At 44.3% G+C, this 72,089-nt stretch overlaps 2 protein-coding genes across 3 annotated transcripts; both read left to right on the top strand.

Annotated features, from left to right (window-relative positions):
* The first annotated feature begins 13,041 nt into the window (after positions 1-13,041).
* On the top strand, positions 13,042-16,154 carry LOC115201732 (probable vesicular acetylcholine transporter-A). The gene has a single exon (XM_029765587.1). It carries the CDS (start codon positions 13,715-13,717, stop codon positions 15,305-15,307), a length of 1,593 nt encoding a protein of 530 aa, XP_029621447.1. The 5' UTR covers positions 13,042-13,714; the 3' UTR covers positions 15,308-16,154.
* A 2,027-nt stretch (positions 16,155-18,181) lies between these two features.
* On the top strand, positions 18,182-49,685 carry LOC115201731 (choline O-acetyltransferase-like). Of its 2 annotated transcripts, none has more exons than XM_029765586.1 (15): positions 18,182-18,382; positions 18,784-18,844; positions 20,681-20,872; positions 27,681-27,799; positions 36,623-36,676; positions 37,108-37,285; positions 38,649-38,826; positions 39,048-39,217; positions 39,406-39,506; positions 39,962-40,090; positions 40,319-40,441; positions 41,056-41,197; positions 46,524-46,586; positions 46,737-46,874; positions 48,626-49,685. In XM_029765586.1, exons 2-15 carry the CDS (start codon positions 18,797-18,799, stop codon positions 48,923-48,925), a joined length of 1,935 nt encoding a protein of 644 aa, XP_029621446.1. In that variant the 5' UTR covers positions 18,182-18,382; positions 18,784-18,796; the 3' UTR covers positions 48,926-49,685. The 2 variants fall into 2 exon arrangements, with proteins under 2 accessions (XP_029621446.1, XP_029621445.1); XM_029765585.1 differs by having other exon boundaries at positions 18,727-18,844.
* The last annotated feature ends 22,404 nt before the right edge of the window (positions 49,686-72,089 follow it).

Here is a 72,089-nt window from a genome sequence, read left to right as displayed (position 1 = left end):
AGTGCTCGAGCAGCAGTGCTCTTCGATACTGCACGGTACTGTCTTTCCAAGCTAGTCGGAAGACTTCCAGTTTGGTGTGGCGCCATTTCCGTTCCAATTTTCTGGAAGCTTGCTTCAAAGCTCGTGTATTTTCTGTATACCAGGGAGCGAGTTTCTTATGACAAATGTTTTTGGTTTTTAGGGGTGCAACTGCATCTAGAGTTTTGCGCAAGGTTAAATTGAGTTCCTCGGTTAGGTGGTTAACTGATTTTTGTCCTCTGACGTCCTTGGGTAGGCAGAGGGAGTCTGGAAGGACATCAAGGAATCTTTGGGTTGTCTGAGAATTTATAGCACGACTTTTGATGCTCCTTGGTTGGGGTCTGAGCAGATTATTTGTTGCGATTGCAAACGTAATAAAATGGTGGTCCGATAGTCCAGGATTATGGGGAAAAACATTAAGATCCACAACATTTATTCCATGGGACAAAACTAGGTCCAGAGTATGACTGTGGCAGTGAGTAGGTCCGGAGACATGTTGGACAAAACCCACTGAGTCGATGATGGCTCCGAAAGCCTTTTGGAGTGGGTCTGTGGACTTTTCTATGTGAATATTAAAGTCACCAAAAATGTGAATATTATCTGCTATGACTACAATGTCCGATAGGAATTCAGGGAACTCAGTGAGGAATGCTGTATATGGCCCTGGAGGCCTGTAAACAGTAGCTATAAAAGTGATTGAGTAGGCTGCAAGGATTTTATGACTAGAAGCTCAAAAGACGAAAACGTCGTTGTTTTTTTTTTGTAAATTGAAATTTGCTATCGTAAATGTTAGCAACACCTCCGCCTTTGCGGATGCACGGGGATATGGTCACTAGTGTAACCAGGGGGTGAGGCCTCATTTAACACAGTAAATTCATCAGGCTTAAGCCATGTTTCAGTCAGGCCAATCACATCAAGATTATGATCAGTGATTAGTTCATTGACTATAACTGCCTTGGAAGTGAGGGATCTAACATTAAGTAGCCCTATTTTGAGATGTGAGGCATCACGATCTCTTTCAATAATGGCAGGAATGGAGGAGGTCTTTATTCTAGTGAGATTGCTATGGCGAACACCGCCATGTTTAGTTTTGCCCAACCTTCGTCGAGGCACAGACATGGTCTCAATGGGGATAGCTGAGCTGACTACACTGACTGTGCTAGTGGCAGACTCCACTAAGCTGGCAGGCTGGCTAACAGCATGCTGCCTGGCCTGCACCCTATTTCATTGTGGAGCTAGGGGAGTTAGAGTCCTGTCTATGTTCGTAGCTGGACTCCATCCAGCTAGGATGGAGTCCGTCACTCCTCAACAGGCCAGGCTTGGTCCTGTTTGTTGGTGAGTCCCAGAAAGAGGGCCAATTATCTACAAACTCTATCTTTTGGGAGGGGCAGAAAACAGTTTTCAACCAGCGATTGAGTTTTGAGACTCAGCTGTAGAGCTCATCACTCCCCCTAACTGGGAGGGGGCCAGAGACAATTAATCGATGCCGACACATCTTTCTAGCTGATTTACACGCTGAAGCTATGTTGCGCTTGGTGACCTCTGACCGTTTCATCCTAACATTTTTTGATGCCAACGTGGATAACAATATCTCTATACTCTCTACACTCGCCAGTTTTAGCTTTAACCAGCACCATCTTCAGATTAGCCTTAACATCGGTAGCCCTGCCCCCTGGTAAACAGTGTATGATCGCTGGATGATTCGTTTTAAGTCGAATAGTGCGGGTAATGGAGTCGCCAATGACTAGGGTTTTCAATGTGTCAGAGCTAATGGTGGGAGGCTTCGGCGTCTCAGACCTCGTAACGGGAGGAGGAGAGACCAGAGAAGTCTCGGCCTCTGACTCTGAATCGTTGATTAATGGGGTGAACCGGTTGAAAGTTTCTGTCGGCTGAATGAGCGACACCGGTTGAGCATTCCTACAGCATTTCCCTCCAGAAGCCATGAGAAAGTTGTCCGGCTGCGGGGACCGTGCGAGGGGGTTTATACTAACGTTACTATCTGTACTTACTGGTGGCACAGACGTTGTTTCATCCTTTCCTACACTGAAATTACCCTTGCCTAACGATTGCATCTGAAGCTGGGCTTGCAGCACAGCTATCCTCGCCGTAAGGCGATCGTTCTCCTGTATATTATGAGTACAACGACTGCAATTAGAAGGCATCATGTTAATGTTACTTAGCTTCGGCTGTTGGAAGTCCTGACGAACCATGTCCAGATAAAACGTCCGGAGTGAAAAAGTTGAATGAAAAAAGTTGAGTGAGGGAAAAACTACAAATATAAACGGTAATTAAAAAGTAAAAACCGTAAAGTTGTCAGGTAGCAAAGTAAGGTTGGCAACAAAACGCACAGCAGCACGTAAACAAGTCTGCAAGTTGTGACCGGATGTCTCTAGGATGTGTCTCTAGGATGTCTCTAGGATGTGTCTCTAGGATGTGTCTCTAGGATGTGTCTAGGATGTGTCTCTAGGATGTGTGTAGGATGTGTCTCTAGGATGTGTGTAGGATGTGTCTCTAGGATGTCTCTAGGATGTGTCTAGGATGTGTCTCTAGGATGTGTGTAGGATGTGTCTCTAGGATGTGTGTAGGATGTGTCTCTAGGATGTCTCTAGGATGTGTCTCTAGGATGTTTCTAGGATGTGTTTAGGATGTGTCTCTAGGATGTGTCTCTAGGATGTGTCTAGGATGTGTCTCTAGGATGTTTCTAGGATGTGTTTAGGATGTGTCTCTAGGATGTGTTTAGGATGTGTCTCTAGGATGTTTCTAGGATGTGTGTAGGATGTGTTTAGGATGTGTTTAGGATGTGTCTAGGATGTGTGTAGGATGTGTCTAGGATGTGTGTAGGATGTGTTTAGGATGTGTGTAGGATGTGTGTAGGATGTGTTTAGGATGTGTTTAGGATGTGTCTAGGATGTGTTTAGGATGTGTCCAGGATGTGTGTAGGATGTGTTTAGGATGTGTTTAGGATGTGTCTCTAGGATGTGTTTAGGATGTGTGTAGGATGTGTTTAGGATGTGTGTAGGATGTGTCTCTAGGATGTGTTTAGGATGTGTGTAGGATGTGTCTCGTGTCTCTAGGATGTGTTTAGGATGTGTCTCTAGGATGTGTGTAGGATGTGTGTAGGATGTGTCGCTAGGATGTGTGTAGGATGTGTCTCTAGGATGTGTCTCTAGGATGTTTCTAGGATGTGTCTCTAGGATGTGTCTCTAGGATGTGTGTAGGATGTGTGTAGGATGTGTCTCTAGGATGTCTCTAGGATGTGTCTCTAGGATGTGTCTCTAGGATGTGTGTAGGATGTGTCTCTAGGATGTGTCTCTAGGATGTTTCTAGGATGTGTTTAGGATGTGTCTCTAGGATGTGTGTTTAGGATGTGTCTAGGATGTGTTTAGGATGTGTCTCTAGGATGTGTTTAGGATGTGTCTCTAGGATGTTTCTAGGATGTGTCTCTAGGATGTTTCTAGTATGTTTCTCTAGGATGTGTCTCTAGGATGTGTTTAGGATGTGTGTAGGATGTGTTTAGGATGTGTGTAGGATGTGTCTCTAGGATGTGTTTAGGATGTGTCTCTAGGATGTTTCTAGGATGTGTGTAGGATGTGTGTAGGATGTGTGTAGGATGTGTTTAGGATGTGTTTAGGATGTGCTTAGGATGTCTCTAGGATGTGTGTAGGATGTGTCTCTAGGATGTGTTTAGGATGTGTCTCTAGGATGTTTCTAGGATGTGTGTAGGATGTGTGTAGGATGTGTGTAGGATGTGTTTAGGATGTGTTTAGGATGTGTCTAGGATGTGTGTAGGATGTGTTTAGGATGTGTGTAGGATGTGTTTAGGATGTGTTTAGGATGTGTCTAGGATGTGTGTAGGATGTGTCTAGGATGTGTTTAGGATGTGTCTAGGATGTGTGTAGGATGTGTTTAGGATGTGTTTAGGATGTGTCTCTAGGATGTGTTTAGGATGTGTGTAGGATGTGTTTAGGATGTGTGTAGGATGTGTCTCTAGGATGTGTTTAGGATGTGTGTAGGATGTGTCTCTAGGATGTTTCTCTAGGATGTGTGTAGGATGTGTCTCGTGTCTCTAGGATGTGTTTAGGATGTGTCTCTAGGATGTGTGTAGGATGTGTGTAGGATGTGTCTCTAGGATGTGTGTAGGATGCCTCTGGGATGTTTCTCTGGGATGTCTCTCCCGCAGGACCAAAGATGCTGCTTATCAACCGAGACCAAAGATCAACCTTAATCCACCTTTAAACATCCCGGTGTTCAGTTTCAACTGGGTTCACAGTGACAGGAGACGGATTGCTGAAAGTCTTTCAGTACAGGACACGGATTGCTGAAAGTCTTTCAGTACAGTAGTGTTGTAGTAGGGCTGTGTCCCAAATGGCCCCCTAGTGCACTAACTAGTGAATGGTGAGTCAGGAATAGGCCTACAGGAGATGTACCATTTGAATTACGGCCTGATCCACACAGAGAGAACGGCCATGTCCCGTACTGATGTTCTGAATAGTAAGCATTTTTGGGTATGCAAAATAATAAAGCTTTATAGTATGTGAAATTTCGAATGTTTAGTATTCTCTAAAATGTCATACTAATTTTTGGCTTTTAATCTAGTAGAATTCGCTGCACACTATTGAGGAAGACAATCATATTTGGAGACTCACGTGTGTCTGACAACAGCTGATTTTAATGGTTTGATTGAAATCCACCCTGTGTAGGCACCACTGCATTAACTCAGTATTGTACATCAGTTTCTAATATAACTAACTTTAAAACCTCTTAGGGCTAGGGGGCAGTGTTCGGAAGTTCGGATAAATGACGTACCCAAAGTAAACTGCCTGTTACTCAGGCGCAGAAGCTAGAATATGCATATAATTGGTAGCATTAGAATAGAAAACACTCTGAAATTTCTAAAACTGTTAAAATAATGTCTGTGAGTATAACAGAACTGATATTGCAGGCGAAAAACAGTATTGTACATCAGTTTATAATATAACTAACTTTAACATGGAATCATACAGCAATATATACAATAACAAAACCTGTGTTAAAGAAGTGATGACTACTCAATACCTTTTTTAAGAAATACTTTTTTTTTTGCAGATTAAGGATGGAGTATAATCTGGATTAGGTCAATTTGCGTCACTAGGATTTTAGAGAGTCTCCTGCTCTAATTCATTAAACCACTCTCTCTCTCTCACATACATACACAGACACACACAGACACACACACACACACACACACACACACACACACACACACACACACACACACACACACACACACACACACACACACACACACACACACACACACACACTCACACACACACACACACACACACACACACACAGACACACAAGACGCACGCACACACACACACACACACACACGCACACACACACACACACACACAAGCATAGACACACGCATGCACATGCACAATCTCTAATTCTTTCACTCACTCTTTTCTTTTCTTCAGATAGAGAGAGAGAGAGAGGATGACAGTGGGGTCAAGTACACAGAGATGTTGCATCAAAGGACAGTATTCCAACCTATGCCAACACGGTCTGCATGTGTGCCAAAGGCTGTGGCATTATTGCTACGGGGCAGCAGGTAGCCCAGCGGTTAGAGAGAAGAGCCACCAACCTGAGTCTGATGGGAGAAATCTAGCGGGAAGTGAGCCGGCAACTGGAGGTTTGCTGGTATCAAATCGTAGATGTCATTGCCTGCCGTTGTGCCCTTGAGCAAGGCACTTCACCACCCACAACAACTGCTCCACAGTGCCCAGTGTGGCAGTCCCCTGCTCCAATCTCTCCAGCTTTTTCCCCGTTAAGAGACTGAAAAGATTTGGAATGGGTCCCCAGATCCTCAAAAAGTTCTGCAGCTGCACCATCGAGAGGATCCTGACCGGTTAAATTACCGCCTGGTATGGCAACTGCTTGGCATCCGACCGTAAGGCGCTACAGAGGGTAGTGCGTACGGCCCAGTACATCACTGGGGCCGAGCTTCCTGCCATCCAGGACCTATATACTAGGCGTGTCAGAGAAGGGCCCAAAAAACGGTCAAAGACTCCAGTCACCCAAGTCGTAGACTGTTCTCTCTGCACGACAAGCGGTACCAGAGTGCCAAGTCTAGGTCCAAAAAGCTCCTTAACAGCTTCTACCCCAAAGCCAATAGACTGCTGAACAATTAATCAAATGGCCACCTGGACAATTTGCATTGACACCGCCCCTCTCCCCACATTTGTTTTTACACTGCTGCTACTCACTGTTTATTATCTATGCATAATGCATAGTCACTTCACCCCTACCTACATGTACAAATTACCTCGACTAACCTGTACCCCTGCATATTGACTCGGTACTGGTACCCCCTGTATATAGCCTCGTTGTTGTCATTTTATCAATATTTTTATATTATAATTTTTTTTTTCTTTAGTTTATTTTGTAAATAACTCTATTTTCATAAAAATGCATTGTTGGTTAAGGGCTTGTAAGTAAGCATTTCCCGGTAAATTCCACACCTGTTGTATTCGGCGCATTGTGACAAATAAAATTGGATTTGATATGTATGTGTGTCTTTCGGAGGGATTGGGATGAAGCTGAAGTCAAAGTTCAGTTGGACCTTGTGTACAATTGAGGAATAAAGTGATCCTAATCTTAATCCTACACCAGCCAGGCCACTGTCACTCAGTCACCACATCTCAACCCTGAGAACACATGTAACACTGGGGATTACCCTGACTGACTCAGTGTGTTCTCACAGGGGATTACCCTGACTGACTCAGTGTGTCCTCGTGTAACACTGGGGATTACCCTGACTGACTCAGTGTGTCATCGTGTAACACAGGGGATTACCCTGACTGACTCAGTGTGTCCTCGTGTAACACAGGGGATTACCTTGACTGACTCAGTGTCCTCGTGTAACACAGGGGATTACCCTGACTGACTCAGTGTGTCCTCGTGTAACACTGGGGATTACCCTGACTGACTCAGTGTGTCCTCGTGTAACACTGGGGATTACCCTGACTGACTCAGTGTGTCCTTACAGGGGATTACCCTGACTGACTCAGTGTGTACTCGTCTAACACTGGGGATTACCCTGACTGACTCAGTGTGTCCTCGTGTAACACTGGGGATTACCCTGACTGACTCAGTGTGTCATCGTGTAACACAGGGGATTACCCTGACTGACTCAGTGTGTCCTCGTGTAACACAGGGGATTACCCTGACTGACTCAGTGTCCTCGTGTAACACAGGGGATTACCCTGACTGACTCAGTGTGTCCTCGTGTAACACTGGGGATTACCCTGACTGACTCAGTGTGTCCTTACAGGGGATTACCCTGACTGACTCAGTGTGTACTCGTCTAACACTGGGGATTACCCTGACTGACACAGTGTGTCCTCGTGTATCACAGGGGATTACCCTGACTGACTCAGTGTGTACTCGTCTAACACTGGGGATTACCCTGATTGACTCAGTGTGTCCTCGTGTATCACAGGGGATTACCCTGACTGACTCAGTGTGTCCTCGTGTATCACAGGGGATTACCCTGACTGACTCAGTGTGTACTCGTCTAACACAGGGGATTACCCTGATTGACTCAGTGTGTCCTCGTGTAACACAGGGGATTACCCTGACTGACTCAGTGTGTCCTCGTGTAACACAGGGGATTACCCTGATTGACTCAGTGTGTCCTCGTGTGACACAAGGGATTACCCTGACTGACTCAGTGTGTCCTCGTGTAACACAGGGGATTACCCTGACTGACTCAGTGTGTCCTCACAGGGGATTACCCTGACTGACTCAGAGTGTCCTCGTCAACACTGGGGATTACCCAGTGTTTGGCCCTGTCCGGGGGTATGATCGGATGGGGCCACAGTGTCTTCTGATCCCTCCTGTCTCAGCCTCCAGTATTTATGCTGCAGTAGTTTATGTGCCGGGGGGCTAGGGTCAGTCTGTTACATCTGGAGTATTCTCTTGTCTTATCCGGTGTCCTGTGTGAATTTAAATATGCTCTCTCTAATTCTCTCTCTCTCTCTTTCTTTCTCTCGGAGGACCTGAGCCCTAGGACCATGCCTCAGGACTACCTGGCATGATGACTCCTTGCTGTCCCCAGTCCACCTGGCCATGCTGCTGCTCCAGTTTCAACTGTTCTGCCTGCGGCTACGGAACCCTGACCTGTTCACCGGACGTGCTTGTTGCACCCTCGACAACTACAATGATTATTATTATTTGACCATGCTGGTCATTTATGAACATTTTAACATCTTGACCATGTTCTGTTATAATATCCACCCGGCACAGCCAGAAGAGGACTGGCCACCCCTCATAGCCTGGTTCCTCTCAAGGTTTCTTCCTAGGTTTTTGGCCTTTCAAGGGAGTTTTTCCTAGCCACCGTGCTTCTTTCACATGCATTGCTTGCTGTTTGGGGTTTTAGGCTGGGTTTCTGTACAGCACTTTGAGATTTCAGCTGATATACGAAGGGTTATATAAATAAATTTGATTTGATTTGATTTACCCTGACTGACTCAGTGTGTCCTCGTCAACACAGGGGATTACCCTGACTGACTCAGTGTGTCCTCGTGTAACACAGGGGAATACCCTGACTGACACAGTGTGTCCTCGTGTAACACAGGGGATTACCCTGACTGACTCAGTGTGTCCTCGTGTAACACAGGGGAATACCCTGATTGACTCAGTGTGTCCTCGTGTAACACAGGGGATTACCCTGACTGACTCAGTGTGTCCTCGTGTAACACAGGGGATTACCCTGACTGACTCAGTGTGTCCTCGTGTAACACAGGGGAATACCCTGGTTGACTCAGTGTGTCCTCGTGTAACACAGGGGATTACCCTGATTGACTCAGTGTGTCCTCGTGTAACACAGGGGATTACCCTGACTGACTCAGTGTGTTCTCACAGGGGATTACCCTGACTGACTCAGTGTGTCCTCATGTAACACAGGGGATTACCCTGACTGACTCAGTGTGTCCTCGTGTAACACTGGGGATTACCCTGACGGACTCCGTGTGTCCTCGTATAACACAGGGGATTACCCTGACTGACTCAGTGTGTCCTCGTATAACACTGGGGATTGCCCTGACTGACTCAGTGTGTCCTCGTGTAACACAGGGGATTACCCTGACTGACTCAGTGTGTCCTCGTGTAACACAGGGGATTACCCTGACTGACTCAGTGTGTCCTCGTGTATCACTGGGGATTACCCTGACTGACTCAGTGTGTCCTCACAGGGATTACCCTGACTGACTCAGTGTGTCCTCGTGTAACACAGGGGATTACCCTGACTGACTCAGTGTGTCCTCGTGTAACACTGGGGATTACCCTGACTGACTCAGTGTGTCCTCATGTAACACTGGGGATTACCCTGACTGACTCAGTGTGTTCTCGTATAACACTGGGGATTAGCCTGACTGACTCAGTGTGTCCTCGTGTAACACTGGGGATTACCCTGACTGACTCAGTGTGTCCTCGTGTAACACAGGGGATTACCCTGACTGACTCAGTGTGTCCTTACAGGGGAAACCCTGACTGACTCAGTGTGTCCTCGTGTAACACTGGGGATTACCCTGACTGACTCAGTGTGTCCTCACAGGGGATTACCCTGACTGACTCAGTGTGTCCTCGTATAACACAGGGGATTACCCTGACTGACTCAGTGTGTCCTCACAGGGGATTACCCTGACTGACTCAGTGTGTCCTCGTGTAACACAGGGGATTACCCTGACTGACTCAGTGTGTCCTCGTGTAACACAGGGGATTACCCTGACTGACTCAGTGTGTCCTCGTGTAACACTGGGGATTACCCTGACTGACTCAGTGTGTCCTCGTGTAACACAGGGGATTACCCTGACTGACTCAGTGTGTCCTCGTGTAACACAGGGGAATACCCTGACTGACTCAGTGTGTCCTCACAGGGGAATACCCTGACTGACTCAGTGTGTCCTCGTGTAACACAGGGGATTACCCTGACTGACTCAGTGTGTCCTCACAGAATGCTCTCCCTCCAGGAGATGATAGTATAGTCTACAGTAGCAGCCTTTTCACAAATAAGGGTAATAGTGGCACCCTAGAAAAACATAATTTTTTCATTAACGGGAGTGGCTGGCTAGGGGACGTTGGCCGTGCACTTGCTAAATGAATAAGGAGGACAGTTTTCACATGTTCACATGTTCACTTTCCCTAAAATTCCCAGGTTTTCAAGAAATCTGGAATCCTCCAACCAGGATTTTTGGAAAAACTGCAAATTTGACAGAAAAATTATTTTTGTTTTTCTGATTCATGGCCCAAATATTTATGTTAACAACAGTGAGTGGTTTTGAATGGATTAATCATAGTCATGTTAACACGATTACTGATAGCATGGTAATATCCTTGATTTTGCATCCTATCAATCAGGCCTGGGTACTATCACCACGTGTGTAGCGCCATCTAGTGGACACATGCGATAGGACAACGCCACATGCAAACTGGGAACAGTTGAGACTGCTATAATAGGTAGGGCTGTATGATTCCGGGGATTTTCAACAACAACAAAATTCCCCTTGTTTTCCAGAAATCCTGGTTGTTAGATTCCTGGAATCAGGACGGAAATACCATAAAATACCAAATTCCCCATCCAGGATTTCTTGAAAGTTTGGTAAAGTTACTGAAAAAAAGACGACTGTCAATAACAAATGCATTTATAAAGACCTCTAAAACATATTTGATCAAAAGGGTTAATTGCGGAGCGTCTAACCCGCCTGTTTGAAATATTGCCGGGTGCTGTCTACTCCGTTCTGGCGCTGAAACCCTAGTTCATTACCAGTGGCTGCACGAGTGCCAAAGAGTGTGCTACAATCACATCAAGGCCGACATCCTGTACATGAGACATACTGTGACCACTAGGTTGCACCATTGTCTTGTATATGGTCTAGTAACTAAGCACCTACTCCTGAAGCCTGCTCTCTTCAGGAACAGCCTAATTAGTTACTATACAATCTCAACGCTCTTATGGCAGAGAAAAATACTTGCTCGCTTTATGGGCGTGAATGACGTAACACCCGGGGATTTCCTGACTTGGCGTGGGATCATAAATGGTTTAACCTGAGAATTCTAACACTTCCGGAAACGTTTGAAATAACTGTCAGTTAGTGTAGGTTAAGTCATTTAATTCGGGTGCGTTTTAAATTATACTTGATATTAATCTGGAGTGAATTTGACGCCGTGTAGAGAAATATGCAACTGATTTGATTGATCATTTTACAGGGCCAAATGCGTAGCCCGTCTGGCTGCGCACCGGAAGGGAGCTGTTCACTCCGCCGTGGTGCTGAAACGTTTGGGACGCCGCTCATCCGGGCGCCAAAACCACTATCATCCCAGAGGAAGCACAAGATAAGTGGCATGGAGGGTAACGATGAGTTTTTATGAAATTACACTATACAAAGCCATTTCTCTGTAACTCAACCTGGTCTCAGAGCATGACATATTATTGTGTACGTAAATCCGTGACACTTCATTTAGTACGATATGTTATGTTTCTTATGGTATGTATTAATTTGTGGATGTCCAGCACCCATTTCGTAGTACATGTTACGAATTTGGCAAAACATACAATATGTTACGAATTTGCAAAATGTATAATGGCTAGGGGCTTGGGGTTAAGGTTAGGGTTCAATTTAGGAGTTAGGTTAAATGGTTAAGGTTAGGGTTAAGGTTAGGGTTATGGGAAGGGTTAGCTACAAGGGTTAAGGTTAGGGTTATGGGAAGGGTTAGCTAACATGCTAAGTAGTTTAGTTGCAAAGTAGCTAAAAAGTAGTAGAAAAGTTGCTAATTAGCTAAAGTTATCCATGATGAGATTTTAACTCCCAACCTTTGGGTTGCCAGATATTCTTATTCTACGCCTACCCATCCACCCTGAACAACCACACTCCTATCGTTTTTGCCTTAAGTAACCATCTGTCTTATGTAACCATAGCAAACATAATCATGTTAAATGGAAGTGTCTCGGATTTACATACAGAATAAAACGAAATGCTTCTGAGACCAGGTTGTGTAACTAGAAATCCTACATCTGCAACTACTTAACAAACTATCCAAACACAAGAAAGAATTGGTGAAGCTGCATATTATTCACACTGCGTTCGGAAAGTATTCAGAACCCTTCCCATTTTCCACATTTTGTTACGTTACAGCCTTATTTTAAATTGGATAATAAATATGTTTTTTTCCCTCATGAATCTACACACAATAACCCATAATGACAAAGTGAAAACAGTTTTTTAAATACGTTTTTGCACATTTATTAAAAATGAAAAACACAAATAACTTATTTACATAAGTTTTCACACCTGTTTTTGGGGAGTTTGTCCCATTCTTCTCTGCAGATCCTCTCAAGCTCTGTCAGGTTGGATGGTGAGCGTCGCTGCACAGCTATTTTCAGGTCCCCCTTTATATTATATTATTAGATTCATGTTTAATATATGGCAATATTATATATTATTATATTATGATAATATAAGCAGGCAATAGGCTATGATTACCTGTATGGGACATAACGTATATACCCCGTCACGTAGTAAATATTTTACATAAAAAATGGCTGCAAGTATCAATATTTAATTTGGATGTGTTAGGCTTTAATCTTTATTGGAAAGATTGCTGAGACTGGATAAATGCATACTTTTTCAACAAAGCCAAATCCACAAACTAAGGATAGCCTTCTCGATTTTGAAATAACGACATTCATAAGCCTAATTAGACATATATGAGTTATTTTCCAGATACTCTATATTACCAGTTTATTAATCTATGGTGATTAAGGAATTGTAAAGAAACAGTGACACATTCAATCGTCCATAATTAGGCTTACAATGTAGGCCTATATACATCTGGAATGTTACAGAATATCTGTTTATGCACTTCAGGAAAGTCAAGGGTTAAGCATTATACGCTGCTGCGAGGGTTTTCCTGCGCTCGTGTATGGACGAGTCGTGATGACGCTCACTAATGCAATTTTTCTGAATTAGCATAAAAGACGCAACTGGCAAAGGATCCACTTGGGGGCAAGTTGGTGATGCGTCACAGCCCTTGGTGAAATTGCGAGAGAGAGAGAGAGAGAGGGGAGAAGAAGAAAAAAATAAGAAGAAAAAAAAAGATATATCGACAGACCTGCGAGTCAATGCGTAAGTACCAAATGGCAACGAAGCCATTCGTGATCTCAGAACGGAACACAAACGTGCTACAGGTGATACAGTAGATGATGAGCCCTGGAATCGGACATATAGGGTCCCAAAGTTCCATAAACAACTTCTAAAAACGTTTCCATAGAAACTTGACATGGATTATTAGAAGTTGAAGTCTTTACACCGTGTAGAGAAAGAGCAAAAAAATATTTCACCATTTCACTACTGCGGACCATGAATCAGCGCCGAATGTGAGCGCGACGGGGGATGAAACGAGACCAACCACGGATGAAGACCGCAGCCTTGCGCGCTGTCAGAAAATCACACGGAGGAAAGTTCCAAGTCTGTTGACCCTTTGTCTTTCGCACCGCGTAAGTGAACCGAGAAACAGCTACGTAAATGTTTCACGGATAGTATTATCTGTGGTGCTGAGATATCTATATAAGAGAGCAGAGACGAGAGGAGAAGAAAACAACACTGCCGTTTTGTATTGACATCAACAACAACAACAATAGCAGATCATCATGGATACAGGGGAGTCCTCCGGGCTGGCTAAATCAGCCGCTGTAAAACTGTCCGAGATGGGAGAAAAAACCAAACAGTTTGGCAACAAAATGAAAGCCCCCGATCACCAAAGACGGATTATTTTAGTGATCGTCTGCGTGGCTCTTCTTCTAGACAATATGCTCTATATGGTTATAGTTCCGATTATTCCCGATTACCTTGCCGATTTAGAGCTTGAACAAGCAGAACACGTCCACCTAGTTATACATCAGAATTATTCAATCAACACCACAATGAGCTCAGCCCAAGCTAAAAACAACAGGGACAATTTAGACGTACAAATAGGAGTACTTTTTGCATCGAAGGCTATCCTGCAGCTTTTGGTGAACCCGTTGTCAGGAACTTTCATAGATCGTGTTGGATACGACATCCCCCTCCTAATCGGACTAACAGTCATGTTCTTCTCTACGTGCATATTTGCTTTTGCTGAGAACTACGCGACGCTGTTTTTCGCCCGTAGTTTACAAGGTCTGGGCTCAGCATTCGCGGACACCTCAGGAATTGCCATGATAGCAGATAAATACACCGAAGAATCGGAGAGAAGTAAAGCTCTTGGTATCGCCTTGGCGTTCATCTCTTTTGGGAGCCTGGTAGCGCCACCCTTTGGGGGTATCCTGTACGAGTTCGCAGGTAAAAGAGTACCGTTTATCGTTCTCGCCGTGGTTTGCCTTATAGACGGGATTCTGCTCTTGACAGTAATCAAGCCGTTCTCGAACAGGACTAGAGACAATATGCCCGTGGGCACCCCCATCTACAAACTCATGATTGACCCTTACATAGCTGTTGTGGCAGGTGCTCTGACAGTCTGTAACATCCCTCTGGCCTTTCTGGAGCCTACCATAGCCAACTGGATGGAGAGCACCATGCATTCATCTAAATGGGAAATGGGATTATGTTGGCTGCCTGCTTTCTTCCCACATGTTCTGGGTGTCTACATGACCGTGAAACTGGCTGCTAAGTACCCCAACCTGCAGTGGTTCTATGGAGCCTTGGGCATGGTCATTATCGGTGCCAGCTCGTGCACTATTCCAGCATGCAAAACATTCGGCCAGTTAATCGCCCCGTTGTGCGGCATCTGTTTCGGCATCGCTCTCGTTGACACCGCCCTGTTGCCAACTCTTGCCTTTCTGGTCGACGTGCGTCACGTGTCCGTGTACGGCAGCGTCTACGCTTTAGCTGATATCTCCTATTCTGTCGCGTATGCCATGGGTCCTATCGTGGCGGGGAATATAGTGCACAACTATGGGTTTGTCCAACTCAATCTGGGCATGGGCCTCGTCAATGTCCTGTACGCACCGGCCCTGCTGCTGCTCCGCAACGTGTGCCAAATGAAACCATCCTACTCTGAGAGAGAGAACCTGTTAGTGAACGATGATGAACCTGAGGGTCTGTATGATACCATGAAAATGGAAGAGAGGAGAGGCAAGAAGAAAGGTTATAGTTCAGCAGGGGACTGCTTGCCTGTTGTGGTGGATGAGAATGGAGGGTTCGACCCGTTTAGAGCACAAACACACGCCACTGTAGATGAATCCTCTGGTCCACAGTACAGTTAGAATATTCACACTACATCTAGAACACTGTAGCAATACTTAGAACGTCCCCGAATCCATTACAGAGAGTTCGAGAATTTGGACGCATTCCGTTCGGATTTAATAAGTAGTTGCCAAAAAGAATGTGGTTAGACAGTCACTTCACTGTGTAATGTAGGGCTACTGGTGTACAATATACACATACCAAATCACCCAGCCATGATGTTGTGACCCGTTTCTAAAGGTGGTTTTATTTTCACTGTAATGTCATGGTCTGTCAACGCGTCTTCTCTGTATGTAACGTGTCTCTGGGCGTCTGATTTGAGTACTATTCGGAAAGGTCTAATTCACTGTGTGCGCATAACTACTGCTGAGTGTTGTAAAAAGGTAAATAGATAAATGTATGTACAATGTTATATTGATATGATAAATACACGACCAAACTATCAACGCATCACAAAAATAACTCGTTTTTTTGTTTGTTTTGTCAACCTATGATTGCATTTAGAATTTCGTTGACATATTGAAAATCATTTTCATTTACATTTTTGTAATTGGGGTTTTTCTTTTCCATATCTAATTTCGAAACGTAATTGTGACATCTGTATTATTTTTTTTTACTTAAGTAATGTTTTGTTTTCCTGAAAATGTAGTGTATTATATTGCAATGCGTTTTGTACATATGTGAATATTTACATAGTAAATGATTAAATCGTATGTGTGCCTATGCATATTTGAGCGTATGCGTGATGTATGCGTGTATTGTCAAAGCATAAGTATCCGTAATAGCTCAATAACAACTTCCTGTATCCTGAGTAGATAGACATATGTTAATTTATCGACTATAGTTATAATAAATTGTATTTAAATATAAACGTGTTTTGTGTGTGTCATAATTATTTATAGTGAGATGATTAAACTATATTTTAATCAAACGAAAGCCATAATATTACCAAATAAACAAGTTGATATGAATCCTTATGTAAACTTGCAATCCCCGTGTTGAATAGAAGAGACAAGACCCACTGTGTACAGACGTCAGTTCAACGTCTAGTTTTGATTTACATTTGGTTGCCTTGTCAACTACTGTGAATTCAACGTGAAATCAACATCAAAGTTCACCGTGTCGTTGGATTGAAGGTTAAAAGTTGAGTAAAAAAAAACGAAATTCCTTTACATTCAAGAGCTTTTTCAAATCCAGTCAGTTTTCCAAAGTTGATTCAACGTCATCACGTTGAATGTTCTTTGTTGAAATGACGTGGAAACAACGTTGATTCAAACAGTTTTTTTTTTTTACCTAATTGGGGACGTTGAAGATAATACACAATACTTTTATCCCGACGGATCCTGAAGTAACTGTATTAACAATTTAGTTACAGACATTAGTTAATAATCTCTGTTACAAACATTATTGGCACTATTATCTGTGAGTAATTTGGACTTTCGAGTAAACGCTTTGAAGTCAGAGATGTGTGAGAAAATGACAGTTACAGGGGTGGATTGTTATTTAACTCATTCTGTAACGAATAGTTTTGAAGTACGGGTATTGAATATGATACTTCAACCAACTAATCCTTTCACTGTGGATTTTTATTGATTACATCATTTTTTTTAAGTGCAATTACGCACGAGAGCCAGAGAGCGAGAGTGTGCGTGTGTTGTGGGTGTGTGAGTGAGTGAGAGGGGAGAAAGAGAGAGGGGAGAAAGAGAGAGGGGAGAAAGAGAGAGGGGAGAAAGAGAGAGGGGAGAAAGAGAGGGGAGTAAGAGAGAGGGGAGAAAGAGAGAGGGGAGAAAGAGAGAGGGGAGAAAGAGAGAGGGGAGTAAGAGAGAGGGGAGAAAGAGAGAGGGGAGAAAGAGAGAGGGGAGAAAGAGAGAGGGGAGTAAGAGAGAGGGGAGAAAGAGAGAGGGGAGTAAGAGAGAGGGGAGAAAGAGAGAGGGGAGTAAGAGAGAGGGGAGAAAGAGAGAGGGGAGTAAGAGAGAGGGGAGAAAGAGAGAGGGGAGTAAGAGAGAGGGGAGAAAGAGAGAGGGGAGTAAGAGAGAGGGGAGAAAGAGAGAGGGGAGAAAGAGAGAGGGGAGAAAGAGAGAGGGGAGTAAGAGAGAGGGGAGAAAGAGAGAGGGGAGTAAGAGAGAGGGGAGAAAGAGAGAGGGGAGTAAGAGAGAGGGGAGAAAGAGAGAGGGGAGAAAGAGAGAGGGGAGTAAGAGAGAGGGGAGAAAGAGCGAGGGGAGAAAGAGAGGGGAGAAAGAGAGAGGGGAGAAAGAGAGAGGGGAGTAAGAGAGAGGGGAGAAAGAGAGAGCAGCGAGAGTATGTGAATCACATTCTTATTATTGCGGAATGATGTAGCTCATATATCCGTAATGTAAATGTTTACTTGGTTGTGCGTAAAGACATAGTGCAACAAGCTGGCGCTCAGCACTGTCCATTGTTCTGAAAGTTGACATTGTTGCTCTGTGAAAACTCCTCGCAGCAGAAGCCCACACGGAGAACGGTTCTAACAATATTGTTCACTCAACAACCAAGTATAGGTAGTCAAGTTATTCTTTGATTTTCAGCTCTCAAACTGGGAAAGCCACCTTATTTCCTAGATCCGACACACTCGATGAAGTCCTACGGGTTAACCCGGCTTGTAGCTACTACTATTTGAAGATCATTTTCCTACTTTGTCAGAAATGGTCAGGGGGGGGATGCAAGGCAAGCTGTCAAATAATATGTTCCACAAATAGATTCCGATGGGAGGAGTTTACTGCCTGCGGGTGTAAGTACCCACTGGGCACACACTGGTTGAATAAACGTTGTTTCCACGTCATTTCAATGAAATCACGTTGAACCAACGTGGAATAGACGTTGAATTGACGTCTGTGCCCAGTGGGTAGAGACACAACCCCACCTAGAGCATCTTTACTAAGCAAGTGCTCTCTAAAAGTCAAAGCCTTGCAATGGGTGTGATGTGGGCGTGGATATCTTGGAGAACTGAGACAGAGTGGTGAACGAACATTCCTTCGCGTCAAAGGAGTTCCAGAAACACGGAACCCGGAACACTGTCATCTCGTTGCAAACATTTTTGACCTCTTGAGGAGAGAAGGAAAGCATCCATTGCTCAGGTAAAGCGGAAATCGTTTTCCTTATCCTCATTATTCACAAATATGGCTAGTTCAGCAAGTTAACTGATGCATGAAGTGCTGTGTTTGGATGACTTGGAAGGAGACAGCTCGTCGATTAATACTTGTGGAAAGATTGAGTTGGTGGTTATGTAGCCTGTGTTTATACAATAATGTATTATATTTAACAGAGATTCATATTGACACTAAGGATTTTCGTTTTTAAATCTCACTGATAATTACAACTTCACAGTTACACAATCCTCATATAGCCTAATCAATTTCACCGTAACCCCCCCCTTTTCTTTCTTTTGAATGATTTGGATGTACTGGCTTCGTACAAAAAGGTTGAACTTCAACAAACTCTTACGGGTTTTCAAATTACTTTCACCTGACTGATCCAGACTGGACCACAGCATGCCTATCCTGGAGAGAGAGCCGCCGAAAGGCCGCAGGGAAAGCTATGTAAGAAACGCTTTTGTGACATTCGATTTTGTTTCATACTGAGTGTAATGAAGGATTGTCCTTGGTATTTTACCATCAGTTATTTCTTAATATCCTATATCTCTGCCGGTATATTAAAATGTAGGCTTTATCTGCTTATACGGTCAGAGAAATATATGCTATTCAGGTAGTTGCAAAAGCAATAGCTTCATCGATATTCATTTATTGATTCAGAATCCAGCATGTAGAATCACGTTGCTTGCTTTAGTTCATTATTATCATACTGTTGCTGTTTTGTAACATTGTTGTTTGCGACTGGCAACATACCAGTGCTGAAAGGCTATTTTAGGGAATTCGTTTTGTATAGTAATTGTATAGCCTACAAAATTATGTATTTATTGTTACAAATTTGGTTTGCTCTTCTTTGTTTTAAAAAAAAAAATACATTTAGTGAGAAGGGATTTTCATGAAGTAGATTACAGAACTAATGCACTGACTTTATCATTGGAAAAAGTATGAAGCAACAGCCGTGTAAATAAACCACTGTTAGTCTAACAGATACAGGCGCTGTCCGTGGTCCTGAAAATAGTATGGGTTTCAAACGCGAATATTTCTACTGTGTCCTTGTGCTGACCGCTAGGGGCAAAAAACTAGAGAATTGACAGGCTGGAAGTACTACACTTGTATTATCCCAAACGGAAACTATCAAAAAAGTGATGCAGAATAAAATTAGACTATTTCACACTACCTACCAAAAACAAAGAGTTGGAAGCCGTGATAGGCCTACAATGCATTCAACTTATTTTTTTCATTTTCTAAACCTATTACATGAAAAGGTAAATTTATCCAGGCTATTTTGTAGGAAGATACCAACTAAAATCACCAAAGAAAACGCAGTCCCCGTGCATAATTGTAGCAACAGAGATACACATTCTACGAATTGTGAGAAATCACGTGGTGAAGTAATCCGGGAAGTCCGAAAGGTACTCAACAATGAACTTTTCCGTTGCCCGAGCAGTTTAGCCTATGCCACCAGAAAGTACACAGAAACATTGGTTTAGGTTATGATGAATATGAACGAAGCATGTGCCCGTGGAGTAAAACTTCAGTTGCCCACTGGGGATCAATTAAGTAAACCTAAATTCAATTGAATTCAGAACGATACGATTCTAATGTATCTCCCTGAGAGTGGCCATTTTCTTGGAGCAAATTCAGAGTTATAATATTACCAACCTATGCGTTCAATCATACCTGTTTCACATTTGATGTAGGTAACCCACTCTCACAAGTTACATTGACCACAATGACAGACGGATTCCAACATATCGGACCAAACTAACAAATAATTAGTCACACTAACTCCGTAAACATTTAATTTGCATTTTATTCAATATAAAATAACCTTAGCTGTTTCGATCAAAGGCATAATTTTCGTTTCCCACAGGACGCTGTAAAATTCATTCTCGACATGGCTTCAAGCGGTTTGAATGAATAATTTACTCAGGTTCTAAGAATGCAAGCTTTAAAGATAAACGTCAGGACGCAAATAAGAGCTGTAATGCTAATGAATAAATGCTTACAGACAGGACAACAGCTTCCTTACACTGATGAACACATTTTGTCCTTTTGGGTGCAGCCTCAATGAGTCGTTGTTTATCCCAACCATTACAATAACTCCCCGCCCTTTGGGGTATAGGCTTGGTTAATGTACAGTAACAAGCATTTTTGACACTTACTGATGTAAAAAAAAATGCCTTTATGAATAAATTGGATAGATTGATTAATTGCTTGATAGATGAGAGAGAAGAGAGAGGAGAGAGAGGAGAGAGAGTGATTGATTGATCTCCACAACACTAGGACCTGCCCAAGGTGCCTGTTCCACCCCTGAAGCAGACCCTGGACATGTACCTGACCAGTATTAAACACCTGGTGAAGGAGGAACAGTACCGGAAGACGAAATCCATCGTGGAGAAGTTTGGAGAACCAGGTGGCACTGGAGAGCTGCTGCAGAAGAAGCTACTGGAGAAGAGCGACAACACACACAACTGGGTAAACTCCCTCCCTCGCTCAGACAATCGTGCATCCCAAATGGCATCCTATTGCCTAGATCGTGCACTACATTTAACCAGAGTCCATAGGGGTCTGGTCAAAGCTAGTGTGCACTAAAGGGAATAGGGTGGTGTTTGGGAGGCAGACAAGACCCTTTAGCAACTCTAAGCATTCAAATCCATGGATATTCTGTTAGCAGTATGGGAGTAATGAGCGATCTATTGTCTCTCCATGCTAGGTTTGTACTGTATTGAAAACAGAAGTCAGATCTGGTGTGGGGTGGGAATAGTCAGATCTGGTGTGGGGTGGGATGCACTTTACCCTTTTGCTCCCAGATGTGTAAAGCACGCAAAGGCAGTCTACCATCCTTCTAGTGTATACTTCAACTGTTACGTGGAGTGGAAAAGGGAACCCAATTACAGACTCAGACGAGGAGACTGGGATGAAGTAACCAAGGTATTTATTGAGACACAGGGGGAGATGGAGTGCAGGTCAGAGGAAGCTTGAGCGGGTTGCTGGAAACCAGGTGCTGAGGCTGGAGCCAGAGGGGTTGAGACAGGACAAGCAGGTCCGGAGGGGAATCCAAGGGAGTAGTAGAGTGGGGAATCCAGGACAGAGTAGCAGGGTGACGAGACGTGGGACTGGAGACAGGGACCAGAGTCAGAGCGGGCAGAACTGTAGCGGAGAGGAAAACAGCATCAGGAAAGGAAAACAGGCACGACAGGATCTGAATAGTAACAACCGGCTAGAAACGTAGACTGACTGAGCAGAGATTATGATCTGGCAGTGTGGAAGTAGCAGGGTTGAGTATTTGTAGAGGTCTTGATTATGGAACAGGTTGCAGCTGGTGGGGATCTGCTCTGACTCCAGCACACCTGTCTCCGCCCACACAATCACACAGAGAGAGAGAGGAAGAGAGTACTGGGGGAGTGGCAGCAGGTCAAGGAGACATAGAATGAGCAGTAGAGGGCGTTGCAGGAGCAGATGTGACAGTAACCCCCCCCCCCCCTCTACTGGCGCCCGAGCAGGCTTATCTGGGTGTGAGGTATTGAAATCCCGTAAGAGGGAGGGGTCCAGAATGTGATGGCAGGGCACCCAGCAGGGTCCCTCAGGCCCGTATCCCTCTCAGTCCACCAGGTACTGCCAGCCACGACCCCGACAGTGCACGTCCAGAAGCCGCCGGACGGTATAGGCAGGATGGTCATCGATGAGCCGAGGGGGTGGAGGAGCTGTGCAGGAGGAGACAGGGGACTGGAGCACACAGATTTAATCAGGGATACATGGAAGTTAGGATGGATCCTGAGAGAGGCTGGGAGTTTCAGGCGCACCACAGAGGGGTTAATGATACGGTCAATTTCAAAGGGACCAATGAATCGGGGGGGAAAGTATCTTCGATGTCACCTTCAATGGCAGGTCCTTCGATGAGAGCCATACCTTTTGACCTGGGGGTTAGACTGGAGCGGAGACTCGGCCATGGTTGGCTTGGGACTGGGTCCTGTCGGAGGCAAGAAGGGCAGCCTGTGCCTTTCTCCAGGTACGGTGACAACAGCGCAGATGGTCCTGGACAGAGGGAACCGCAACCTCAACCTCTTGAGCAGGGAACAAGGGGGGCTGGTAACCCAGAGCACACTCGAAGGGTGACATACCTGATGAGGCGTTGGTGAGGGGTTTGTCAACATATTCAACCCAGGGTAGCTGAGCGCTCCAGGAGGAAGGGTTAGCAGAAGTCACGCAGCATAAGGCAGTCTCCATCTCTTGGTTGGCCCGTTCGGTCTGGCCGTTGGTCTGGGGGTGATATCCAGAAGACTGACATTGATACCAAGAGCTGAACAGAAGGATCTCCATACCTGGGAGGTAAACTGGGGTCCCCTGTCGGAAACGATGTCAGTGGGAATGCCATGCAGATAGAACATACTAACAGGTCCGCAGTCTCCCTGGAGGACGGGAGCTTGGAGAGGGGAATGAAGTAAGCCATTTTGGAAAACCTGTCAATAATGGTGAGGATGACGGAGTTACCGTAAGATGGGGGAAGGCCAGTGACGAAGTCCAGAGCTATGCATGACCAGGGGTGACTGGGTATGGGAAGAGCAGACCAGAAGTGAGTTTAGTGGAGGTTTTGTTCCGGGCACAAACCGAACAGGCTGAGACAAACTCCAGGACATCTCTCCATGGTGGGCCACCAAAATCACTAACGCAGGAAGGCGAGAGTGACAGGTGAGGTGAATGGCCCCACTGAAGAACAGAGTGAAAACAATCTGGAACAAACAGAGCATTACAAGGACCCTTAGCCAGGTCAGGCTGGTTCTGCTGAGCCTGGCGGATATGGGACTCAATCTCCCAGGTGACGGGAGATAAGTGAGTGTGAAATTGAATCTACCGAAGAACAAGGCCCACCTGACTTGCTGGGAGTTCAGACGTTTGGATGTAGGACAGGTTTTTATGGTCAGTCCACACGATGAAGGGGGTTACTGGGCCCCACAGGCAGGGACGCCATTCCTCCAGAGCCAGTTTAACTGCCAAGAATTCCCGGTTTCCGATGTCAAAATTCCTCTGGAGGTGACAGCTTACGGGAAAATAATGCACATGGATGGACCTTCTGATCAGAGGGGGAATGTTGAGACAGAACAGCACCTACCCAGGTGTCAGAGGCATTCACCTCCTCGATGAACTGGAGTTCTGGTTCGGGCTGAGTAAGTTCCAGGAATGCTGAGTTCCAGGAATGCTGCCTCTGTCTCAGGAGTCCAGTGGAACGGAGTGGAGGTGGTGGTGAGAGGTGCTGCCAGACGGCTGTAGTTGTGGGTTGAAACGTCTGTAAAAATGTGCAAACCCCAGGAAACGCTGTAGCTGCTTCAGGTTGGAGGACTGCCATGACCTTGGCGGGGTCCATGCGTAACTGTCACTGTGCAATAATATAACCCAGGAAAGACCGTGGCAGCATGGAACTCACATTTTTCAGCTATAACAAAAGCTTATTCTCCAACAACCGTTGAAGAAGTTGGCGAACGTGTTGCTGGTGAGCCTCAGGGTCCTTGGAAAAAATCATGATGTCATCTAAAGAGACAAAAACTAAACGTCCAATCACAACCCTCAGCACATCATTGACTAGGTTATGTAAACCAGCAGGGGCGTTAGTAAGACCAAAACGCATGACTAAATTCTCAAAGTGACCCAGTTGTGTGTTGAATGCAGTCTTCCACTTGTCCCCCTCTCTTATGCGGACAAGGTGGCAGGCATTCCGGAGGTCGAGTTTGGTAAACACCATGGCACCATAGAGGGGGGCAAAAGCAGAGCTGATGAGTGGCAACGGGTACTTGTTCTTAACACGGAAGTCTATGCACGGCCTCAGTGACCCATCCTTCTTCACAAAGAAAAACCCAGCACCCACCGGGGAGGAAGATGGCTTGATAAGTCCTGCAGCCAGAGAATCCTGGATGTACCTCTCCATAGCCTCTTGCTCTGGACGAGAGAGGTTAAACAACCCGCTACTGGGGAGAGGAGCTCCAGGCTGGAGGTCAATGGCGCAGTTGTACGGCCGATGAGGCGGCAGCGACAGGGCGTGGTGCTTGCTGAACACAGGAGCTAGATCATGACTCGGGAGGAACTGATGACAGGTTCGGAGGTTCTGGAATGAACTGGGGCACAGACAAGGCAGGGGGAAGGGCAGAATATAAACAATTAGAGTGACAAAATGAACTCCAAGTGGTTACCTTTCCGGCAGTCCAGTCAATCTGTGGGTTGTGTAGCTTTAACCATGGATGGCCAAGAACCAGGGGAGAGTAAGGACAGTCGATTATGTGGAAACTGATCTTTTCCTGGTGATTTCCAGAGAGACGCAGGATGACAGGGACAGTTCTCATAGACACAGGCGAGGAGCTGTCCATTGAGAGCGTTGGCATCGAGGAGTGAATTGAGTGGAACAGTGTCCAGGCCCAACTGGGTAACGAAACCTCGGTCCAGGAAGCTCTCGAATCGATAAGAGTAGACAGGAAAAGCCTGGCTCCGCCACACAAGGTTGCCTTCAAGCAGGGGTCTGGGGGAAGATGGGCAGGCGATTTGTCTTAACAGTATATCCCCCACTACTGCCGAGCCCCCTCTTTTGCTGGACGCAGGGAACAAGTGGAGACCAAGTGACCAACCTGGCCACAGTATAGGCTGCTCCTAGTGCCGATTCGTCGTTGCTTCTCCTCTGGAGAGAGACGGGCCGGCCGAGCTGCATGGATTAAGGATCTGGATGAGCCTGAGGATGGGATGCAGTCAGAGGAGGAGGACAAGGCACTGAAGCAGATGTTAAGGACATGCAACCCAACCTACCCTCTCCCTCTGACACTCACGTGTCGTTGTCGTTGTGGTTGTGGATAGCGAGAGAGATGAGTTCATCAAGTCCATCAGGCTCATCTGTGGACACCAACTCGCCCATGAGGGTCTCAGTGAGCGCGTTCCGGAATGCTCCCTGAAGGGCCTCTTCATTCCAGCGGCGAGGGTGCGGAATTCACATGCCGTCTCAGCAACACCATGGGTGCCTTGACGGAGGGGCAGGAGTTATTTAACGGCATCCTTACCGCAGACCGAGGGGTCGAAGACTTTCTTCATCTCCTCCGTGAATCTGGAGTAGGAGAAGCAGATAGGGGACTGTCTCTCCCCCACCACCGTGGCCCAGGAAAGCTCTGCTCCACAGAGGCAGCCAATCAGAAAGGAAATCTTGGCCCGTTCGCTAGCATAAGAGTAGGGCTGTTGCTAAAATACTAGTGAACATTGTACCAAAAAGGCTCTGCAAGCTCCGAGGTTGCCATCGTAACACTCGGGAGTCAGAACAAACGGCTCTCGGAGCGGAGGAGAAGGACTTGGAACTGGTTGTGAGCCCTGGGCGAAGGGTCGGCCCTGTAAGTCAGACAGGCTCTGTGAAAACTCCTTCATGTGCTCCGGAAGGGCCTTCAGGGCTTGGTCATGTTGCTCGAGCAGGGCGCCTTGGCCGACGAGGGTTTGGTGGAGACTAGCAGAGTCTGCTGGGTTAATCTCTTTGGTCAGATCGTACTTTTATGCGAAGTGGAACCGTAGACTGACTGAACAGAGATTACAATCTAGTAGTATGGAAATGGCAGGACTGAGTATTTGTAATGGTCTTGATTATGGAACTGGTTGCAGCTGGTGGGGAGAGACTACTGGGGGAGTGAGGGCAGGTCAAGGAGACACATGATGAGCAGTAGAGGGCGTTGCAGGAGCAGATGTGACATCAACATAACTTAAGGGTGATACATTGTAGATCACTAGTTGAAATGAACATTAAAGTTGTGATACAGTACATCAGGATAATGGAACAGTGTGTCGGTAACAGAAAGCTAAACAATCTCCTTTTATAGCCCATTGGAGACCTGTCCATACAGACTGTCCTTTAATAACCCATTGGAGACCTGCCATACAGACTGTCCTTTAATAACCCATTGGAGACCTATCCATACAGACTGTCCTTTTATAACCCATTGGAGACCTGTCCATACAGACTGTCCTTTAATAACCCATTGGAGACCTGTCCATACAGACTGTCCTTTTAAAACCCATTGGAGACCTGCCCATACAGACTGTCCTTTTAAAACCCATTGGATACCTGTCCATACAGACTGTCCTTTTATAACCCATTGGAGACCTATCCATACAGACTGTCCTTTTATAACCCATTGGAGACCTGTCCATACAGACTGTCCTTTTAAAACCCATTGGAGACCTGTCCATACAGACTGCCCTTTTAAAACCCATTGGAGACCTGCCCATACAGACTGTCCTTTTAAAACCCATTGGAGACCTGTCCATACAGACTGTCCTTTTATAACCCATTGGAGACCTGTCCATACAGACTGTCCTTTAATAACCCATTGGAGACCTGTCCATACAGACTGTCCTTTTAAAGCCCATTGGAGACCTGTCCATGCAGACTGTCCTTTTAAAGCCCATTGGAGACCTGTCCATACAGACTGTCCTTTTAAAGCCCATTGGAGACCTGTCCGTACAGACTGTCCTTTTAAAACCCATTGGAGACCTGTCCATACAGACTGTCCTTTTAAAGCCCATTGGAGACCTGTCCATACAGACTGTAGAGTCTCCACACTGTGATCAAAAACACAATCAACACCATAAACGGCCCAATAGACTTGGACCATCAATAACAGCTGGCATTGGAAGGAGGAAAGAACTGAAGCTAACAAAAAGGTGGGGAAATAACTAAAACTGTGGCCATAGATCAATCAGACATGCCACTTGGTGTCTGCAAGGCCCATCCATCACCAGCCACTCAATGATCAGTCAGTCCTGAATTAAAGCAGTGAACTGATATCTATCAAACTCCCGCTCATGCTCCACATTGTGATAATCAGTGTCAACACGGTATACTCTCTCTCTCTCTCTCTCTCTCTCTCTCTCCTCTCTCTCTCTCTCTCTCTCTCTCTCTCTTCTCTCTCTCGCTCTCTCCTCTCTCTCATCTCTCTGTCTCGTCTCTCTATCATCTCTCTCTCATCTCTCTCTCTCTCCTCTCTCTCCTTCTCCTCCTCTCTCTGTCTCTCATCTCTATCTGTGGTCCTCTCTCGCTCCTCTCTCTCGCTACTCTCTCTCTCTCTCTCTCTCTGTCTCTCTCTCGCTCTCTCTCTCTCTGTCTCTCTCTCTCTCTCTCTGCTCTCTCTCTCTGTCCTCTCTCTCTCCTCTCTCTCTCTCTTCCTCTCTCTGTCTCTCTCTCTCTCTCTCTCTCTCTCTCTGTCTCTCCTCTCTCTCTCTCTCTCTCTGTCTCTCTCTCTCTCTCTCTCTCTCTCTCTTCCTCTCTCAGGTGTATGACTACTGGCTTGACGATATGTATTTGAATCAGAGATTGGCCCTACCAGTCAACTCCAATCCTGCCATGGTCTTCCCAAAACAAGACTTTAGAGATCACAAAGACTCACTCAGGTATGTACAGTACACTTGGTGGTCCAAAGTAGACTTCATAAAATACATTTAATAAAATACATTTAATAAAATACAGTTAATAAAATACATTTGATAAAATACACTTCATATAACACGTTTAAAAAAATACATTTCATCAAATACTTGTAATAAAATACACTTCATAAAATACATTGCATAAAATACACTTCAAAAAATGCATTTCATACAATGCATTTAATGAAATACACTTCATAAAATACACTTCATAAACTTTATAAAATACATTTCACAAAACAATCTTCATAAAGAACATTTAGTAAAATACACTTCATATAATACACTTCATAAAGTACACTTGGTGTCCAAAATACACTTCATAAAATACATTGCATAAAATACACATCATAAAATAAATGTCATAATCATAACAAAGTCCTTCCTGAATGTGAAATACCCAGTAATGAGGGTGCTTCCTTCAGTGAGGGGAATGATACAGTCATTTTCTAGATCAGATTAGTGCTGGTTGAATGACCACACATTGAATTTCATTTGACAAGAAGGAGTAATGTACATAGTAATCTCTGCACCCAAAAGCAAAAGAGCTATTCAATGACCAGAGACTGTGTACATGAACTAGGTGACTCTGTACCGTAATACCCTGTATATAGCCGCCACATTGACTCTGTACCGTAACACCCTGTATATAGCCTCCACATTGACTCTGTACCGGTGCCCCCTGTATATAGCCGCCACATTGACTCTGTACCGGTACCCCCTGTATATAGCCTCCACGTTGACTCTGTACCGGTGCCCCCTGTATATAGCCTCCACATTGACTCTGTACCGTAACACCCTGTATATAACCTCCACATTGACTCTGTACCGGTACACCCTGTATATAGCCTCCACATTGACTCTGTACTGGTACCCCCTGTATATAGCCTCCACGTTGACTCTGTACCGGTGCCCCCTGTATATAGCCTCCACATTGACTCTGTACCGTAACACCCTGTATATAGCCTCCACGTTGACTCTGTACCGGTACCCCCTGTATATAGCCTCCACATTGACTCTGTACCGGTACCCCCTGTATATAGCCTCCACATTGACTCTGTACCGGTACCCCCTGTATATAGCCGCCACATTGACTCTGTACCGTAATACCCTGTATATAGCCTCCACATTGACTCTGTACCGGTACCCGTATATAGCCTCCACATTGACTCTGTACCGTAACACCCTGTATATAGCCTCCACATTGACTCTGTACCGGTACCCCCTGTATATAGCCTCCACATTGACTCTGTACCGTAACACCCTGTATATAGCCTCCACATTGACTCTGTACCGGTACCCGTATATAGCCTCCACATTGACTCTGTACCGTAACACCCTGTATATAGCCTCCACATTGACTCTGTACTGTACCCCCTGTATATAGCCTCCACATTGACTCTGTACCGGTACCCCCTGTATATAGTCTCCACATTGACAGTTACCCCCTGTTAGCACCACATTGACTCTGTACCGGTACCCCCTGTATATAGCCTCCACATTGACTCTGTACCGTAACACCCTGTATATAGCCTCCACATTGACTCTGTACCGTAACACCCTGTATATAGCCTCCACATTGACTCTGTACCGTAACACCCTGTATATAGCCTCCACATTGACTCTGTACCGGTACCCCCTGTATATAGCCTCCACATTGACTCTGTACCGTAACACCCTGTATATAGCCTCCACAATGACCCTGTACCGTAACACCCTGTATATAGACTCCACATTGACTCTGTACCTGTACCCCCTGTATATAGCCTCCACATTGACTCTGTACCGGTACCCCCTGTATATAGCCTCCACATTGACTCTGTACCGGTACCCCTGTATATAGCCTCCACATTGACTCTGTACCGTAACACCCTGTATATAGCCTCCACATTGACTCTGTACCAGTACCCCCTGTATATAGTCTCCACATTGACTCTGTACCGGTACCCCCTGTATATAGCCGCCACATTGACTCTGTACCGGTACCCCCTGTATATAGCCTCTACATTGACTCTGTACCGTAACACCCTGTATATAGCCTCCACATTGACTCTGTACCAGTACCCCCTGTATATAGTCTCCACATTGACTCTGTACCGGTACCCCCTGTATATAGCCGCCACATTGACTCTGTACCGGTACCCCCTGTATATAGCCTCTACATTGACTCTGTACCGTAACACCCTGTATATAGCCTCCACATTGACTCTGTACCGTAACACCCTGTATATAGCCTCCACATTGACTCTGTACCGGTACCCCCTGTATATAGCCTCCACATTGACTCTGTACCGTAACACCCTGTATATAGTCTCCACATTGACTCTGTACCGTAACACCCTGTATATAGCCTCCACATTGACTCTGTACCGTAACACCCTGTATATAGCCTCCACATTGACTCTGTACCGTAACACCCTGTATATAGCCTCCACATTGACTCTGTACCGTAACACCCTGTATATAGCCTCACTTGTTATTTTACTGCTGCTGTTTAATTATTTGTTACTTTTGTTTTCTATTTTCTCTTTTTTACTCATCTATTTTTTAACTCAAAACGTATTTTAATAGTTTTTCTTAACTTCTTAAAGCATTGTTGGTTAAGGGCTTGTAAGTAAGCATTTCACTGTAAGGTCTACACTTGTTGTATTCGGCGCATGTGACAAATACAATTTGATTTGATTTGATCATTTGAACTAGGTACTCATGAGAGAAGGTTTGATTTGATCATTTGAACTAGGTACTCATGAGAGAAGGTTTGATTGGATTTGATATTTTGAACTAGGTACTCATGAGAGAAGGTTTGATTTGATTTGATAATTTGAACTAGGTACTCATGAGAGAAGGTTTGATTTGATTTGATAATTTGAACTAGGTACTCATGAGAGAAGGTTTGATTTGATTTGATAATTTGAACTAGGTACTCATGAGAGAAGGTTTGATTTGATTTGATAATTTGAACTAGGTACTCATGAGAGAAGGTTTGATTTGATTTGATAATTTGAACTAGGTACTCATGAGAGCAGGTTTGATTTGATAATTTGAACTAGGTACTCATGAGAGAAGGTTTGATTTGATAATTTGAACTAGGTACTCATGAGAGAAGGTTTGATTTGATCATTTGAACTAGGTACTCATGAGAGAAGGTTTGATTTGATTTGATAATTTGAACTAGGTACTCATGAGAGAAGGTTTGATTTGATTTGATCATTTGAACTAGGTACTCATGAGAGCAGGTTTGATTTGATCATTTGAACTAGGTACTCATGAGAGAAGGTTTGATTTGATAATTTGAACTAGGTACTCATGAGAGAAGGTTTGATTTGATCATTTGAACTAGGTAGTCATGAGAGAAGGTTTGATTTGATTTGATAATTTGAACTAGGTACTCATGAGAGAAGGTTTGATTTGATTTGATCATTTGAACTAGGTACTCATGAGAGCAGGTTTGATTTGATTTGATAATTTGAACTAGGTACTCATGAGAGAAGGTTTGATTTGATTTGATTATTTGAACTAGGTACTCATGAGAGAAGGTTTGATTTGATTTGATAATTTGAACTAGGTACTCATGAGAGAAGGTTTGATTTGATTTGATAATTTGAACTAGGTACTCATGAGAGCAGGTTTGATTTGATTTGATAATTTGAACTAGGTACTCATGAGAGAAGGTTTGATTTGATTTGATCATTTGAACTAGGTACTCATGAGAGCAGGTTGTCGCCTCCACAGATCAGTCGCTTATTTCCTTCATTTGTATTTTCTCATCCTGAATCCCTCCACAACTAGAAACTGTCAAACTGTATAATGGTAAATATAACATACAGAGTACAATATTGTATTATACTGCCACATACAATGGTGCTGGTGCAATGCAATACATAGCTGCTATGCTTTCTACCCTGTACTGTAAAACCACACTTGGTGAGAGATTTACAACAGTGTTTTCAGCAGGCATAAACCAAACCAGATCTCCGTCAGATTTACAGGCTGCAGTACATGGAGAGAGAGGATAGCCATCCTGACTCATATCTTCTCTATATCGCTGCCTCTCTTATTAAATGAGATGTGGTCTGCCAGCCTGCCAGACAATACAACACACACACACACACACACACACACGCACGCACGCTCGCATGCGCACTCACACACACACACACACACACACACACACACACACACACACACACACACACACACACACACACACACTTCACACACACTAATGCCCCCCCAAACACACACACACACACACACACACACACACACACACACACACACACACACACACACACACACACGCACGCACGCTCGCATGCGCACTCACACACACACACACACACACACACACACACCACACACACACACACACACACACACACACACACACACACACACACACACACACACACACTAATGCCCCCCCAAACACACACACACACACACACACACACACACACACACACACACACACACACACACACACTAATGCCCCCCCAAACACACACACACACACACACACACACACACACACACACACACACACACACACACACACTAATACCCCCCCAAACACACACACACACACACACATACACACACACTAGTACCCCCCCCAAACACACACACACACACACGCACACACGCACGCACGCACGCACACAAGTCCATCCAGATCCAGACTGTACACTGTAACTCACCGTGAGGTTTTGTCAGCTCATGGGTGAGGTAAGTGAATTCTTTCAGGACCTTCACAACAGCCTCCTAATAGACCGACAGAGACTCTAATTAGATTGGTAGTGACAGATCCAAGCAGTCCGCTGAGACTGGTAGACTGCCTAGTTGGCTGTCCTCCTCCTCCCTATCCTCAGCCTCCATATACAGGGGTGTGAGACTGGTAGACTGCCTAGTTGGCTGCCCTCCTCTCTATCCTTAGCCTCCATATACAGGGGTGTGAGACTGGTAGACTGCCTAGTTGGCTGTCCTCCTCCTCTCTATCCTCAGCCTCCATATACAGGGGTGTGAGTCTGGTAGACTGCCTAGTTGGCTGTCCTCCTCCTCTCTATCCTCAGTCTCCATATACAGGGGTGTGAGACTGGTAGACTGCCTAGTTGGCTGTCCTCCTCCTCTCTATCCTCAGCCTCCATATACAGGGGTGTGAGACTGGTAGACTGCCTAGTTGGCTGTCCTCCTCCTCTCTATCCTCAGCCTCCATATACAGGGGTGTGAGACTGGTAGACTGCCTAGTTGGCTGCCCTCCTCCTCTCTATCCTCAGCCTCCATATACAGGGGTGTGAGACTGGTAGACTGCCTAGTTGGCTGCCCTCCTCCTCTCTATCCTCAGCCTCCATATACAGGGGTGTGAGACTGGTAGACTGCCTAGTTGGCTGCCCTCCTCCTCTCTATCCTCAGCCTCCATATACAGGGGTGTGAGACTGGTAGACTGCCTAGTTGGCTACCCTCCTCCTCTCTATCCTCAGCCTCCATATACAGGGGTGTGAGTCTGGTAGACTGCCTAGTTGGCTGCCCTCCTCCTCTCTATCCTCAGCCTCCATATACAGGGGTGTGAGACTGGTAGACTGCCTAGTTGGCTGCCCTCCTCCTCTCTATCCTCAGCCTCCATATACAGGGGTGTGAGTCTGGTAGACTGCCTAGTTGGCTGTCCTCCTCCCTATCCTCAGCCTCCATATACAGGGGTTTGAGACTGGTAGACTGCCTAGTTGGCTGCCCTCCTCTCTATCCTCAGCCTCCATATACAGGGGTGTGAGACTGGTAGACTGCCTAGTTGGCTGCCCTCCTCTCTATCCTCAGCCTCCATATACAGTGGTGTGGTGGTATACATGTGTGTGTGGAGGGGGGATATTAGTGTGTGTGTGTGTTTGGGGGGGGGGGGCGTATTAGTGTGTGTGTGTGTGTGTGTGTGTGTGTGTGTGTGTTTGGGGGGGGGGTATTAGTGTGTGTGTGTGTGTGTGTGTGTGTGTGTGTGTGTGTGTGTGTGTGTGTTTGGGGGGGGGGGGTATTAGTGTGTGTGTGTGTGTGTGTGTGTGTGTGTGTGTGTGTGTGTGTGTGTGTGTGTGTGTGTGTAGCCCACTCTGTATATTGATCGGGGGTTTAAACACAAAAACACTGAAATAGAAAACACCAGGGCTGACGTGACGAGTTGTTTTCCTCCCTTCTAGAGACACACACACCACCCACTATCTACACACACACACACACACACACACACACACACACACACACACACACACACACACACACACACACACACACACACACACACACACACACACACAAAGACAGACATGTACATGCACACACACACAGCGCTGCTCTGTAATCTATCAGAAATGTGATTATAGCTCTCCATTGAGAGATGGGGGAGGGGGTTGTGGTGTGTTTGGTGTATCATGAGTAGATACAGATGGACCAATATACTTTTTACAGTAACAGCCTGTAACTGCTTGTAACAGCCTGTAACTGCCCGTAACTGCCTGTAACAGCTTGTAACAGCTTGTAACTGCCCGTAACTGCCTGTAGCAGCTTGTAACAGCCTATAACTGCCTGTAACAGCCTGTAACTGCCCGTAACTGCCCATAACTGCCTGTAGCAGCTTGTAACAGCCTATAACTGCCTGTAACAGCTTGTAACAGCTTGTAACTGCCCGTAACTGCCTGTAGCAGCTTGTAACAGCCTATAACTGCCTGTAACTGCCTGTAGCAGCTTGTAACAGCCTATAACTGCCTGTAACTGCCTGTAACTGCCTGTAACAGCCTGTAGCAGCCTGTAACTGCCTGTAACTGCCTGTAACTGCCTGTAACTGCCTGTAACTGCCCGTAACTGCCCGTAACAGCCTGTAACTGCCTGTAGCAGCTTGTAACAGCCTGTAACAGCCTGTAACTGCCTGTAACTGCCTGTAACTGCCTGTAACAGCCTGTAGCAGCCTGTAACTGCCTGTAACTGCCTGTAACTGCCTGTAATTGCCTGTAACTGCCTATAGCAGCCTGTAACTGCCTGTAACAGCCTGTAACTGCCTGTAACTGCCTGTAACTGCCTGTAGCAGCCTGTAACTGCCTGTAACAGCCTGTAACTGCCTGTAACTGCCTGTAGCAGCCTGTAACTGCCTGTAACAGCCTGTAACAGCCTGTAACTGCCTGTAACTGCCTGTAACAGCCTGTAACTGCCTGTAACAGCCTGTAACTGCCTGTAACTGCCTGCAACTGCCTGTAACAGCCTGTAACTGCCTGTAACTGCCTGTAACAGCCTCTAACTGCCTGTAACAGCCTGTAACAGCCTGTAACTGCCTGTAACTGCCTGTAACAGCCTGTAACAGCCTGTAACTGCCTGTAACTGCCTGTAACAGCCTGTAACTGCCTGTAACTGCCTGTAACAGCCTGTAACAGCCTGTAACAGCCCGTAACTGCCTGTAACTGCCTGTAACTGCCTGTAACTGCCTGCAACAGCCGGTAACTGCCTGTAACTGCCCGTAACAGCCCATAACAGCCCCTAACTGCCTGTAACAGCCTGTAACAGCATGTAACTGCCTGTAGCAGCCTTTAACTGCCTGTAACAGCCTGTAACTGCCTGTAACTGCCTGTAACTGCCTGTAGCAGCCTGTAGCTGCCTGTAACTGCCTGTAACAGCCTGTAACTGCCTGTAACTGCCTGTAACTGCCTGTAACAGCCTGTAACTGCCTGTAACAGCCTGTAACAGCCTGTAACTGCCTGTAACAGCCTGTAGAAGCCTGTAACAGCCTGTAACTGCCTGTAACTGCCTGTAACAGCCTGTAACAGCCTGTAACTGCCTGTAGCAGCCTGTAACTGCCTGTAACTGCCTGTAGCAGCCTGTAACTGCCTGTAACAGCCTGTAACAGCCTGTAACTGCCTGTAACTGCCTGTAACAGCCTGTAACTGCCTGTAACAGCCTGTAACTGCCTGTAACTGCCTGCAACTGCCTGTAACAGCCTGTAACTGCCTGTAACTGCCTGTAACAGCCTCTAACTGCCTGTAACAGCCTGTAACAGCCTGTAACTGCCTGTAACTGCCTGTAACAGCCTGTAACAGCCTGTAACTGCCTGTAACTGCCTGTAACAGCCTGTAACTGCCTGTAACTGCCTGTAACAGCCTGTAACAGCCTGTAACAGCCCGTAACTGCCTGTAACTGCCTGTAACTGCCTGTAACTGCCTGCAACAGCCGGTAACTGCCTGTAACTGCCCGTAACAGCCCATAACAGCCCCTAACTGCCTGTAACAGCCTGTAACAGCATGTAACTGCCTGTAGCAGCCTTTAACTGCCTGTAACAGCCTGTAACTGCCTGTAACTGCCTGTAACTGCCTGTAGCAGCCTGTAGCTGCCTGTAACTGCCTGTAACAGCCTGTAACTGCCTGTAACTGCCTGTAACTGCCTGTAACAGCCTGTAACTGCCTGTAACAGCCTGTAACAGCCTGTAACTGCCTGTAACAGCCTGTAGAAGCCTGTAACAGCCTGTAACTGCCTGTAACTGCCTGTAACAGCCTGTAACAGCCTGTAACTGCCTGTAGCAGCCTGTAACTGCCTGTAACTGCCTGTAAATAAAATATCCATATGCAGAACAATTATGTAGTTACAGTTCAGTAACACACACAAGGCAACATGTATGAAGAAGACTATCATTGTATAATACTCTCTGTTGAATAATGGATACCAGTAATGAAATGACTGGACTGTTGCATATACACTATGTCTAGGTTCCTTCTAAATGATGTTCTCTCTGTGTTGAATCAGTCTCTCTGTTCTCCATCTTCTCAGATTCGCTGCTCACCTCATCACAGGAGTTCTGGAGTATAAGGAACGAATTGACACGTGAGTTCTGTGTGTCCAGCTTATAACACTCCTCTCCTCTCCTCTCCTCTCCTCTCCTCTCCTCTCCTCTCCTCTCCTCTCCTCTCCTCTCCTCTCCCCTCTCTCCTCTCCTCTCCTCTCCTCTCCTCTCCCCTCCCCTCCCCTCCCCTCCCCTCTCCTCTCCTCTCCTCTCCTCTCCCCTCCCCTCCCCTCCCCTCCCCTCCCCCTCCCCTCTCCTCTCCTCTCCTCTCCTCTCTTCTCCTCTCCTCTCCTCATCTCTTCCATCAGAGTATTGAAGAAGAAGAATATAAAGATTGTAAAATATTAAAGTCAAAATAAACAGAATATATAATATATAAGACTGGATAAAGTGCCCCTGTAGAACAGCTGAGGTTGTCCCAAGGTGATGTGAGTCTGTGTCTGTGTGTCTCTGGGGCCCTGCCTCCTGACAGGCGGGAGTTGCCAGTGGACTTTTCTCGGGGCCAGCTGGCAGGGACCCCTCTGTGTATGAAGCAATACTACCGTCTCTTCAACACATACCGTCTGCCCGGCCTCAAGAGGGACACCCTCATCATCCACGAGACTGGGTCTACCGAGCAGGAGCACATCATCGTTGCATGCAAGAACCAGGTCAGAGAGAGACTAAGGTCCCTTATCAAACTGCACCCTATTCCTAGCCCTATGGGCCCTGGTCAAAAGTAGTGCACTATTTAGAAATAGGATTGGATTTTTTATTTTTTTTAATGTATTGCTCCCAAAGGGAAATTTGTCGTAGACATTGAAAAAAGGTGATGGTATTTCCGCGTCGAATATCACAGATTAAAACATACATCTGATTAAAATGTATTTCTAAGGAAGCAACAACGACAAAAAAGACGATTAAGATACTTGTGCTTCATCATAAGAGCTCAAAATAGATTACTGGCATTACAAAATCTATAAAGCCTTTTCTCCAAGGAGCAATTCAATGTATCACTCAGTCAGACACGTTGGGTCAATAGGCTGTTAAAAAACTAAAACCTACCAATGCAAACACATCAGTCATTAGACCCCAATAGGCTGCTGACTAATGAAGGCAAAGTAAGAGACGCAGAGGTTAACGCCTGCTTGAACCTGTGTGTGTCCCAAATGCCACCCTATTCCCTATGTAGTGCACTACTTTTAACAAGAGCCCTGGTCAAATGTAGTGCACTACATAGGGAATATAGGATGTCCTTTGGCGCACGAAAAACACGAATCCTACGCCGCGATCAATTGTCCTTGTGACTCAAGGAGGCTCTCAGACAAATTCAATCAGCAGTAATTTAGTTAGTGGTCTGTTTCTCCACATGGATGGCTCCTTAATATGTGTCCCTGATTGATAGTTCCTGGAACCATCTCTAGGTACGAAGGAGTCTCCCCTCCTCCCGTCTACCCTTTTAGCCTTTGTGAGATATTTCGTAACCCGTTCGTGTGACGGGAAGTGAGATTCATTGTAAAAGAGAACTCCATACTGGGACACAGTGTTAACCGTCAACTGGTTGTTTGTTTATGATTCCGTATATTGTCTGATGTTTATGTCAACGTTTCAACCGTTTTCTGTCTATTGACCTTTGAACTTTACCACATATGATCCGGCCTTGGGGAGGATCATCAGGAAGTGGAAGTTATCTACAACACTGACTCCTGGGAATCCTAAACCTCAACAGAGACTAAACAACACCAACGAATAAAGTTATACTTCAACACCAATATCTCTTGTCTTGTCAATGTGGACACACAATGTTTTGGAATGTCACTAGCTGTTGTATTTGAGATGACCACATGCCTTGTCAATGTGGACAATGTTTGTAGCTGTACAGTACAGTAGTGATAACTGAGATCACTGTAAGTGTAATTGCATCCATAGAGATATTATTATATTATATTAATTTCTGTGATTTTTTAATTTTATTTTTTAAATGGCACCCTGTTCCCTAATTTTTATTTTATTTTTTACTTGTCCTCTTCTCAGTTCTTTGTGTTGGATCTAGTGGTAAAGGAGAAAAAACTGAAAGAAATGGACATCTTAACCCAGCTGGAGAAGATAGTGAAGATGGCGGAGAACTCAGAGGAGAGACAGCCTCCGTTTGGTCTGCTGACGTCTGATGGAAGAACAGAATGGGCCCAGGCTAGAGACGTTCTCATTAAAGGTTTCACTTCAACCGTCTTATTGTCTGCATTAATATCATAACTATAATAATAAGACTAATATCAAATAATCATTTAATCATAGTAATAATTTGAAATAGACCATGGCAAGACTATGAAAACAAATATTTTTGCATAAACTGACCTAGTCTGTCTGTCTGCCTGTCTGTCTGCATGCCTGTCCCCCCCTCCCTCCCCCCTCCCTCCCCCCTCCCTCCCCTAGATTCAGTTAACAGAGAGTCGTTGGCTGTGATCCAGAAGTGTCTGTGTGTGGTGTGTCTAGACGACCCCAGTGGGATGGAGGTTGGGGACACCAGTCGAGCACTGCTGATGCTCCATGGAGGAGGCCATGAGAAGATGGGAGCGAACCGCTGGTATGACAAGCCAATGCAGGTAGGACGATGCCAACCCTGGACCCTTTATACATCAAGTGTCTCGGTGTAAGAGCGCTGATCTAGGATCAGTTTAGCATTTTAGATAATAAAGAATAAGATGATTTGGACAAAGTGGAGGGGGCTGATCCTAAATCAGCACAGTACAGGTCCTGAGCCCATGGAATGGAATAGAAATGTTTGTTTCAGTTTGTTGTAGGGGAGGATGGAGTCTGCGGAACGGTGTGCGAGCACTCACCCTTCGAAGGAATAGTTCTGGTGGCGTGTACTGAATACTTGATGAAATTCATGTAAGCAAACTAGCCAAACTAATTTACATGTATGTGTCCATATGGGCAGTGTTAAATCTGATTAGGTGGAGTTGACGACTGGTGACCCCCAAGGTTTTATTCTAGGTTCTGGTGTCCCCCAAGGTTCTATTCAAGATCCTGTGCTTTTACATTTGAAAGTTCACATTTACTCACCAAACACGCAAAGTACTTTATTACAATATAGTTAACGGCCAGTTTATTGCATTAAATCTTAAATCAGATATTTAACATTTTACGCATGAGACACATGAAGTAGTTAATGTTTTGCAGTGGAGTTCACATTCACAGCTAATATATTATTAGAGGTCAGTAATAAAACAGCTAATATATTATTAGAGGTCAGTAATAAAGCAATATGATGTTGATGAATAATAAATTATAATAATAATAAAACACTAATCTAAGGAAGTCAAGTGATCGTGCTCTCTCCACAGGACAGGAAGTCCCTCCAAGATGGGGAGGGCCACCAGCGTGTCGGAGCTTCCTACTCCTCGCAGACTGCTCTGGAAGACCACGCCCCACATCCAGGGCCTCCTGAAGGCCTCTGCTGAGAGACTGCAGAGGCAAGACACACACACATGTGCATGCATGATTGCACACACACACACACACACACAGACACACGCTCGGAAACACACACAAACTGTTTTTAAATTATTATTTTTTTACCGTTTTAATTAAAGACAATCACAGTAAGTTAGTTAAATTGTTACCCAGAAATGATTTGACACGGAGATAAAAAACAGAGGCATTAGGAACTTTGACATATATTCATATTTCCTTCTCCTCAGGTTGGTTAGAGATCTTGACATGGATGTACACAAGTTTGAGGTCTATGGAAAAGAATTCATCAAGAAACAGAAGATGAGTCCAGATGCGTACATACAAGTGGCTCTACAACTGGCATTTTACAGGTGTAGTACACCTTTGAGAACGTTATCTAAAAGGACATGTGTGTCACGGTTGTCTTAGGAAGGAGCGGACCAAAGTGCAGCGTGTGTCGTTCCACATTTTATTTTCACTGTGAAACTAAGCAATACGTACACATAACTAAAGAACAAAAACAACAAATCGTGACGCAGAGGTGAAACATACACTAACTCAAAATCAATCTCCCACAAACCCAGGTGGAAAAAACACCTACTTAAGTATGATCTCCAATTAGAGACAACGATGACCAGCTGGCTCTAATTGGAGATCATCCCAAACAAAAACCCAACATAGAAATACAAAACTAGAACATAACAACATAGAAAAACTAAACTAGAACCCCCCCTGTCACGCCCTGACCTACTCTACCATAGAAAATAACAGCTTACTATGGTCAGGACGTGACAATGTGGTTGGTTGTTTTAACCTGTTTCAGAACACTTTTCATTTCATTACATTCTTTACTACTTATTGACAGTCATTTTAATATAACAAAAAAAACTAAGAAAGAAACTATTTTCCGTTGTTCACACATAAAGTGATTTATGCCTCCATTGATATACAGTAACGATATTTATTTTGCTTTGTGATTTCTCAGATGCAATGGACGGCTGGTGTCCACTTATGAGAGTGCTTCTATCCGTCGTTTCCACGAGGGCCGGGTGGACAACATCCGCTCTGCGACCCCCGAGGCTCTGGCCTTCGTGAAGGCCATGACGGACCAGAAGACATCTAACTCTGTGAGTCATTTCTTACTTAGCTCCCCATTATGGGCTTCTCCCATAATGCTGTTCATCACGTCCTCTTCTCCCATAATGCTGTTCATCATGTCTTCTCCCATAATGCTGTTCATCACGTCCTCTTCTCCCATAATGCTGTTCATCATGTCTTCTCCCATAATGCTGTTCATCATGTCCTCTTCTCCCATAATGCTGTTCATCATGTCCTCTTCTCCCATAATGCTGTTCATCATGTCCTCTTCTCCCATAATGCTGTTCATCATGTCTTCTCCCATAATGCTGTTCATCATGTCTTCTCCCATAATGCTGTTCATCATGTCTTCTCCCATAATGCTGTTCATCATGTCTTCTCCCATAATGCTGTTCATCGCATCCTCTTCTCCCATAATGCTGTTCATCATGTCCTCTTCTCCCATAATGCTGTTCATCATGTCTTCTCCCATAATGCTGTTCATCATGTCTTCTCCCATAATGCTGTTCATCGCATCCTCTTCTCCCATAATGCTGTTCATCATGACTTCTCCCATAATGCTGTTCATCATGTCTTCTCCCATAATGCTGTTCATCATGTCTTCTCCCATAATGCTGTTCATCGTGTCCTCTTCTCCCATAATGCTGTTCATCATGTCTTCTCCCATAATGCTGTTCATCATGTCCTCTTCTCCTATAATGCTGTTCATCATGTCTTCTCCCATAATGCTGTTCATCATGTCTTCTCCCATAATGCTGTTCATCATGTCCTCTTCTCCCATAATGCTGTTCATCATGTCCTCTTCTCCCATAATGCTGTTCATCGCATCCTCTTCTCCCATAATGCTGTTCATCATGTCTTCTCCCATAATGCTGTTCATCATGTCTTCTCCCATAATGCTGTTCATCATGTCCTCTTCTCCCATAATGCTGTTCATCATGTCTTCTACCATAATGCTGTTCATCATGTCTTCTCCCATAATGCTGTTCATCATGTTCTCTTCTCCCATAATGCTGTTCATCATGTCTTCTCCCATAATGCTGTTCATCACGTCCTCTTCTCCCATAATGCTGTTCATCATGTCTTCTCCCATAATGCTGTTCATCATGTCCTCTTCTCCCATAATGCTGTTCATCATGTCCTCTTCTCCCATAATGCTGTTCATCATGTCTTCTCCCATAATGCTGTTCATCATGTCTTCTCCCATAATGCTGTTCATCGTGTCCTCTTCTCCCATAATGCTGTTCATCATGTCTTCTCCCATAATGCTGTTCATCATGTCCTCTTCTCCCATAATGCTGTTCATCATGTCCTCTTCTCCCATAATGCTGTTCATCATTACTTCTCCCATAATGCTGTTCATCATGTCTTCTCCCATAATGCTGTTCATCATGTCTTCTCCCATAATGCTGTTCATCATGACTTCTCCCATAATGCTGTTCATCATGTCTTCTCCCATAATGCTGTTCTTCATGTCCATGTAGTTTTTTTTTTATATTGCTTTTGTGCAATTTTCACAAGTATGTGGTACATTTTCACAACTCTTAGTAGAAAACTCAAAACAGGTAATTGAAAAGGCGGTTGTTTCAAAACTCTAAGCACATTTCCAGTGAACTATATACAACAAACACAATCCTAGTCCCTTTTTCACCAAACGTAATCAGTGTTTCATCTAGAAAGACATATTTCACATTGCAATACACGTTCATATAAAGTAAGTGCTTTTCACAATGCTCACATTACTTTTTGATACGATTTTCTTCTTTGTTGTTAATAAAATACATTTTACTATTACTTAATCCGACTGCTCTTGATTGATGATCACTTAACCGTTTGGTAAAACCTAGAAGATGTAAAATGTAAAGTGGTTTGTCTACTACAGATTTTGAGGAATACATGAAAATGTATGTCTGTAAAGTAGAAACATACAAAGTACTCAAATGTACTACTATAATGATAACTATTAGGATTTTATTTCACATTAAATAAAAAAATAAAAAAATCTGATATTGACGAGATCAGAGATATACTGTATGTAACAAATCAAATCCAAGTTGGTCGCCTACGCGGATTAGGAGATGTTACAGCAGCTGCAGCGAAATGCTTATGTTTCTAGATCCAACAGCGCAGTAATATCTATCAATACAAAAGCAATACACACATAATCCAGAAAGTCAAAAACAATAATAAATATATCCCCTATACAGTAAACATGTATCCTAAAGGAAGATACTGTGGTATTTTTCTAATACCGTAATATATGCCATTTACGTAGCAGAGACACTTTTATCCGAAGTGGCAACAGTCCACTCATTTTTGGTATGTGAATCCAGTGGGAATTGAACCCACAACTCTGGTGTTGCTAGTGCCATGCTCTTATGAACTGAGCCACGAACAGGACCACTACAATACACGATTACAATACAATACTGTAAAATACAATACACGATTACAATACAATACTGTTAAATACAATACATAAGTACAATACTGTAAAATACAATACAATACTGTAAAATACAATACACGATTACAATACTGTAAAATACAATACATAAGTACAATACAATACTGTAAAATACAATACACGATTACAATACAATACTGAAAAATACAATACACGATTACAATACAGATTGGAAGGTGTATGATTGTCATCCCCATGAGCGTACTACCTTCCTTCAGGCTTGGATTCGCCATGCCAAGAGGTTTTTCCCCCAGGTGCAGGAAACAATGAGGATATTTACATGCGATTTCTATGACAACCTATGGCTAAATGCTCAAGACAGGCTTGATGCAAACAAACTAGTGCCTGCTGAAACATTTGATTACATTGTGAAAAGTGTCTTCAATGATCACACATGGGACAGAAACGACATTCAGTCCATTTTAATGGGTAGTTCAAGTGTATAGACTGATGTGAAAACAGTGTATTGTACTGTAATTTACAGTACTGTAACGTACTACATTTAAAAGGTAAATTTTTGAAACATGTTTCTTACATTTCCATTGGATTTAACTGGTTGATAAATGAGCTACATAGAGAAGATATGTATCTGTCATCAGCGTCGTAAGGATTGGACCAAGGCGCAGCGGGTAAAGTGCTCATACTTAATTTATTCGATGAAAACACTTAAACAAAATAAACAAACGACGAAACAGTCCCATAAGGTGCACAGACTATACAGGAAATAACCACCCACCAAACACAAGTGAAACAAACCTCAACTAAATATGGCCTCCAATTAGAGACAACGAGAACCAGCTGTCTCTAATTGGAGGTCCTACCAAAAACCCAACATAGAAATAGAAAACTAGATTTAAACATAGAAATAGAAAACATAGAACCTAAACCAAAAAAACACCAAAACACACAAAACAAACACCCCCTGCCACGCCCTGACCAAACTACAATGACAAATAACCCCTTTTACTGGTCAGGACGTGACAGTGTCATTGGGTATTAAAACCAACGTACTCATTGTATTTCACAGTAAACTTAGATTTTGGATCAATGGTTGTTTGTAGACATTTTTCACCACACAAAATGAATGCACAATGAAAGGGTTTGAATGTAAGACTGGCTGCGTTCAGAAAATTCACCACACCCCTTCAAGTTAGTGAATTTGACTATTTCAGCCACACCCGTTCCTGACAGGCGTATAAAAATCAAGCACACAGCCATGCAATCTCCATAGACAAACATTGACAGTTGAATGGCCCATACTGAAGAGCTCAGTGACTTTCAACGCAGCACCGTCATAGGATGCCACCTTTCTAACAAGTCAGTTCGTCAAATTTCTTCCATGCTAGAGCTGCCCTGGTCAACTGTAAGTGCTGTTATTGTGAAGTGAAAACGTCTAGGAGCAACAACGGGCCCAGCCTTGAAGTGGGAGGCCACACAAGCTCACCAACGCCGAGTGCTGAAGCGCACAGCGTTTAAATCGTCTATCCTCGGTTGCATCACTCACTACTGAGTTCCAAACTGCCTCTGGAAGCAACGTCAGCAGAACTGTTTGTCGGGAGCTTCATGAAATGGGTTTCCACGGCCGAGCAGCCGCACACAAGCATAAAATCACCATCCGCAATGCCAAGCCTCGGCTGGGATGGTGGAAAGCTCTCCGTCATTGGACTCTGGAGCAGTGGAAACGTGTTCTCTGGAGTGATGAATCACACCTCACCATCTGGCAGTCCGACAGACGAATCTGGGCTTGGCGGATAACAGGAGAATGATACCTGCCCGAATTCAAAGTGCCAACTGTAAAGTTTGGTAGAGGAGGAATAATGGTCTGGGGGTGTTTTTCATGGTTTGGGCCCCTTAGTTCCAGTGAAGGGAAATCTTAACGCTACAGCATACAATGACATTCTAGACAATTCTGTGCTGCCAACTGTTTGGCAACAGTTTGGGGAAGGCCCTTTCCTGTTTCATCATGATAATGCCCCCCTGCACAAAGCGAGGGCCATACAGAAATGGTTTGTCGATATCAGTGTGGAAGAACTTAACAGGCCTGCACAGAGCCCTGATCTCAACTCCCCCGAACACTGTTGGGATAAATTGGAACACCGACTGCGAGCCAGGCCTAATCGCCCAACATCAGTGCCCAACCTCAGTAATGCTCTTGTGGCTAAATGGAAGCCCCGCAGCAATGTTCCTACATCTAGTGGAAAGTCTTCCCAGAAGAGTGGAGGCTGTTATAGCAGCAAAGGGGGACCAACTCCATGTTAATGTCCATGGTTTTAGAATGAGATGTTTGATTTAGCAGGTGTCCACATACTTTTGGTCATGCAGTGCACTTGTGAAAACAGTACCAAAGCAATAAAATAAAAAACTGTAAGAGTTGAGTATCCTTCATTCCAGCCATAAACACGCAAGCACACACACACACAAACATACACACGAGCAGAGCCGGCTCTAGCTTTTTGGGGGCCCTAAGTGAGATTTGGTTGGGCCCCCCCACCCCACCACCACCAAGGGGCACTTTTTTTTTGTGTCCACCAGCTTGACGGTGGAGAGAAAAATGTACATTTTAAAGTACATTTCCTACAAATCTACACATTTTGCCTTGTGTATTCTATTATTCGAACTCTCAACAGTTGATCACACACACACACACACACACACACACACACACACACACACACACACACACACACACACACACACACACACACAACAACAAAGCAGCTGATCTCTCTACAGATTTACAGCACTTGCAATCTATCATATGACTCATTACAGGTAATATATGTTACTTTGTCTCTCTTTAGACAATGTTCAATGTGGAAGAATTATATTTAGCTTTTGAGACTAAATGCAATTATTTATTATGCTTTTGTTTGTATTAAATTTTACAGGACTCAGAAAAGATGAAACGATTGTGGGATGCGATTAATGCCCAGACAAATTCCACAATTGCAGTAAGTACGAGTGTTTGACTAAAACTGTTCACTGTATAAGTGTATTTGATAAATGTTCTATTCATGAGAATTCTCTAACTTAAGTAGATTTAAATATTATTCAAGTTCTAAGGGTTCTTGATGTTTGTTTTTTTTGTTTTTTTTTGACAGGCTATTACAGGGATGGGAATAGACAATCACCTTCTAGGACTCAGAGAGATCTCACAGGAGATCCATATGGAGGTGCCAGAGATCTTTACAGATGAAACCTATGTGGCCAGTAACCAGTTCATTCTCTCCACCAGTCAGGTATACCATCTAGTCGTCTCTTTGCTATGTGTCTATTGCTATTGTAGCCATAATAATAATATGTATCATTTAGCAGACGTTTTTTTATCCAAAGTCATGCTGCATACATATAATCTGAGTAATTGACAAGCAGATTCAACCAATTGTGTTATATCTGTTTATTACATAAATACAATATTTATGAAGTAATCATTAACGGTTTATAAACTACTTATAAATCCCTTGTTAAAGTACACCTGTGTATATCTTAAGTAGGTGATGTATTAACCTGTTGAGGATCTTATCCCGATCTTATCCCGGTATTGGGATTCATTGTCATGTGACCATGGCGGGGAATTCAAAACTGCAAGAGTAATCATTTCAAAAAATCAAATAATCAACTATTTTCCTCCATTTGAAAGATATATCTCCTAAATCTAACCACGCTGTCCGATTTTCAGAGGCATTACGGAGAATGCATAAAGTTAGGTTATGTGAGGAGAGTACATTGACAATAGCTGCGTGTAATGTTTAGCCAATTCAAAGAAGGGCATCAACAGACAGAAAACTAGCTAGAATTATGCACTTACCTTTGACAATCTGCATCAGATGACACTCATAGGACATTATGTTATACAATAAATGCATTTTTAGTTCCATCAAGTTCATATTTATATCCAAAAACAGCATTTACAGTCGCGGTGAAATTCAGAATTTTTTTCGGCTCGAATGCACCCAGTGAATCCAGCATTACAAATCACGGAATTACTATTCGAAAACATTGGTAAATTATAATATTGTCATTCAAAGAATAATATATTATCATCTCGTAATTGCTACCGAAGGGCCAGATCTCAAAATAACTTTACTGGGAAATCACATTTTGTATAAACTGGGTACTATGCTAACAACAATAAGCTATATGCTAAGCTAAGCTAAGCTATACCGTTAGCATTAGCATCATCTAATATCGATAATAACATTCTAAATATCCCCTTACCTTTGATTATCTCCATCAAAAGGCGCTGCCAGAGATCCCAGGTCCAGAACAAATGTGGTTTCTTTTGACAAAGTTCATAATTTATGTCCAAATAGTTAGCGTTCAGTAGGCTCCCACAAAATGAGGTGGGCAGTGTAAAGTCACGTCGAAAAACTAAAGAAAACCTAGTAAATAATCTATTTACGTTTGTTTAAACATGTCAAACGTTGTTTAGCACTAATCTTTTGTTCCATTTTTAACGTGAAACATCAGTAAACATCAGTAATATTTTCACACAACCTATCAAGTGTCTAGAATAAACGATAATGACAAAGGCACTCTTCTCAGATTCATGCGCAGGCGCAAAAAATGAAGTGATGACGTGTCAACTTGTAAGCTTTCTAATTCGGTGTGTATTTATCACAGATGCTTCAAACAACTTTCTAAAGATCGTTGACATCTAGTGGAAGCCGTAGGAGTTGCGAACTGAATCCTTTCTCACTGTGGTATCTTTAAAACAATGACACTAAATAGTACAGTCACAAAATTCTCATTTTTTTAAATCTATTTTTCACAGGTTTTTGCCTGCAATATGAGTTTTGTTATACTTACAGACACCATTCAAACTGTTTTAGAAAATTCAGAGTGTTTTCTATCCGAATGTGTTAATAATATGCATATCCTAGCTTCTGAGTTGGTGTAGGAGGCAGTTAAAAATTGCCACATATTTTTTTCAAAATTCTCAATACTGCCCCCGTGGCCCGTAGAGGTTAACTGGTATACCTTTCCTCAGGTCCCCACCACAGTGGAAATGTTCTGTTGTTATGGCCCGGTTGTCCCTAACGGTTACGGGTGCTGTTACAACCCGCAGGCAGATCACCTCCTCTTCAGCATGACCAGCTTCCACGGCAGCACCGAGACAAGCTCGGCCGTTTTTATCAAGGCTTTGGACGAGGGCCTCGTAGAGATGAGGGATCTGTGCAGGAAGAGAAATAAGCCTCAGAGCAACACTGCTGCTGCCTCGAAGGCGGTTGAGAAAAGCCAAGGAGCTGGCAGCAAGCCTCTGAGCACACCTCAGAAAACAGGGAAATAAGTAATACTGAGGTATCATTACGGTGTCCATATTAGGACAGCCTCAGTAGTTACACTCAACTTCCCACAGATTACGGTGTCCATATTAGGAAAGCCTCTGACACGTGTCCAGGTATGTCGTGAAAGTAGTGTTAGCTAGTTGTCCCTGTGTGTATATTTCGGTGTTTGTGCGATGAAGTTGATGTTTTTACGACTTTATCTCTCGAGTCAATATGAACATCCTTTAACTATGTAACAATGTACATACAACTAATAAGGAAGGAAAACATATAGATGTAGAAAATATAATGTAGATGCTCTCATTCACCATTGATACTCTGTGGGAGTCTAGATAGAGCATAGCTAACTGGTCTGGTAGTAGGAAACTAAAGCCATGCCTGCTATATCAGCGCTGTAGTGACGGACAGTTCCTCTTCACCCAGAGAATGAATGAACTTACTCCTAAATGATCTCGGCGTATGTAGTCTCAACGTACTGTTTACTCAGCTTTGTCGAAACAACTCCTAAATATATATATATATATATCGGAATATATCGTTATCAATATATTCACATTTATCGTGCAAACATTGATCACATTGTAACTAATGGGATTCAAGTCCGGACGACATCCTAACCCCTAGAGAAAGAGCAAACGTAGGAACTGGGTTTAAAGGTCATCACTATAATGATGCTGCTAAATAGGGATATCTATTTAGTAAAGGCTAAAGCAGGTCTCTCCAACCCTGTTCCTGGAGAGATACCCGTCCTGTAGGTTTTAACCAACCCTGTTCCTGGAGAGAAACCTTCCTGTAGGTTTTAACCAACCCTGTTCCTGGAGAGATACCCTCCTGTAGGTTTACACTCCAACCCTATTCCTGGAGAGATACCCTCCTGTAGGTTTACACTCCAACCCTGTTCCTGGAGAGATACCCTCCTGTAGGTTTTAACTCCAACCCTGTTCCTGGAGAGATACCCTCCTGTAGGTTTTAACTCCAACCCTAATCTAGTCACCTGATTCTAATAATTAGCTGGTTGATAAACTGAACCAGGTTAGTTACAACTGGGGTTGGAGTGCCCTGATGTAAACCTACAGGAGGGTATCTCTCCAGGAACAGGGTTGGAGTTAAAACCTACAGGAGGGTATCTATCCAGGAACAGGGTTGGAGTGTAAACCTACAAGGGGGTACCTCTCTAGGAAAAGGGTTGGAGACCTCTGGTCTAAAGGATGACAGGCACTTTAATGTAGGTTTGCAAATTACGGCTGGCAATCTGTTCAGAGGTGCTAAGTACTCTCGGCCGGCAAACGCTACTGGTTTGTCCGTGCCTTTAAACTTGAGACGGATATGTTTACCGTACAGTATTTCTAGAGGTATTTCCACAGATATAGCTAGTATAGATTCTGTGCAATATTCAGTACCGCTTCATACTGTCTCATACTGTCTCATACTGTTTCATACTGTCTTATACTGCTTCATACTGCTTCATACTGCTTCATACTGTCTCATACTGCTTCATACTGTTTAATACGGCTTCATACTGCTTCATACTGTCTCATACTGCTTCATACTGTCTCATACTGTTTCATACTGTCTTATACTGCTTCATACTGCTTCATACTGCTTCATACTGTCTCATACTGCTTCATACTGTTTAATACGTCTTCATACTGCTTCATACTGACTCATACTGCTTCATACTGTCTCATACTGTTTCATACCGCTTCATACTGCTTCATATTGTCCCATACTGCTTCATACTGTCTGATACTGTTTCATACTGTTTCATACTGTCTCATACTGTTTCATACTGATTCATACTGTCTCATACTGCTTCATACTGTCTCATACTGTTTCATACTGTCTCATACTGCTTCATACTGTCTCATACTGCTTCATACTGTCTCATACTGCTTCATACTGTCTAATACTGTTTCATACTGTGTCATACTGTCTCATACTGCTTCATACTGTCTCATACTGTCTTATATTGTCTAATACTGTCTCATACTGCTTCATACTGTCTCATACTGTCTTATACTGCTTCATACTGTCTCATACTGTCTCATACTGCTTCATACTGTCTCATACTGTCTCATACTGCTTCGTACTGTGTCATACTGTCTTATACTGCTTCATACTGTCTCATACTGTCTCATACTGCTTCATACTGTCTCATACTGTCTCATACTGCTTCATACTGTCTCATACTGTCTCATACTGCTTCATACTGTCTCATACTGTTTCATACTGATTCATACTGTCTCATACTGCTTCATACTGTCTCATACTGTTTCATACTGTCTCATACTGCTTCATACTGTCTCATACTGCTTCATACTGTCTCATACTGCTTCATACTGTCTAATACTGTTTCATACTGTGTCATACTGTCTCATACTGCTTCATACTGTCTCATACTGTCTTATATTGTCTAATACTGTCTCATACTGCTTCATACTGTCTCATACTGTCTCATACTGCTTCATACTGTCTCATACTGTCTCATACTGCTTCATACTGTCTCATACTGTCTCATACTGCTTCGTACTGTGTCATACTGTCTTATACTGCTTCATACTGTCTCATACTGTCTCATACTGCTTCATACTGTCTCATACTGTCTCATACTGCTTCATACTGTCTCATACTGTCTCATACTGCTTCATACTGTCTCATACTGTCTCATACTGCTTCATACTGTCTCATACTGTCCTATACTGCTTCATACTGTCTCATACTGTCTTATACTGTCTAATACTGTTTCATCTCTGAAGGTAAATTGTCAATTGGATGTGGAGATTCTGTGGAAGAAGTTGTTCTTAACAGTTTGTGTGAATTATAATGAATTGGAATGTATTAGTGGTGTTGATATGGTGCTTGTTGGGGTTCTTATTTTGTCTGCTTCCCAAATGGCACCCTATTCCCTTTATAGTGCACTTCTTTTGACATGGGTCCATAGGGCTCTGGTCTAAAGTAGTGCACTATATAGGGAATAGGGTGCCATAGGGCTCTGGTCTAAAGTAGTGCACTATATAGGGAATAGGGTGCCATAGGGCTCTGGTCTAAAGTAGTGCACTATATAGGGAATAGGGTGCCATAGGGCTCTGGTCTAAAGTAGTGCACTATATAGGGAATAGGGTGCCATAGGGCTCTGGTCTAAAGTAGTGCACTATATAGGGAATAGGGTGCCATTTGGGATGCAGTCTTTCTTTCCTCTCAGCCAAATGTGTGGTTCCACTCATTTCATAGGAACTACAGTAAATCTGTAGCCATTCATGTTAATTATTTACGATTTTTTTTAAAAGCCTATTTATTTTTGTAGCTAAATACATACATTTATTTTAATCAGAAAATCTACATGATGTCTACACTTTAATTGTATTGTATAAGATATATTTGTAAGAAAATATTGTAACCTTAAATTGTATTGTATGAGATATATTTCTGAGAATATATTGTAACCTTGTGCTGTGTAGAGAATACTGCTATAAAGATTATTTATGTCCTGAAATAAAATTGAGTCCAAAATATCACGTGTGGCTATCTTCTCCTTGGAATAACACACTAAAATTCCTAGGTCTATCCTCAGCTGTGAATGGGGGTGCAAGAGAGCGTGGGGCCAGTACCCCAAAGGTTGCTGGGTCGAATCCCAGAGCCGACTAGGTCAATGTGCCATTGAGCAAGGCAGTTAACCATAATTGCGCCTGTAAGACGTTATGAATAAACATTTTCTGCTAAAATGACTAAAATGTAAATAATGCTACATTAACATAAAAGTACTACACTATATAGGGTGCTATTTGGAATACAATCAGTTAAATATACAGTATCTGAAGGTCTAGGTAGAGTATACTGTAAGAAGTCTCTCTAATGAATGTCTAGGTGTCAAGTATTCCACTAATTGGACCTATAACAACCAGCCTGTTTTGTCAATCAGTGTGTATTATACAGCCAAATATCCAACCCCATAGAAAAAACAAGAACTAGAATGAATGGGTACACTCAAAATGGCCGCCGGTTTCACCCATCACAGAACATTGACATTTCATTCTACTAATTCTAATTCTATGTCTAACTCACTCTATAAAGCAGATGGCTTGGTTCCACTGGCATCTGATTGGGTCTTCAGGGAGACAGCTGAATTGTATTCTCCATTGGTTAAACCACTGAACCAAGGCAGCCAAGTCCCCCACATAACCACACAGTGTTTAGTCAGGCTTCAACAACCTAGCTGGGCCAATTAGGTTTCTCATTATTTTATGTGAGCGAGATACACACACTGTGAAACTTTACTTCACATTAGTAAAACAGACAGGTTGACAAGGACTCATAGAAGCTAATTTGGTATGCTCTAGTACTGGAGACTAGGACTCATAGAAGCTAATTTGGTATGCTCTAGTACTGGAGACTAGGACTCATAGAAGCTAATTTGGTATGCTCTAGAACTGGAGACTAGGACTCATAGAAGCTAATTTGGTATGCTCTAGTACTGGAGACTAGGACTCATAGTAGCTAATTTGGTATGCTCTAGTACTGGAGACTAGGACTCATAGAAGCTAATTTGGTATGCTCTAGAACTGGAGACTAGGACTCATAGAAGCTAATTTGGTATGCTCTAGTACTGGAGACTAGGACTCATAGTATCTAATTTGGTAGGCTCTAGTACTGGAGACTAGGACTCATAGTAGCTAATTTGGTATGCTCTAGAACTGGAGACTAGGTGTTTTGTAATAATAATAATAACAATAATAATAATATGACATTTTTAGCAGACGTAAGGGTGGTTCTGGGAATCGAACCCACTATCCTGGCTTTGCAATTGCCATGCTCTACCAAATGATGTGTTGACTAGGCAGCCGTTGACCAGTCCAGACCAGACCAGTCCAGACCAGACCAGTCCAGACCAGGTCCAGACCAGACCAGGTCCAGTCCAGTCCAGTCTAGACCAGTCCAGACCAGACCAGGTCCAGTCCAGACTAGTCCAGACCAGACCAGACCAGGTCCAGACCAGACCAGGTCCAGTCCAGTCCAGACCAGGTCCAGACCAGACCAGGTCCAGTCCAGTCCAGTCTAGACCAGTCCAGACCAGACCAGGTCCAGTCCAGACTAGTCCAGACCAGACCAGACCAGGTCCAGTCCAGACTAGTCCAGACCAATCCAGACCAGGTCCAGTCCAGACTAGTCCAGACCAGTCCAGACCAGGTCCAGTCCAGACTAGTCCAATGCAGTCCAGACCAATCCAGACCAGGTCCAGTCCAGTCCAGACTAGTCCAGACCAGTCCAGACGAGGTCCAGTCCAGACTAGTCCAGTCCAGTCCAGACCAATCCAGACCAGGTCCAGTCCAGACTAGTCCAGACCAGTCCAGTCCAGACCAATCCAGACCAGACGAACTTGGACAGGTTCGGATTGATGGTTGTAGGAAGCCCACCTGTGGATGTGTGATGGGAACATCAGTGCTGATCGGTGTCTGCCACGCAGCAGACTGAGAGACAGACTCACCTGCTGACTGCTATTGACTGACTGGAGCCCTATTGTTTATGTGTCCCCCCTGTTAGGAGACAGGGTGCTGTTGTGGTTCAGTTAAGACACTTAAGACACCGTGCTGTAGAGGAGAGGAGAGGAGAGGAGAGGAGAGGAGAGGAGAGGAGAGGAGAGGAGAGGAGAGGAGAGGGGATGGGAGGAGAGGAGAGGAGAGAGGGGAGGAGAGGAGAGGAGAGAGGAGAGGAGAGGAGAGGAGAAAAGAGAAGAGGAGAAGAGAGGAGAGGAGAGAGGAGGAAAGAGGAGAGGAGAGGAGAGGAGGAGAGAGGAGAGGAGAGGAGAAGAGAGGGGATGGGAGGAGAGGAGAGGAGAGAGGGGAGGAGAAGAGAAGAGAGAAGAAGAGAGGAGATGGGATGGGAGGAGAGGAGAAGAGAGGAGATGGGAGGAGAGGAGAGGAGAGAGGGGAGGAGAGGAGAGGAGAGAGGGGAGGAGAGGAGAAGAGAAGAGAGGAAAAGAGAGGAGAGAAGAAGAGAGGGGATAGGAGAAGAGAGAAGAAGAGAGTGGATGGGAGGAGAGGAGAGGAGAAGAGAGGAGAGGAGATGAGAGGAAAAGAAAGGAGAGGAGAAGAGAGGGGATGGGAGGAGAGGGGAGGAGAAGATAGGGGATGGGAGAAGAGAGGAGAAGAGAGGGGATAGGAGAAGAGGGGATAGGAGAAGAGAGGAGAAGAGAGGGGATGGGAGAGGAAAGGAGTATTCAGGGATGGAAATGAAGGTAGCCCGCTGGCCCTAGACTAGTAATTTTAAATCCGTGCTTGTAGAAAATGTGCCTAACTAGCCTGATGACTGGTAAAATGTTGTCTTTCCAAATATCACGTCTGCCACGCAGCAGACTGAGAGACAGGCTCACCTGCTGACTGCTATTGACTGACTGGAGCCCTATTGTTTATGTGTCTCCCCTGTTAGGAGACAGGGTGCTGTTGTGGTTCAGTTAAGACACTTAAGACACCGTGCTGTAGAGGAGAAGAGAGGAGAGGAGAGGAGAGGAGAGGAGAGGAGAGGAGAGGAGAAGAGAGGAGAGGAGAGGAGAGGAGAGGAGAGGAGAGGAGAGGAGAGGAGAAGAGATGGGATGGGAGGAGAGGAGAAGAGAGGGGATGGGAGGATAGGAGAGGAGAGGAGAGAGGGGAGGAGAGAGGAAAAGAGAGGAGAGAAGAAGAGAGCGGATAGGAGAAGAGAGGAGAAGAGAGTGGATGGGAGGAGAGGGGAGGAGAAGAGAGGAGAAGAGAGGGGATGAGAGAGGAAAGGAGAATTCAGGGATGGAAATGAAGGTAGCCCGCTGGCCCTAGACTAGTAATTTTAAATCCGTGCTTGTAGAAAATGTGCCTAACTAGCCTGATGACTGGTAAAATGTTGTCTTTTCAAATTTAACATGTTACAGAATGTCACCCTGGCGAGTACAAAATCCCCGATTGACCAACATCCTTCAAGTCCCAGAATGTGTATATCTCTGCTACACAGGACTCATACTATCTTATTTTTTTAATATCTTATTTTTTTTTATTGCATTTAGCAGACACAGTTATCCAAAGAGACGAACACAGAACTACAGGAATAGAACCTATAACCCTGCTACTCTGACAGCAACCCTGCTAACCCTGCTTCTCTGACAGCACATTTCTACGTTTATCTCTGAGAGACATACACTGCAAACACAGCACTGTTCTATTTTATTTTATTTTATTGTCTTGAACGACAGGATAAGAAACTAGACTAGATCAATCGCCAAGCCCCACACACGCTTCGCAAAGTAGGTTCATAATGCCTATTTATTCAGTAGGCTAATCCCGTGTCATCCTTAGTACGGTATTCAGATGGCATGTTGTAATAGCTAATTCCCTCTATCAGTGTCACCTTTTTTTAATTGAGCATTAGCTCACGGATCAAAAAATAATATCCACAAGTAAACCCCATTCAACGGGCAATTATCGCGTTTCATACCAACCAGAACTATAACTGTCAATTAAATAAGTTGTTCAAGACATCGCTGAAAAGGAAACTGAGAATTACATTTTTATTTCCTTCCGGAAATGAATGTAGATGTGCATGCCAAATGGCACCCGATGTGCATCCCAAATGGCACCCTATTCCCTATTTAGTGCACTACTTTTGACCAGAGCTGTACGGGCCCTAGTCAAAAGTAGTGCACTACATAGGGAATAGTGTGCCATTTAGAATGTAGTCTAGATAGAAAAACAATCTCACACAACGAAGCCTTGTGTTTCAGGTATTGAGACGATTCAGTCTGTGACATTTAAAAAGTCAATTCAAAGAAAATAACACCGTCTAGCAACACTACACTGTCATTCTTAAAATGTTTAAATTAATCCAGACTATGGCTGGCTGTTTTCCTCACTAAAGAATCTTAATAATAACCTGCCTGGCATTTCAGAAGGAGAAGAGGTTCATATCTGGCTCGGTTTTCACACAACGTCTCAAAGCCTAATTGGGTAAGAAGTGAAGGCCTATTAACTAATAGCTCTCTGTTACAGTTACATGCCAGAAAAGAGCTGAGACAAGGGAATGCATCCCAAATGCCATCCTATTCCCTATATAGTGCACTACTTTTGACCAGAGCCCTATGGGTAAAGTAGTGCACTAAATAGGAATAGGGTGCTGTTTAGGAAGCAGACAGGTATAGAAATCCTGGTTGTGGATGAAGACATTCGCAGTGTGAGATAATATTCACAATGTTGCATTCTACGGTTATAGAAACATTCAAACACTTCTACTCAGTGTGATAGTTTTATACTGTTTCATTATGGTATGACAAGGCAAGATGAGGTACAGTATATTTTATTTAATCAGTGGAGGCTCCTCAGAGGAGGACGAGGAGGACCATCCCCCTCTGTGAATTTCATTAAAAATAAAAATAAAAATAGTGAAACATTAAAAAAAAATGTAATCATTTTTAGATAAAACTCTAAATATATTCACGTCACCAAATAATTGATAAAAACTCACTGTTACTACAGTAGCCTCAACAGCACTCTGTAGGGTAGCACCATGGTGTAGCCGGAGGACAGCTAGCTTCCATCCTCCTCTGGGTACATTGACTTCAATACAAAACCTAGGAGGCTCATGGTTCTCAACCCCTTCCATAGACTTACACAGTAATTATGACAACTTTTGGAGGACGTCCTCCAACCTATCAGAGCTCATGCAACATGAACTGACATTTTGTCCACCCAATCAAAGGATCAGAGAATGATTCTAGTACTGAAAGCATATGCTACAGCTAGCTAGCACTGCAGTGCATAAAATGTGGTGAGTAGTTGACTCAAAGAGAGAGAAAGACAACAGTTTAACAGGAGAAGCAAGATAGAGAGGGAGCGCGAGAGAGTGCTAGCTATATTTCGTAGTATTTCTTTCACTTTAACTTACGTAGCTAGCTAGCTAGTTTAGCCTACTCAAACACCCGGCTCAATCAGATATGCTATGGTTATCTAACACTAGAACTCTTCCAAGTCAAGGAAAGCTTTTGGTTTTATTCCTTTATTGCCACTGGGGCCTGCCGGTGTAACTGCTAAAGTGTATGCTGACTGTACACTGTACTGCGTGATTGTAGTGGGTTTGCTAATGCATTAGTTCTATTAGCTATGTTGACTATGACTTCAGATAATATGGTGACAACCATGTAGTGTGTAGCGGTTAGAAGTTAGCGGTCATGATATGAAGGTTTGGCTTGTAAACGTTTTTTTCGCCTGGTCACAGACAGCTGATGTGTTGTGCACTGTAGTCCACAACTGAAAGGAAAAGGTGAGAGGAGGAGGAGAGCACGTAGATGCGAGAAGGAATTACAACGAGCAAAGTGATCATGCTGTTTGTACGTGGCTGCTATGAAAGTGATCATGCTGTTTGTACGTGGCTGCTATGAAAGTGAACAGTGTTTGCGTGTGATCAGGGGTGTATTCATTCTGCCGATTCTGTTGAAAAATGTTTCTTCAACGGAAGCAAATGTAACGAAACGGGAGATAAACATACCTCTATTTGTCCAATAGAAACTCTCGTTGGACTAATGATTACACCCTAGATCAGCTAGCTGCAGGCAAGAGTGTGCAAGGCGCTATTAAATTGATACAAATTAAAATAAATCATTCATAGGCTAGGTTGTAGCAACCTCATGATAGGTATAGGGAAATTACAGTATCATGTAGTAGCCTAAACCTAATGATGCTACTTTGAGCTGGGTTAGAAATATAGCCATGCTCTTAAAAAACATATCGTCCTTCATCATCTTAAACGGCACCGACCGCCACTGTATTTCATATTATAATTAACAAAAATAAAATTAAAAAAGCAACATGCAACAAAATTCAAAAGGTTTAATGTTAGAGTTCATAAGGAATTCCGTCAATTTAAATAAATTAATTAATCTATGGATTTCACATGATTGGGAATACAGATATGCATTTCCTGCCACCACTCTTGTGTCAAATTAATCGTTTTCTCTCCACAGATGGCTTCCTTCCTGTTTTTATCAAATACATGCCATTACCATCCATCTGGTCCGTTTTACACTGAACAAACATATAAAAAACACAACATGCAACAACTTCAATGATTTTACTGCGTTACAGTTCATATAAGGAAATAAATTCATTAGGTCCGAATCTATGGATTTCTCATGACTGGGAACGCAGGTATGCATCTGTTGGTCACAGATACCTTACATAAAAAGGTAGGGGTGTGGATCAGAGAACCAGTCAGTATCTGGTGTGACCCCCATTTGCCTCATGCAGCGCGACACATCTCCTTCACATAGAGTTGATCAGGATGTTGATTGTGTCCTGTGGAATGTTGTCCCACTCCTCTTCAATGGCTGTGTGAAGTTGCTGGATATTGGTGGGAACTGGAACACAATGTCGTACACGTCGATCCAGAGCATCCCAAACATGCTCAATGGACATTTTCTGCTTCCAAGAATTGTGTACAGATTCTTGCGACATGTGGACATGCATTATCATGTTGAAACATGAGGTGATGGTGGTGGATAAATGGCACAAAAAATGGGCCTCAGGATCTCGTCACAGTACCTCTGTGCATTTAAATTGCCATCAATAAAATGCAATTGTGTTTGTTGTCCGTAGCTTATGCCTGCCCATAGCATAATCCCACCGCTGCTATGGGTCACTCTGTTCACAAAATTGACATCAGCAAACTGCTCACCCACACGACGCCATACACGTGGTCTGCGGTTGTGAGGCCGGTTGGATGTACTGACAAATTCTCTACAATGACTTTGAAGGCGGCTTATGGTAGAGAAATGAACAATAAATTCTCTGGCAACATCTTTGGTAGACATTCCTGCATTCAACATGCCAATTGTACTCTACCTCAAAACTTGAGGCATCTGTGGCATTGTGTTGTGTGACCAAACTGCACATTTTAAGAGTGGCCTTTTATTGTCCCCAGCACAAGGTACACCTTTGTAATGATCATGCTGTTTAATCAGCTTCGTGATATGCCACACCTGTAAGGTTGGATGGATTATCTTGGCAAATGAGAAATGCTCACTAACAGGGATGTAAACAAATTCGTGAACAAAATTTGAGAGAAAATATTTCTGGGATCTTTTATTTCAGCTCATGAAACACAAAATACTTTACATGTTGCGTTTATATTTTTTTTCAGTGTAGTTATATCATGCCTCCCCCATTTAAAAAAAATGGCACCTAAGCATATATTTACCTTCAGCATCAAATATCTTCTGCTGCATATCAACTGTAATCCAAACCAAATATCTTCTGCTGCATATCAACTGTAATCCAAACCAAATATCTTCTGCTGCATATCAGCTGTAACCCAAACCAAATATCTTCTGCTGCATATCAACTGTAACCAAACCAAATATCTTCTGCTGCATATCAACTGTAATCCAAACCAAATATCTTCTGCTGCATATCAACTGTAATCCAAACCAAATATCTTCTGCTGCATATCAACTGTAATCCAAACCAAATATCTTCTGCTGCATATCAACTGTAATCCAAACCAAATATCTTCTGCTGCATATCAGCTGTAATCCAAACCAAATATCTTCTGCTGCATATCAACTGTAATCCAAACCAAATATCTTCTGCTGCATATCAGCTGTAATCCAAACCAAATATCTTCTGCTGCATATCAGCTGTAATCCAAACCAAATATCTTCTGCTGCATATCAACTGTAATCCAAACCAAATATCTTCTGCTGCATATCAACTGTAATCCAAACCAAATATCTTCTGCTGCATATCAACTGTAATCCAAACCAAATATCTTCTGCTGCATATCAACTGTAATCCAAACCAAATATCTTCTGCTGCATATCAACTGTAATCCAAACCAAATATCTTCTGCTGCATATCAGCTGTAATCCAAACCAAATATCTTCTGCTGCATATCAACTGTAATCCAAACCAAATATATTCTGCTGCATATCAACTGTAATCCAAACCAAATATCTTCTGCTGCATATCAACTGTAATCCAAACCAAATATCTTCTGCTGCATATCAACTGTAATCCAAACCAAATATCTTCTGCTGCATATCAGCTGTAATCCAAACCAAATATCTTCTGCTGCATATCAACTGTAATCCAAACCAAACATCTTCTGCTGAATATCAGCTGTAATCCAAACCAAATACCTTCTGCTGCATATCAACTGTAATCCAAACCAAATATCTTCTGCTGCATATCAACTGTAATCCAAACCAAATATCTTCTGCTGCATATCAGCTGTAATCCAAACCAAATATATTCTGCTGCATATCAGCTGTAATCCAAACCAAATATCTTCTGCTGCATATCAATTGTAATCCAAACCAAATATCTTCTGCTGCATATCAACTGTAATCCAAACGGTAATACTGTAAAATGTATCTAAACAGTGCTGGCGACTCGTGATTCATACCCTGATTGTTAGATCAATAACCAATTTGAGGGTTGACATTGTGGACTGGCTCCAGATTGCAGGCCATGCTTAGACATGGGGTGTAAATCTTACCGTTGGACGCAGTGCAGGACAGGGCTGTCACTAAGGTGATTTATACTTGTGTGTGTGTTTATATACACTACCGTTTAAAAGTTTAGGGTCACTCAGAAATGTCCTTGTTTTTGAAGGAAAAGCACATTTTTTTATCTATTAAAATAACATCAAATTGATCAGAAATACAGTTTAGACATTGTTAATGACTATTGTAGCTGGAAACGGCTGATTTGTTTTTATGGAATATCTACATAGGCGTACAGAGGCCCATTATCAGCATCCATCACTCCTGTGTTCCAATGGCACGTTGTGTTAGCTAATCCAAGTTTATAATTTTAAAAGGCTAATTGATCATTAGAAAACCCTTTTGCAATTATGTTTGCACAGCTGAAAACTGTTTTACTGATTAAAGAAGCAATAAAACTGGCCTTCTTTAGACTAGTTGAGTATCTGGAGCATCAGCATTTGTGGGTTCGATTACAGGCTCAAAATGGCCAGAAACAAAAAACTTCTGAAACTCGTCAGTCTATTCTTGTTCTGAGAAATGAAGGATATTCCATGCGAGAAATTGCCAAGAAACTGAAGATCTCGTACAATGCTGTGTACTACTCCCTTCACAGAACAGCACAAACTGGCTCTAACCAGAATAGAAAGAGGAGTGGGAGGCCTCGGTGCACAACTGAGCAAGAAGACAAGTACATTAGAGTGTCTAGTTTGAGAAACAGACGCTTCACATGTCCTCATCTGGCAGTTTCATTAAATAGTACCCTCAAAACACCAGTCTCAACGTCAACAGTGAAGAGGCGACTTCGGGATGCTGACCTTCAGTTTTTCAGCTCTGTTAACATAATTGCAAAAGGGTTTTTTAATGATCAATTAGCCTTTTAAAATGATAAACTTGGATTAGCTAACACAATGTGCCATTGGAACACAGTAGTGATGGTTACTGATAATGGGCCTCTGTACGCCTACGTAGATATTCCATAAAGAAATCAGCCGTTTCCAGCTACAATAGTCATTTACAACATTAACAATGTCTACACTGTATTTCTGATCAATTTGATGTTATTTGAATGGACCAAAAAAAAAAGCTTTTCTTTCAAAAACAAGGACATTTTTCTGTGACCCCAAACTGTTGAACGGTAGTGTGTGTGTGTGTACGTGTGTGTGTGTGTGTGTGTGGACGTGGCGTGAGGCAGAGTCATCAGCAGGAAGAGTCTCAGCAGAGCTCTGATTAGGAAGGAGATAAGAACCCCTAATGAGGGACACACTTGCATCTTCATCGTCATCATCATCATCATCATCATCATCATCATATCAAAGTTTAACGGCTGTGTACACAGATATGCAGATGTTATCGCAGGTGCAGTGAAATGCTTATGTTTCAGTCCAGTAGTAATATCTAGCAATACAAAACAATACACACATCATCCAAAAAGTTTAAAGAAATTAAGAAATATCAGAAAGAGCAATGAAAACGTGTGTACAGCAAATACAGTATTTACATATGAAGTGGACAGCAGTAGTTATATAGGATGAACCATGACTAGAATACAGTATATACATATGAAGTGGACAGCAGTAGTTATATAGGATGAACCATGACTAGAATACAGTATATACATATGAAGTGGACAGCAGTAGTTATATAGGATGAACCAGGACTAGAATACAGTATATATGAAGTGGGTAAAACTGTATGTAAACATTATTACAGTGACCAGTGTTTCATGACTATGTACATTGGGCAGCAGTCTAAGGTGCAGGGTAGAGTAACTGGGTGGTAGCTGGTTAATAACAGTGACTAAGGTTCAGGGCAGGGTACTGGGGCATAAGCCAGCTCGTGGTGACTATTTAGTAGTCTGATGGCCTGGAGATAGAAGCTGTTTATCAGTCTCTCGGTTCCAGCTTCAATGCACCTGTACTGTCTCTGCCTTCTGGATGGTAGCGGGGTGAACAGACCGCGGGTGGCTGAGGTCCTTGATGATTTCCTTGGCCTACCTGTGACACCGGGTGCTGTAGATGTTCTGGATGGCAGGCAGTTTGTCCCCGATGATGCGTTGGGCTGACCGTACCACCCTCTGCAGAGCCCTGTGGTTGCGGAGGGTGCAGTTGCCATACCAGGCGGTGATACAGCCCAACAGGATGCTCTCAATGGTGCGTCTGTAGAAGTTTGTGAGGGTTTTAGGTGACAAGCCAAATTTCTTCAGCATCCTGAAGTTGAAGAGGTGCTGTTACACCTTCTTCACCACGCTGTCCGTCTGAAGGGGCTGTTTCAGGTTGTCAGTGATGTGCAGCCGAGGAACTTGAAGTTTTTGACCCTATTCACTGCGGTCCCGTCGATGTAGATGGGGGGGGGGCATGCTCTCTCTGCTGTCTCCTGAAGTCCATGATCAGCTCCTTCGTTTTGTTGACGTTGAGGGAGAGGTTATTTCCCTGGCACCACTCTGCCAGGGCTCTAACCTCCTCCCTGTAGTCTCATCGTTGTTAGTAATCAGACGTACCACTGTTGTGTTGTCTGAAAACGTGATATAATTGAGTTTGAGACGTTGTCATCAGCTCTGATTCCCATTTTCCAGTGCATGCTAATTCCCCATCCTCTAAATAATAAATAGTACTGTAGCCAGAGATACCCAGTTGGAAGTGAATAGAGCAGACTGTCATTTTACTGTTAGAAAAACGTGCTATCTAGAACATAAAAAACGTTCTTGGTTGACAACCCTTTAAAGAAAACCTCGTTGGTTCCAGGTAGAACCCTTTTGGTTCAAAGTAGAACCGTTTTGGCTTCCATGTAGAACCATTTCTACAGCGTTCTACATGGAACCCAAAATAGTTATACCTGGAACCTAAAAGGGTTCTCCTATGGGGGACAGTCGAAGAACCCTTTTTTCTAAGATTGCATGCCAAACAAACTCAGCAAACACACTCTGCATCTCTCTCTCTCTCTCTCCAGAGAAAGCTGGAGAGAGAGATGGAGAGAGACAGAAGGATGGAAATGGTGAGAGAGATGGGGAGATATGGAGAGAGAGATGAAGAAAGGGGGAGAGATATGGAGAGAGGGAGATGAAGAAAGGGGGAGAGATATGGAGAGAGAGATGAAGAAAGGGGGAGAGATATGGAGAGAGAGAGAGAGATGAAGAAAGGGGGAGAGATGGAGGGAGAGATGAAGAAAGGGGGAGAGATATGGAGAGAGGGAGATGAAGAAAGGGGGAGAGATATGGAGAGAGGGAGAGATGAAGAAAGGGGGAGAGATATGGAGAGAGAGAGAGATGAAGAAAGGGGGAGAGATATGGAGAGAGGGAGATGACGAAAGGGGGAGAGATATGGAGAGAGGGAGATGACGAAAGGGGGAGAGATATGGAGAGAGGGAGAGATGAAGAAAGGGGGAGAGATATGGAGAGAGAGATGACGAAAGGGGGAGAGATATGGAGAGAGGGAGAGATGAAGAAAGGGGGAGAGATATGGAGAGAGGGAGATGACGAAAGGGGGAGAGATATGGAGAGAGGGAGAGATGAAGAAAGGGGGAGAGATATGGAGAGAGAGATGACGAAAGGGGGAGAGATATGGAGAGAGAGATGACGAAAGGGGGAGAGATATGGAGAGAGAGAGATGAAGAAAGGGGGAGAGATATGGAGAGAGAGAGAGATGCAGAAAGGGGGAGAGATATGGAGAGAGAGATGAAGAAAGGGGGAGAGATATGGAGAGGGAGAGATGAAGAAAGGGGGAGAGATATGGAGAGAGGGAGATGAAGAAAGGGGGAGAGATATGGAGAGCAGTGGAGGCTGCTGAGAGGAGGACGGATCATAATAATGGCTTTAACGGAGTGAATTACATGGCATTCCACTTATTCCGCTCCGGGCATTGCCACGAGCCTGTCCTCCACAATTAAGTTGCCAAAAACCTCCTGTGATGGAGAGAGAGAGAGATGCAGAAAGGGAGAGAGATATGGAGAGATGGAGATAGAGAGATGCAGAAATAGAGAGAGATATGGAAAGAAAGATGCAGAAAGGGAGAGAGATATGGTGAGAGAGAGATGCAGAACGGGAGAGAGATGTGGAGAGAGAGATGCAGAAAGGGAGAGAGATATGGAGAGAGAGAAAGAGAGATGCAGAAAGGGAGAGAGATATGCAGAGAGAGAGAAGTCATGCAGAAGAACAGCTCCTGACTTGTTATAACTTTCTGGTTGTTAAGAGCGAGATTGACACGATTAAATTAGCAAAAAAAATGTATAAGTAATCAAATTGTACAACTGAAGATCAACACAGGAGGAAAAGATTGACAGAGAGTGAGTTAAAAGACCAATCTTCATCGTGGTAGCTAGCCAAATTCAAATCTATCAGCTAGCTTACCGTCTAGCTCCAACTGTTTACTGGTGGTAACCATAGCATCATGGCCACTGAGGCAGCGCTAGCAGCAACAGCAACCGCAGAGACTGAGACTTTCCCCCCTTTTTCTTTTTAATACCCAGCAGAAATCAAATCAGAGAAGGGAAGAATCAATTTTAAACACAGAATTCTGAGGGAGAACCCAGAAACTTTGTTTCCTGACTGCTCACAAAACAGGACTGTTACAAACCTGTTATTTTACACAGACCACACTACTGCCTGGCATACAGCTGTAACCAGGCATTTCAGCTATACAACAAAGAAAGGCATCTGCAAGGGAAAGCAAATCCACATTTTTGCGGACAGCGATAAGGACCAGGAAAACAGGTTTCTGACGGTAAACATGTATCAGAACGGCACTATCATGGTCCAGGGCAGTGAGGCTGCATTCAGCTCCTTTGTTCAGGACTTCCCCACCCTAACGAAGATGGCAGAAAGCAAAAAAGAAAAGGACAGTACCCCGACCTCTCCCCTCACCTCAGGCACCCCAACAGCAGGACTATCCTCCCCCCTGCCTGCCTACAACCACCAGAGCCAAGACCACACTACCATCAGCCTGCTGAGAGACAGGCTGGCTCTGTTAGAGGTATGGGTTACTGAGCTGAAGGAGCAGCCCCCCAGCTACACCACCTCCAGCCCAGACACAGAGCTTCTACAGGACCAGATCAACCAGTGCAGGACCCAGCTGAAGAACTCTGTCCAGGAGCTGAGAGAGAGCCTTACCACAGCTCCTGAGGAGGTAAAGGCCACCATGAGGAGAGCGCCTTACCACAGCTCTGAGGAGGTAAAGGCCACCATGAGGAGAGAGCCTTACCACAGCTCTTGAGGAGGTAAAGGCCACCATGAGGAGAGAGCCTTACCACAGCTCTGAGGAGGTAAAGGCCACCATGAGGAGAGAGCCTTACCACAGCTCTTGAGGAGGTAAAGGCCACCATGAAGAGAGAGCCTTATCCCAGCTCTTGAGGAGGTAAAGGCCATCATGAGGAGAGAGCCTTACCACAGCTCTGGAGGAGGTAAAGGCCACCATGAGGAGAGAGCCTTATCACAGCTCTTGAGGAGGTAAAGGCCACCATGAGGAGAGAGCCTTATCACAGCTCTTGAGGAGGTAAAGGCCACCATGAGGAGAGAGCCTTATCACAGCTCTGGAGGAGGTAAAGGCCACCATGAGGAGAGAGCCTTACCACAGCTCTTGAGGAGGTAAAGGCCACCATGAGGAGAGAGCCTTACCACAGCTCTGGAGGAGGTAAAGGCCACCATGAGGAGAGAGCTGGTGCAGGTAAAGGAGGAGATGGTAAAGGAGTTGTCTGTCATCAAGAGGGTGCTACAGCACAGAGAATAGACTGTAGAGACTCCCAGAGAGAAGCTGCAGCCCCTCACCACCCCTAACAACCCCACTGACCCACCTTTACCCACAATCCCCCCCATACCGACAACACTTTACCCACACCCCCAGTCAACAAGGAGGCTCACATGGAGACACCTACTACAGAGAGAAGCTCTCTGGCCCCCCCTGACACACCCCCACAGACCCCTCCATGTACACAGGCCCTGTGTACTCCACCCCCACACACCCCTCCATGTACACAGGCCCTGTGTACCCCAGCCCCAGACTGTAAACGCACTAATCTGGTAAAACCCACTGAGGTGGTCATCCTCATTGACTCAAATGGGAAATTCATCCAAGAAGATAAACTCTTCCCCCAACACAAGGTGTGCAAAATACGGTGCCCAAAAACACAGGATGCACTCCACATCCTGTCCCAGCCTGACTTTGGCACACCAGGCCACATCATTATTCACACCGGCACCAACAACCTGCGAGAGGAGCAGGAGAGAGTAGGCAGCCTGGTCAACAGAGTAGTAGAGAGGAGCAGGAGAGAGTAGGCAGCCTGGTCAACAGAGTAGCAGAGAGGAGCAGGAGAGAGTAGGCAGCCTGGTCAACAGAGTAGCAGAGAGGAGTAGGAGAGAGTAGGCAGCCTGGTCAACAGAGTAGCAGAGAGGAGCAGGAGAGAGTAGGCAGCCTGGTCAACAGAGTAGTAGAGAGGAGCAGGAGAGAGTAGGCAGCCTGGTCAACAGAGTAGTAGAGAGGAGCAGGAGAGAGTAGGCAGCCTGGTCAACAGAGTAGTAGAGAGGAGCAGGAGAGAGTAGGCAGCCTGGTCAACAGAGTAGTAGTGAGGAGCAGGAGAGAGTAGGCAGCCTGGTCAACAGAGTAGCAGAGAGGAGCAGGAGAGAGTAGGCAGCCTGGTCAACAGAGTAGCAGAGAGGAGCAGGAGAGAGTAGGCAGCCTGGTCAACAGAGTAGAAGAGAGGAGCAGGAGAGAGTAGGCAGCCTGGTCAACAGAGTAGTAGAGAGGAGCAGGAGAGAGTAGGCAGCCTGGTCAACAGAGTAGCAGAGAGGAGCAGGAGAGAGTAGGCAGCCTGGTCAACAGAGTAGTAGAGAGGAGCAGGAGAGAGTAGGCAGCCTGGTCAACAGAGTAGTAGAGAGGAGCAGAAGAGAGTAGGCAGCCTGGTCAACAGAGTAGCAGAGAGGAGCAGGAGAGAGTAGGCAGCCTGGTCAACAGAGTAGCAGAGAGGAGCAGGAGAGAGTAGGCAGCCTGGTCAACAGAGTAGCAGAGAGGAGCAGGAGAGAGTAGGCAGCCTGGTCAACAGAGTAGCAGAGAGGAGCAGGAGAGAGTAGGCAGCCTGGTCAACAGAGTAGCAGAGAGGAGCAGGAGAGAGTAGGCAGCCTGGTCAACAGAGTAGCAGAGAGGAGCAGGAGAGAGTAGGCAGCCTGGTCAACAGAGTAGTAGAGAGGAGCAGGAGAGAGTAGGCAGCCTGGTCAACAGAGTAGCAGAGAGGGCCTCTGAGTGGTTCCCCAACTCCCACATCCCCATCTCCACTCTGCTGCCCCGCAAAGACTTTCATCCCCGTACCATCCAGAAAGTCAACGCTGACATCACCAGAGGGTGTGGCCTACTCCCGAACGTGCACGTTGCTCACCACCCAACAATCACCCCAGAGCATCTGCACGACCATTTCCACCTGAGGAAGCAGACAGTAGGGATGTTTGCCAAGTCTCTAAAGGACGTGGCACTTGGTAGACAAACACCCCAATGCCGCACTGGACAGAGGACCCCCCAGAGACCCCTACCAGACCACTGCACCACCAAGGTGCCCCAGGCCCCTTCAACGCCACACCAGACCCAGTGCACCCCACAGGCCCCACCCACCACCAGAGCATCACCACTTCCATCGGCTTAACCAGACCGGACCGGGCCCAGCCTACTACCCCACACCAGACCACCACCTCTACCAGACCAGAGAGGAAGCCCCACGGCCCAGACCTGGCCCCCCTCCACTCCACAGAGCCCAACAGCAGGACCAGCGCAGCTACGCGGAGGTCGTCAGAGGTCGTCAGAGGACAGGAGAACCCTGTAGGATTAAACAGCTCCTCCAATACATCTGCACTAAACACACACACACACACACACACACACACACACACACACACACACACACACACACACACACACACACACACACACACCACACACACACACACACACACACACACACACACACACACACACACCTATTGTACTAGAATTTACTTGTTCAATGAATAGGAATATTTATATATATAACAGAAAGAATGTTAGCTGTTATCCTGTTTATCTCTTAACAACTTAGTAGTTAGTAGTTACTGTATTTCTGACTGCTATTCTTTCTTTATGCAACATGAAATCACTATCAGTTAGCATGTGGAACATTCAGGGTCTAAACTCATCAACCTATCAGTTAGCATGTGGAACATTCAGGGTCTAAACTCATCAACCTATCAGTTAGCATGTGGAACATTCAGGGTCTAAACTCATCAACCTGTCAGTTAGCATGTGGAACATTCAGGGCCTAACCTCATCAACCTATCAGTTAGCATGTGGAACATTCAGGGTCTAAACTCATCAACCTATCAGTTAGCATGTTGAACATTCAGGGTCTAAACTCATCAACCTATCAGTTAGCATGTGGAACATTCAGGGTCTAAACTCATCAACCTATCAGTTAGCATGTGGAACATTCAGGGTCTAAACTCATCAACCTATCAGTTAGCATGTGGAACATTCAGGGCCTAAACTCATCAACCTATCAGTTAGCATGTGGAACATTCAGGGTCTAAACTCATCAACCTGTCAGTTAGCATGTGGAACATTCAGGGTCTAAACTCATCAACCTATCAGTTAGCATGTGGAACATTCAGGGTCTAAACTCATCAACCTATCAGTTAGCATGTGGAACATTCAGGGCCTAAACTCATCAACCTATCAGTTAGCATGTGGAACATTCAGGGCCTAAACTCATCAACCTTCAGACTGAAGAGTTTAACACTGGAGCTCAACAAAAATCTTAAAGATGTTGACATCATCATTCTGCAGGAGACAGGGTGTAAGGCTGATATTGTCACTCACTGTCCCACAGGCTACAGAGAGGTCATTGTGCCGTCACAGAAACACAGCTCTGTCAATAGAGGCAGAGACTCTGGAGAACTGATCATTTGGTACAAATCCGAACTACAAAATCTAATTGATCCCCTCAAAATTGGCAAATATCACATTTGGTTAAAACTGAAAAAATAACTTGTACTGACAGAAAATGATGTGTTCCTTTGTGCAATATATATCCCCCCCTCAGAATCCCCATATTACTCAGAGGAGATCTTCCCCAGCCTTGAGGAAGAGACGTGCCATTTCCAGGACCAGGGAAATGTGCTCATCTGTGGAGACACAAATGCGCGCACAGGAACACTACCTGATCTAACGAGCACACGAGGGGACAGCTTTATTACAGCCCATACTGTTTCTAACTGTCTTCATCTCCCCCATGGAAACAACAGTGACCCCCTCTCATATCATTACCAAGCCCTGCAATGCCAAGAGCTGAGCAAAGAAAAGAGTCCCCTCATCCAGCTGGTCCTGGGGCTGAGTTCACAAACCTGTTCTACTAACACACTGAAACCTCAGGACCCTCATCCAGCTGGTCCTGGGGCTGAGTTCACAAACCTGTTCTACTAACACACTGAAACCTCAGGACCCTCATCCAGCTGGTCCTGGGGCTGAGTTCACAAACCTGTTCTACTAACACACTGAAACCTCAGGACCCTCATCCAGCTGGTCCTGGGGCTGAGTTCACAAACCTGTTCTACTAACACACTGAAGCCTCAGGACCCTCATCCAACTGGTCCTGGGGCTGAGTTCACAAACCTGTTCTACTAACACACTGAAGCCTCAGGACCCTCATCCAGCTGGTCCTGGGGCTGAGTTCACAAACCTGTTCTACTAACACACTGAAGCCTCAGCACCCTCATCCAGCTGGTCCTGGGGCTGAGTTCACAAACCTGTTCTACTAACACACTGAAGCCTCGGGACCAGGACATCCAATCAATCAGAATAAAACAAATTACAGTCAAAACAAAACTACATTGCTTATTGGGAAACACAAGCACAAACACAAAGCAAAATGCAGTGCTATCTGGCCCTAAATCGACAGTACACCGTGGCTAACTATTTGACCATGGTTACTGATCAAAACATTAGAAAAACCTTGACAAAGTACTGGCTCAGTGAGCACAGCCTTGCCATTGAGAAGGGTAGACACAGGAAAACCTGGCTCCCTGTAGAGGAAAGGCTGTGCAACCACTGCACAACAGCAGAACCTGAGACGGAGCTGCATTTCCTGACAAAATGTCAAAAATATAAAACAATTAGTGTCATTTTCCCAAATTTGAAACCCTTATTCAAGGTTTCAAAGACCTCTCTGATGAGATAGGCTACCTGTCCTGTTGGGGGAGGACGCAGAGAGCTGTGGGTTGGCAGCGCACTACATTGCTGCCTGCCATAAGATGAGGGACAGTGTCTGACAGACCAATCAACCTGCACATGTCCTCTACTGTATGCTTATTGTTATTGTTGAATGTATGGTTATATTGACCCTTGGTTATTGTTGTTACTGTTGTCCTGTTGACAATTTTGATTCTCATTTTTATTTATTTTTATATTGTAAATATCCAAAATAAGCTTTGACAATATGTACATTGTTACATCATGCCAATAAAGCAAATTGAATTAAATTGAGAGAGAGAGAGAAGATGCAGAAAGGGAGAGAGAGAGAGAGAGAGAGAGAGAGATTACTATGGTGTTACACCACATGACTAGATGAGAGTTGAGGCTGGTTTTATCACATGACTAGATGAGAGTTGAGGCTGGTTATATCACATGACTAGATGAGAGTTGAGGCTGGTTATATCACATGACTAGATGAGA

The sequence above is a fragment of the Salmo trutta genome, chromosome 10, assembly GCF_901001165.1.
Source record: "Salmo trutta chromosome 10, fSalTru1.1, whole genome shotgun sequence".
NCBI classification, from domain to species: Eukaryota; Metazoa; Chordata; class Actinopteri; order Salmoniformes; family Salmonidae; genus Salmo; species Salmo trutta.
The sequence above is the reverse complement of the archived record's forward strand: the minus strand, read 5'-3'. Positions and strand labels throughout refer to the sequence as shown.

Coding starts and splice junctions, on each gene's coding strand:
- LOC115201732 (XM_029765587.1), top strand. CDS start 13,715: ATGGATACAGGGGAGTCCTCCGGGCTGGCTAAATCAGCCGCTGTAAAA.
- LOC115201731 (XM_029765586.1), top strand. CDS start 18,797: ATGCCTATCCTGGAGAGAGAGCCGCCGAAAGGCCGCAGGGAAAGCTAT. Junction 39,507..39,961: donor GAATACTTGATGAAATTCAT/GTAAGCAAACTA, acceptor CTCTCTCCACAG/GACAGGAAGTCCCTCCAAGA. Junction 46,875..48,625: donor TCATTCTCTCCACCAGTCAG/GTATACCATCTA, acceptor ACCTTTCCTCAG/GTCCCCACCACAGTGGAAAT.